This window comes from Halichoeres trimaculatus, unplaced genomic scaffold (genome assembly GCF_033239565.1).
Source record: "Halichoeres trimaculatus isolate MK-OKI-2021-1 unplaced genomic scaffold, fHalTri1.1 fHalTri1_scaffold_20, whole genome shotgun sequence".
NCBI lineage: Eukaryota > Metazoa > Chordata > Actinopteri > Labriformes > Labridae > Halichoeres > Halichoeres trimaculatus.
Window position 1 is genome coordinate 25,432,974 of NW_027437198.1, and position 68,123 is coordinate 25,501,096.

Sequence of the window (68,123 nt, forward strand, 5' to 3'; positions counted from 1 at the left end):
CAAAGTCCTTGCCCGTTCATTACAATATTTGGAGTGACTTTGGATAATCGCTTATCGAAAGCACAAGGTAGTTTAATTTCTTTTGGTGCACTTTTGGATCGTAGGAGAATTTTGTTGAATTGGAAGGATGTATGCCCACCTGTGTATGGGCTTTGGGTCAGAGATGTTATGTATTACATTCAATTAGAGAAGATAAGACACAGACTAAAAGGTTCTGTCCAAAATTTTAGGATATTTGGAAACCTTTTCTTACCTATTTTGAAGGTGTAGAGGCAAAACACATTGCGGTATAAATGTTTATATTATTATTATTATTTTGTCTGGCTGATTGAGGTTGAGGGTGGGTTTGAGTTTGAACAAAAAAATATATATGTTCAATGATTGTTTTTTCACATTGTGATGATCCTTTTTTTCTTAATAAACAGACCTTGATCAAAGAAAAATGTAAGTGGTTAGCCTTTGTTTTTGTTTTGTTTTTCCGCCAAATTCAAAAGGAAAAAACAACCCTACCAAAATTCAGACCCCACAAGCTATTAAACCCCTTGGCTGTCTTTATAAGAGCCCTACGAATGTTCCCATTGTGTTTTTTTTTAGCACTGTTTTGGATGCAATCCCTGAAAAAAAAACTAAAGGGTAAGTGCTTTTATTATTATTATTATTATTATTATTATTATTATTATTTATAACAGTATAATAGGACAGTTTTGTTTTTTAATCAAAATTTTCATTATTCAAAATGTAGTCCATGAGGATTTATGTACACAAAAGCTATATTTATAGGATCCCTTAGAATTTTCCCTGTCTCTTCTGTCAGGATGTTGGTTTGAAAAAAAGAAAAGAAAAAAAACCGTAAAGGTTAGCCTATGTGTTTTTTTCTTCCAGCATTCTAACTTTTATCAAAATCCTGAAAACATAAGGGCCTTTCAGTTTTCTAACTTAACAGAATACTTCAAAGTTTGAAAAACACCATAGGACAAAATGGGGGGCCTATTTACCCCTGGGTTTTCTTTATAAAAGCCCCCTTTACTTTTAGTCAAAAATATTGGGAAAAAATAGAAAAAAAGAGAGGGTCAGACTTTGATTTTTCACCAAAAGTTTTTTTTTTTGGGTGGGGGTGGGGTGGGGTGTTCTTTTTTATCCATTAATAACTTTTTGAAACAGAAAATCGCTCAGAGTATGTTTGGTTTTGATCTGTCACATACTTACTTCCATCCGTTCAAACATGCGGCCATTATTTTGTAAGACTAACCGGAAGTGAGTTCTCTTGTTTCCGCAGCCTTAGCTGAGCTGCCCTGTCCGTGACTTGATGCCGTTTTCACTCATCATCTCAGCGGCATCTCCCCGCTGGCAGACGGGCCTTCTGCTCAGCAAACTTCCCCAACTGTTGGCGTTTTTTCCAGATGGATACGATACTTTCTTCGGTCATATTTCTCCTCCACGCAGTCGCCGTGTACAGCAACCCCGGGCCGCTGGTGGACGTGGAAGTGGACCGCTACGACATCCCGAGAGTTTGTCCCCGAGAAGTTCGGACAGAAGATTTTATCAGATATCACTTTAACGGCACTTTCTACTCTGACGGGAAAAAGTTTGACTCCAGGTGAAGTTACAGTGAAACTCATGCTGAGATGTCAGGGTTTACTTCATCTTTGATGGTCTGTGGAGAGGAGTAGCTCTGATTAGTCACCGATGTGCTGACAGGACAAAACGTGTAAACTGCGTTAACCAAGCAACACTGATGTTTCTGCAGGAATGAAGAGTCCTAGTGCTGTTTGACACCGTGCAGATGAGTGACACGTCTGTAAACTGCATTTTGCATAGAATATGGGACTCACTCCTACAAATACTTCAGATTCAGGCTCTAAGTTAATGTACTTCAGCTGGATAACTGCAGACGTGTCCATCTTTTCCCCCCTGTCTTATAGCAAAAGTAATAAAAAACTAAGTGATTAATTACTCTGGAAAAATACACTTATATAAATACTTGTAAATATACGTCTAATTATAGGTTATGTTAACTTTTTATGATGAAAAAGTGGTATCTTATTTTTTCTAATACGTCAATATAAAAAAAAATAATATTCAATACTGAAGTTTGAATGCTGTGTCGCTGTTTTTGATGTGAAATGTGATTTTTATGCCTTCATTGATAAAGATCTTTTTCTCTGAGTTACTTTTTACAATCTGACTGCATCATCATCTCCCTAACTCACTTCCTCCATCCCTCACTTCCTGTCTGTAGTCATGATCGAGGAAAAGCCTTCATCAGCCAGGTGGGCCTGGGCCGGCTCATCACAGGGATGGACCGTGGTCTTCAGGGGATGTGTGTGAATGAGCGCAGGCGGATCACAATCCCTCCACACCTGGCTTATGGAAGCATCGGAACAGGTAAAAACAAAACGGTGATAACAGCACGGTGACAGTGATGGAGCCTACATGAGCCATGGTTTGTTTACAGTGTGTGGTTTCTCCCTGACAGGTGGTATAATCCCTCCTGATGCCGTGTTGGTTTATGATGTTCTGCTGCTGGATATCTGGAATGAGGAGGACAAGGTTCAAATACGCATACTCAGCAAACCTGCAAGCTGCAACCGCACCTCTGCGGCTTCAGATTTCATCCGTTACCACTATAACGGCACACTGCTGTCGGGGGAAGTCTTTGACTCCAGGTGAGGCTGCGAGCAGGTTTCTGCAGAGAAGTCCGGCTTCATTATTCCTCATTTGTAAGACTCTGTTGTGTTTGTTTCAGTTATTCCAGAAATGCGACCTATGACACCTACTTGGGCCAGGGCGACCTCATTAAAGGCATGGACGAGGGTCTGTTGGGCATGTGTGTGGGGGAGAGGAGGGTGGTCATCGTTCCTCCCTTTCTCGCATACGGAGAGACCGGATATGGTAATCATCAAACATCTGATTCAGAGTTACAGTAGCATCATTAAAGAGGACATATCCTGCTTGTTTCTCCTTTTCACTATGCCAGACTAGGATGCCTGTAAAGCATTTCTGCCCTCAGTACAAGTCATTTAGTTCCTTCATTGCCCCACAATAGCGTTCTCAATGTCCTCATTTTAGGCCATTCTGAAGATCTCGTTGAAACGCTCCGTTTGGAGAATGACCTCCAGTAACCTCACAACGTCACAGCCCTTTGTGCTCTGATTGGTCAGTTCTATCAGAGGGGCGGAGGGGGTAGAGCCAGGGGGTGGTTTTTGCAGCATGGCAGTATTTACAAAATCGGCATATTGGATGGAGCAGACCGAGCGAGTTTGCTGTTTGCCAAAACTTCACCGTAAGGCATTGATAGCACTAATAAAATGGCAGAGTGTAGGATACGTCCTTTTGTATTGGACCCCGAGTCAGACCCGGACGGTTCTGCAGCTCAGGAGGAAGAAAATCCACCTGGACACAGATCATCTCAGGGCGCTTCAGTGTGGTGAGTCAAAGCGGTACTGTAACATGTATAGTTTATACGTGGAAATATAGGCAGACTTCACCAATAAACTATTTCTATAACAGGGCTCCATCCTGCTCCTTCACTTTTCTCTGTCTGTTTTATCCATCATGCTGAAAGTGTCGTCAAAAGATCGCCTCTACCCTCAGTTCCTCACTATGTTATTACCGCAGCATTATTGTGGTCCAGGTTCACAGTGCATGTCAGACCAAGCATGCAAATATCACAGTCTCACAAGTATTACGACGTCTGCTAAAACTACAGTGTTTTAACTGCTAATTCACCATGTAAAGCCGAGCTGCTCAGCAGAGCAGAGTTCCTGCATCCAGCACTCAGTCAGTCGGCTCTTGGTGGGTGTATCCCTCGGTGGCGGTTGTGTGACTAACTGACATCACAGAGGAGGAGCTGCTTTATCAGATTACTCCAATAAAAAGAAAGGATCCTCGTTTCGTCACAACGGTCGAAGTCTCGCTGCCAGATGGCAATGACCTATTTTCAGAGGCATCAAATCTCGTTCTAGGATATCAGAAAAAATACAATATCTAATTTTTTGAAAATTCAGGGGGTGTAAGGTCTTGTTTTAAAATTTATTATATTATATGTAAGTATTAAATCAGGGATCAGCATGATATGTCCCCTTTAAAGAAAACCCAATCATAAAGTTGGAGTAAGCGTCCATAGTGTCCCACTGTGAACCAAAGTGCTGGTTTTAAAATGGAGGTATAAAAATACACCCTTCTCTTTCAGGATCCACAGTCCCTCCTCAGGCCACGCTGGTGTTTGAGGTGCTGCTGGTCGACTTGTTCAACCCTAAGGATGATCTGATTGTGGAGGTGAAGGAGGTGCCCAAAGGCTGCACCCGGAGGACAGTGACTGGAGATTTCATCCGCTATCACTACAACGGGACCTTTCAGGACGGCACGGCCTTTGACTCCAGGTGAACTCACGCTCCTCAGCAAATGATAAGATCTGACCTTCTAAACACCAAGATCGTAATCTGCATGTCTCTTCTTGCAGCTACCAGAGGAACAGCACCTACAACACGTACATCGGGGTGGGGTATGTGATCAAAGGGATGGACAGAGCTCTGCAGGGGCTGTGTGCAGGAGAGAAGAGGAGGATCGTCATCCCTCCTCACTTGGCGTACGGTGAAGATGGGGTTGGTAAGTTTTCTGAGAGCGTGAACCAACACTCCATGAAATTTCTGCTTCGTCACTTCGTCTCTTTTCTCTCTCCGGCTGTAGGAGACCTCATTCCTGGCTCGGCTGTGCTGGTTTTTGACATCCACGTCATTGACTTCCACAACCCTGAAGACCCGGTCCAGATTACGGTTACCCACAAGCCTCAGGAATGCAGCCTGACCAGTGAAGCTGACGATTTGATCCAGTATCACTATAATTGCTCCTTGATGGACGGCACCCTGCTGTACTCCTCGTGAGCGCCCTCTGCTGTTCACTCCGCTGCACTGCATCCTCCTCCTCCTGGTTCATGCATGTAATCACTGCTTGCACATTTCAACGGGCTTTCAGCTGCAGATAGCTTCATATCTGTACGTGTGGCATGTTTGGCAGCATGGCTCTGGGTTTTAGACACAGATCAGTGTCTTTAGTGATGAGTCACAGGTCGTCTCTTGTTTTCTAGGGACCCGAACTCACCTTCAGTCACAACTCTGGGAGCATACAAGGTGATCTCAGGCCTGGAGGAAGGTTTGAGTGGCATGTGTGTGGGCGAGAGGAGGGAGGTGATCGTTCCACCGCACTGGGGACACGGTGAAAGTGGAGGTCAGTGTGTGAATTTGCTTAATACACACTCTATCTTCAACCCTTGACATGAATCTCACCGTTTGTGCTTCGATTAGCGGGAGGAGTTCCTGGTAGTGCCGTGCTCTTCTTCGAGCTGGAGTTGGTGGAGCTGCAGAAGGGGGTACCTGACGGCTTCATGTTTGTGTGGCTGGATGACGGACCTGATCCTCTCTTTCCTGCTATGGACATCAACGGTGACAAAGAGGTCCCACTAGAGGAGGTGAGTCTGGGGTCAAGGGTTTCTGCTGAAAAGCTCAGGTGTAAGATGGTGAAAGTCTAAACGAGTCACTTTTTCCAAACCTTTTTCCTCCAGTTTTCAGCTTTCATCATGCTCCAAGTTAAGGAAGGAAGAGGACGACTGCGGCCGGGGTTCAACGCTGACACTATAATCGAGGACATGTTCAATAACCAGGACAGAAATAAAGATGGGAAGATTGTAGAGGATGAACTGAAACCTCAGGACAGCCAGGCTGAACAAGTGACGCGAGATGAGTTATGAATAAAAAGGACTTCTTCACTTTTGAAGAGACGGTCGTTTGAGTCAGTTTGTTTGACTCTAATATGTTAAAATATGTTTCTGTCTAAAAGTGAAACTTGGAATGATTTTCAAGAAGCTTGATGAAATGGACAACAAGTAAGCATCTGTTTGGGCGGTCAGTGTGCTGTGAACAGGAAGCCAGTGTTAAAAGGGGGTGTGAGGAGTTTCTAAGGCTGTTTTCCAAACCGCCTGCTACACTATTAGTGCACGAAAACTTGCAAAATCTGCAGGATACTAAAAATCCCTGGATGTCCTACTGATCCAGGAAAATTTCTCAGTATGCAACAGACCAGTCTACCAGGCATACTGTTTCCCACAATGCACGGCACTAACACCGTTTGTCTATGCGGTGGCAGGTTTTGGTGAATTACTGCCATCTACTGGAATTAATCAGCATTATAACTACAATACAACAACACTAACGTTAGACTGTCCAATGTGAAGAAACAAACATAAATCTTGTCACTTCCAGTTGTAAAAGAGGTGTTCACTTATAAAAATTAATTCGCCCATATAAATCACTAATTCACTTTTTAAACCATACGTGGGTTATATAGAAGTGTTTTTTTTACATCAGCTGTAAAAAATAAAAATCCCATTCAGATTTATTTTCAGTACACGATATGACTTTTGGTGTAAGATTAGAAATCAAGAATGATGATTCTGTTTGATATGATTAACAAAATAACCAAATGCCAAGATCTGCAAATTGCTTGTTTTGTATATTTATATCAAAGGCAAAAAAACCCCAACATCATCAGTAGCGCCACCTTCCAAGACTGGAAACCAGAGTAGTAAACTACAAAACAGACCCAACAGAACAGTTATACTACATACTACGAGCAAAAGCAGTAGTAGTGCCTACAACATACTACATTCACATGTAGAACATGCATACTACATTCAAATGTAGTATGTAGTAGGCGGGTTGGGGAAACAGCCTAAGTGATCTTGAAAAAGTCTCCCTTATAGATATACCTGATCATAATCCACACGTTAAAATGAGATTATCAGCTCCAATATTACAGGTTACGGGTTATTTCAAAATGCTAATTCTTAGCTTCCTGATTGGGTTGAACACGACCAGATTGGTTTACGACACATTGAAGTCTCTATGGCAACACCACCAGCTGACGAAGGTTAGTAGAAAAAAAGAGAAATTTGTGTTTTTGTCTGCTGAAAACGATTTCTGTGATAAATTTTGTAGTGATGGTGGACACTGGGGCCTAACTGTCAGACATAACAAGGACAGAAGAGCGACAGACGAAAGCTAAACGGGAAAGAAAAAGAGCGCGAGCCAACGGCTAAACACACAAGCTAAAGGCTAATAGGCGGGCTAAACAGCAGTTATTCTGCAGTGGTCTGTTCAAACTTGAGAGTCTATCGATAAATGAAGAGTGAGGTTACGTTAGCTCTGGACACAACCAGGATTTACTGACGTTACACATTACAGACACGTCTTAGAGCACCGGACTGCCAGCAGCGCTTAATATAGACAGCTACTAAACTACTTACAAACCGACAGTGTTAGCTTGTTGTCGCGTTAGCTACATTTAGCCGGCTACATTTGCTTGACGTCATTCTGCAAATCATATTGCTACGTAAGTGTACTAATAAATACCTCACCTCGACGTGTTGTATCCAGTAAAAAGTTGTCTTGAACAAAGAAAATTTGTTTCAATCCGATCTCCTTTTAATTCCAAAACAAACACACCTCACTCTAAGTTATTACAATGGTGTAGATGAGACTCCAGGCCAGAAGGGGGCGAGGTAGTCCAATTAAAACATATATCATAGCATCTTTAAAATGTGACACTGAAGAAAATGCTAAATGTGAAATTGTTCAGCTGACGAAAAACGTATGGATTAAAAAACAAATTTAGAAAAATTAAAACACTGTATGTACTGTATATATGAGACCATAAAGTTATTTTAAGAAATGTGCCGTGGAAGATTTCATTATAAAAAAAAACAACAACTGTAAACAACTGTTTTAAAACACCACGATTTATTCCAGGAAAGTTTGACAAATAAAGAGAAAATGTTTTGGGGCGAGATGACAAAAATGGAGTGAAATAAAAATGAAGTTTTACAGTGTGTGTATGTCACTGTGTTGTTTTAAAACAACTTCTTGAAACCAAAAGGTGAAAATGAATCAGGAGCTTGTGTATAACAGGTGACTCTAAAACCTTTTCCATCAGTGACACTTCTGAGGTAGCTTCTAGTTCTAACGTACTTCAAAAGAGCTTTGCAGTTGTTTTTTAATCATTTTAGTAAAAGTATCATCAAAATCTTAGCGTGACACACAGAAAACAATGTTCTACAACACATCCACCCATTATTGTGCGTTTTAAAATGTGACCAGAGGGTGGAAGACTAGACGCAGTTAATACAACATGTTTTTTAAATGTTGGGTAAAAATGAGCTGTAGAGATGTTTTATTGTTAGAGGCTGGAATCAGTGTCAAATTTCAAGACGAGTGCGATCGTTTGTGTAGTGCTTTTTCTTTCCCTTTTTCGTTACTTTCTATGAAGACAAAAACTTTAACAAAACTTCCCCAAACGGTTAAAACTACACCCAAAGTCACACAAACGTTACATGCTGCTCTGTAAATCTAGCCTTCATCACGGCGTGGTCAAACAGCAGAAGAACCAAAAAGTAGAGGGGAAGGTGGAGGGACAAAATCTTAAAATGGGAGAAATGGTGAATGTGACTGGTCCGTTGTGGAGGTCTTTAATAGAGTCATGAACCGTTTGGAGTTGGCTGACAGTGAGCCATCATCTGGCACTTTCTGAGCAGGGCCCTGGAGTCTCAAAAACCAACCGGCCGGTGCTTTTCTCTGTTCACTTATTCCCAGTAAGGTAGAGAAGTACAGCATTGGGGACTTCCAAGGTCTCATCTTTTATCAGGACAATATCATATGAGTCCAAGTAAGACTGCTTCCTCTCCTCCACCTGAGAGCGGAAAAACAGAAGTGAGAAAAGGTGTTTCACATCGCCCAGAAACCCAACGACAAACAGAGTGTTTACTTTTTATTTACCTTGTCGTTAAGAAAGCCAATCTTGAGGATGTTTTCCATGTCCTGGACCCCGTCAGCCATGTTCAGATCTCCCAGAGAGTCTCCCAGCAACAGCACGTTGGGCCGCGTCCGCAGCTCCTGAAAGTGTCCCGTGTTGAGCAGCGCTCCTTCTCGTTTGTTGTAGATGTGGATCAGCTCTCCTTTGAAAGCCCTTAACACTCCCTGTAACAGCAGATCACATTCATCACTTTACTTCAGCTCCTGCTGGACAAATCAAATCACATCACACTCTTTGATACTGCTACTCACAGATTCATCAAAATCCATGTAGTTGGAGAAAACTTTGACGTTGGAGTGGAAGACCCCAGCCTGGCGAATAACCTCTTCTAAGATGTCTCCTATTCCAGCAGAGAAGATGAGCAGAGGGATGCTGTGGTCACGCAGGTGGTTGAAGAAGAGCGGATAGCCCTCCCTGTTAAAAGACGTCAAACTGTTTAACGCTTGAACTATAAAACAGATTCCCAGTCTGTCGATGGAGCAGGTTTCCTGACCTCAGCATGGCTTCAGACTCCCGCACCACCACCGCCAGGAGGTCTTTCTTAATCGCCTGCTGAACCAGTAGCTCATGAGCTTTAGTCCACCTGTAGGATATAATAAAGAACAGTTTTATGAACACAGCAGAGTGGAATATACAATTTTGGTATAAACTTTGTTAGATCAACTCACCACTCCACCATTAGAGGCAGCTTTTCTTCTATTGACCTTGAAGAGTCGATCTCTATGGGGTAATATGTGTTGAGCAGCTGCTTCAGCTGACATGAACAGAACAGTATTCAGTTTGAATATCATGTGACATATCAGTGATGAAAGATTTCTTGTGTCCAAATGTCAAAGATTTGTGAGACTAAAAAGTCCAGAAATCCCTCATAAAATGAAATTCAACTCCCAAATAATGCTCATGCAAGAGGATTTACGATTTGGAAGCTTTGTACATCTTAATGACACCGTTTATAGGGCTGTTACGTTCCCATGGTCCAATCTACACAATATTAAGACCAAAAAGAACGTAAAAAATCCATTCAGTATATCCGCTGCAAAGCTGCATACTAGTTGACCAATCCGAACCGGGCATGGCACGCGCGGTTCGGATTGGTCCGTGTGTGAAAGTGTGTGAAAGTAACGCGCTGAAAATTCTCTAAATAAAGCGTGAATGCAGACCCATATCAGATTTTTTTGGTGGGAGTCCGTTTATTTGTGTTTTTGCTCAAGTAAAAATTGGCCCCATCTGAGTGCAGAGGAAACCAGCAGAGGAGCAGGGAGGGGGTGTTTGGTGCATGCGCTCTGGGCTTCTGCTGCACAAAAACACTGCTGTAGGGGTAATTTCTGCCCTAAACCTTGTGATAGGACCCAACTTGTTCCATCCCAGAGTATCACTTTAAACTGTTGAATACTTTTCATTTTGGTATATTCAGCTGACTGAAATCTGAACTCATCATTGAGCAAAGCAAACAACATATTTGGCTTCTCAGAACAGTAGCGCATCAACAAAACAATGTGTTAGCTCTGGTTTTCATGCAGATATTATAAAAGATGCAATACGGTATCGTAGAAGAAACAAAAAACTGCTTTGACATCCTCACCTGTTCCTTGCACTCCTCAGAGATAAGTTTACTGTTGTCTAAAATATCTGAAAAAAAAAAACACACATGGAGAAAATAATTTATTTGCTTATCAAAATCAACCTTCTGTAGCACTTAGGTGGTGCATTGAACTTACTGTGACAAGTAGGACATCTTTTCCCGTTGTATGCAAACCTAGTTAGAGTCATGTCGAAATCTGAGATCACCTGGAATAAAGACAGACAATAAGAAAACAGCCAAGGCGCACGTGTAAGGTAAAAGCTTGTCTAAATACACTCCCATACCTGCACGGTGTTGGAGCCGGCCTTCACCATAGACTCAAGGATCTCCTGGACCCTCTGTGGGTCCTTCATACACACCGACGGGTTGGACAGCTCAGGAATCTTAGCCTGGACAGGAATTGTAGTGTTACAATGAGACCAGGCGACGAAGCAGCAGTATTACACACATTATTCTATGCTAAATAAGTGTCGTGTTTTTATTGTACATGTTTATAGAAGCTGCATAGAGGTTGTTTAACGTTAGCTTAAGGTGTTAGCACTTCGTTGAATGACACTCAGCTCTACTAAGCATCCTGTGCTTCATGCAGGAATAAATATAAAGGGCTAAAACCACTCTAAATCTTATATTTTAACTATACAGCAAAGGATATGCATAGATAATCTATATAAAACCGCGAAATACTGCATTAGCAACTGCGATAGCTCTCCTCCAGTGGTAACCAATGCAGCGAAGCTACCTATGCTAACTGTGTTTAGCCCGCTAGAGTGCAGGTTATTTGGTGTTATCGCCCCTCCTAAAATATTCAATGAAAGATTACCATTTTCTTGAATTAAATAGCTGGTCTTTTGAGGTTATCCGAGCAGAAAACGTCTAATTAGTCGTCAGCCTCCTTGCACATGTACTGTTGCTACGTTCAGAATCATCTGTTAGCTGAAGCGGTTCCACTGCCTTCCGGTTCCTGTCGGAGTGTCGTTTTTTCGACAACTTGCACAAAACAACGAGAAACACGGAAGTAGAACATATTTAGTCTGTGACGTGGCATTGACATTAAACAACACTAAACATCATCTATCCAAGTGTTCGCTTAGTGAATATATTAAGAGCGTTTATTTACACGAAACACTTATTTTGGCTGGGGTGTATCAGAAGTACGAGCTCATCAAGAGTAATTGAAGGCACCAGTACTTGTATAACTTGAAGTGGGACGGTATGTCCTGTGCCCCTGACATGGTCCTGATGAAAGGTTCCCATCCTCATCTGCAGGGGTCCGACCCTGTAAATCACAAGATAATAAATACATAAATAAATGAATTAATAAAATAATTGATTAACACACAAACAAACTTTTTATCAAACTGAAAACTTTAAAATGTAGGGACTTGGTTGTCTTTAAAACAGCCCAGATTATGTATAACATAGAGAACAAAAAGTTACCTGTTCATATCCAGGGATTGTTTCAAAAGAGAGATATGGTTTTTAATTACAGAGGAGGTGAAATATTAAAAAAAAAAAAAGATTGTAAGAACAAACATAAAACAGCACTGTATTTCTGTTGTTGGGGTTAATATTTGGAACAAGTTGGACCCAGAGCAAAAAAACTGTTTATCATTATTTCAATTCAAAAAGAAAACCAAGCAAAACATTTAACTGTGATGTATGGAATGGTAACCATCTATATGTTTTAAAAACTGTGTAACTTGTGTTGGGGGCGAGCACAATAAGCTTCAGTCTCAGCCTGCTCCTTTTCTGACTACAATGTTGTTTAGTTGCTATTTCTCGCTCAGCTAACACGTTTGTGTGAATAAACTTAAATAAACTTGAAATTAATTAATTAATAAAACTGAAAAGAGAAGCAGAAAAATAAAAAATACATACAATGTGCACAAACTGCTGTTTTACAAAACAACTTTAATTGCAAGTGATGATATTAGCATTTCATTAGCTTACATCCAATATTAGGACACAAGGTCAGACTTTAACATGCAAAGCAATTTACATAGCTTATCCACTTGATATTCGTAGTGCTTTGTTAAACAATGGTCACACAGTGGAAATGAATATCATTTCTTTGCTCTGTAACCTTTTTCCTGTGATAGATGCTGCAGGTACAGTGGGAATTTCTGAATGTCAGTCACAGCACATTCATAAAACAATCCTTTGCCTTAAAGTCTGGTTCCTCTCGTCTCATCTCGCTTTTGGATGATGTTACATGGAGAAAGGAGACTATGGAGCAATGAAGCAGATCTGCAACTAAGGATAAAATCTTTCATCTTGCTGTTAGCTGGCCAGAACAAAACATTTCCAAAATACAATCACCTTGTCTGATATGAAACAAGCAAAGTGCAGAGGCAAATTAAATATGTCTTTTTTTAAAACAACAAATAGTTTGGTGTTAAAAAGTGCAGATAGCGATGCTCTGCTCAACCCGGTCCACACACTCACACATTTCTTAGTGTTTTCTCCAACTTGCACAGGAATACACCGAGCATTAGCCTGCCAAAGTGCAAAAGAAAGGAATGATTGAGCCACTGCTTCTGATTGGTGCTTAATGCAGTGGCTTAAAGAATGTTTACATGTTAGAATAACTCAGGAATGAATTCAATACATATCACATCTTGTCAACATCACAGTTCTCGTCGTTTCTGGAAAAACAAATCCTCATTTCAAGCCTGGCATGAGCAACAAAAACTGTCGACATCTACAAATATTCAGAGCAACTGTTGAGAAGAAACTGCATTGTTGAAGCAAACTAGTCTACGGTATTTTTTGAGATTAACAGCTTTCCTGAAGGAATTCTTATTTTGTTGAGGTCTCACACCAACAAACAGAGCCACGGTAATATAGCAGGTATAATATCAAGTACTTTGAGTGCGTAAGACTTTTGTACAGATGTTGTAGTTGCATGAGGAGATTGTCACAGTGTTACGATGAAATAAGAGTTCATTAAGCGAGCTGGTTGAACGTAGGAATGCAGCTAGTAATGTCACACTGCCTCTGCAGGACAGGCATACATAAAGGAATGTAAAATATCCATAGAAATGTTTACATATACAGCTTCATATTACTTATGTACAAACAGATAAACAGAATCTACACCAACATATTTGACAAGAATATTTAGCTGTTGGCTGCTATATAACACTCTTATTCACATGTTTACATTCGCCGTATCCCTCCGAGCAGACCAGGCCTCCCGTCACGTTTCATGGCTTTAACACAACACAGCATGGGAGCCGATGGCACAGAGTTCAGTTTGATGAAATCCTGCATGGGAGCAACTCAAGACCTGCTGCAGCGTGTTGTGTATGAACAGAGGAGCTGATGGAGATGGCTGCGATGGACTGAGAAGAATTGTTCTGGAAGCAGCTCCGTCCTGCTCAGCACTCTATCTGCGACTGGAGCTGCCGGCGCAGGGTCAGCGTGCGCCGGTGGAGCTGCTGCATCTGCTGCATGCGGTCTCGCTGTCGCGCCAGGTTCTGGGGCATGGGGTAGCGCTGACAGCCGTACAGGAAGCGGTAGGGGATGCGGACGTGGCAGGCGGTGGCTCGACAGCGAGGCTGAGGCATAGGGGGCAGCAGCATCCAGCGTTTCCGCTCAGCGCAGTAACGGTAGGCCTCTTTGCGGTACTGCTTGTCCACGTCGTCGCTGTTCTTCCAGCCGCCGATGATGAAGACGTCCTCGTCAAAGTGGCAGATGGCGGCGCCCTCGATGCTGGTGACCTCAGGAGGCAGGCTCTCCAGGATCTCATCAGAGATGCGCACGCTGATCTTTTGCTTGGCCACCTCATCCCTCACTGTGTAGCTCTTGGGGCAACAGGAGGCGGTGTGGTAGAAGTTAGTGGAGGCCACAGCCATCTGGAAGATGCAGTAGTTGTCGATGAGCGGCAGGGAGTCCACATCCTGCCACTGGCGGCTCTCTGTGTCGTAGCGTGTCGTCACTGTCTTCAGTCCATCCTCGTTATCTGTGTCCACGGGTGTACGAGCTGTGACGTACACGTACCGGTCCTCCACGCTCACCGCCTTCACATCCCGCAGGATTTTGGGAGCAGACTCCAGGTTGTGCCACTTGTCCTGCTCAGGCTCGTACACACTGACATCTTTGAAGCCCGGGCTGAAGTTCCCGTGGCCACCGATGCTGTACAGTATATCCTTAATGCAGGTGAGGCCGAAGGAGTGCTTGCGTGTGGTTAGGTTGCTCACCTGCTCCCAGGTGTTGCGGTTGGGATTATACCGTTCAACTGTCTTTGCAAAGCCCGGCTCCATTGATCCGGCTACGTACACGTGGGACTCAGTGGCAGCAATGGCGTGGCCATCCAGGTGGTTGTGGATGTGAGGCAGGTTGACCCACCGGTCCTCGTATATGAAGTAACCCACACACTCACTCAGGTAGTCACCTCCCTCTGACACACCTCCGACGACCATGATAACGTCCATGTTCTGGCCAAAGCGGGGCTGGAAGGAGGCCATGTGTGAAGACCAGAACTCCATATCAGCTGACTTGAGGTTCTCAAAGCGTATCGCGTGACCCTCCACAGCCTCTGACACCAACCTGAGGCAGGCTTCGTTCGCAGCCACCAGCCGCTCATTCTTCACCACCCTGGTCAGGTAGGTGGGCTTGATCTGGGGCAGCCTCAGGAGGCGAAAGAGCTCCTCAAAGTAGCGGCCTCGCTCCTCTGGGTTCTTCTGGACCCATTTCACCACAGCCTCAAACAGCACCTCCTCAGAATCCACGGTGATCTCTGCGTCGGACAGCCAGTCACGCACCAGGTGGAAGGGCAGGGTGTAGAACTCCTCGTCCTGGATCACTTTGTGGAAGTTGCGGCGGATCATGTCGGCAGCACGTAGAGCCAGCTGGTCCAGGGTGTACATGTGGGCTAGACTGTGGACCGCCACACAGTTGGTCAGGCTCAGCTTCTTCTTGAGGAACTCTCCACAGAAATCCTTCAGCTGCAACAAGAGAAACCTGGGAATGCATCATGTCAGAGAGGATGAGAAGTTTATATTGAGTAAACCACTGTTTGCACAGAACAAAACAACAATTTCAGAGCAGCCTCTGAAGGCCTCATGCTTTGACTGTCTCATACATACATGCACAAACACGAGTGTGACAGGAACTAGATCCTACCTGTCAGCTAGCTCCAGGACTTCATGTACATTGCAGGTACTAACGCGTATTTCCCCTGTGTACATGTACTGGATGACACTCTCCACCGTGTCCGGATCAGGCCCCAGCTCTGAGCTCCATTCCTTCATCTCTACCCGTCCAGACAGGGACTCAGAGAACTGTCCTCCGAGCAGGGGGGTGAAATAATCAGTGGCTGCAGCCAGGACAGACCTGTGGGCTGAAAACTCACAGCTCTGGATGCTCCCGGTAGCCACCCCGCTGCTAAAGGCCAGCGTCACGTCGCAGAACAAGCCCTGTTTCCTCTGCTCGTTCTGCCGCCGAGAGAGCTCCGAGCAGTGCGAGGAGGAGGTGAAGTCCTCGGTCTCTTCAGCGTCCCCGTCTCCCGCGAGGGCGCTGGGTGTGCCGGTGCCGCCGCTGCCGCCGCTCCTGGCGGAGTCCTCCGGGTTGGGAGCTGCCGCTGCCATTCTGCTGCCAGCGCTGGAGGTGCGCAGAGATGGAAAATGAAGTAAACTAGTGAAGGAAAGGAGGCGACATACGCAGCCACACATACATGGAGTCAAAACAGAGAGCCGCAGTGAAGTGCGTTTCGCATTCGTGGCTTAATACCAGCGTCTTAAAGGGGCGACACGTCTGGATTTAACAGTCAATATTTACTACTGACTATGTTTCAAATTCAGTATTAAGACAATGATTATCAAAAAAACTATTTCCTACACTTTTTGACTTGCAAAAAAAAAAAAAAAAATTTTACAAAAACATCTTAACAAACATAATGATGATATGGGGAAAAAAACAGAAAAAAATATATTATTTTACAGAAAATACCATCTGAAGTGAGCTTGAGTCATACCCATTCTTGGGCTTTTTACTCCTTTCCAACCGCTCAGTGTGCTAAAAGGATTAAAGCCCAAACCGCCCAAACTACGAATGAGAAACCGACTTCAGTTTGCCAAACAGATAGAATCTCTGACCTGCGCAGTGGGTGAAAGGCGTCACCGCGTTGATGACGTCGGTTGCAGTTCCCTTTGCTGATCTCTGCACATGAGAAAACACTACAGACAAGCTGAGGAGAATATCCAATAAATCCAAACGGCCGCTAATGCTCCGTGAACATTTAGAAATAATTATTCAAATAATTTTCATCTGTGTGTTAAGTTTGGTGATAAAATGTACAAGTATAATGGTAGGATTCAGCAAAATCTGCATGTTTATGTTTGCATTTACTCCAAAACAGCTGGCGTCAGCATGAAGAGATAAGGGCTGTGCAGGATTGTAAATCTTTGGGAGAGCTCAGATAAAAAACGTCACACTCCGTGGATGTGGGAAGAAGCCAAACCCCCACGTATTGCACACTGAGAAGACAGACTTCACTTGATATTAGATTTATTTTACTCAATAACACAGTTGTCAACATACAGTGAATCCACAAAGAGGCACCTTAAGTTCACACTTTAACAGTTAAAAACAAAAACAATGTGTAAACACTGGTGAAGGTACTGCTGGCCACTAAGTGTTATAGTTGTGTAACATTCACATTAATGATGCTAACAGTTATTGCTGCTACTGATTTCTTTTGGACTGCATGAATCATGGGAAATGACAGATTTTCTGTGATTAAAAAATACCCTAATCTATCTAAAGCCTGGACACATACAACGCAATATGAAACATAATGTAAGTACCATTGTCAGACATGTATAATACAGATAATTGATTTCTTGAATAAATAAATGGGTAGTAATTGATTAACACTGTAAAATAAGAAAATGTAAACATAGTTTCATTATTAGTTCAACTATTTTAAAGAGATCAATGGAGAAGTGTTCAAAAATGTGATTACAGCTAGGCTAACATGGCTATGGCTAAGAGGTCCAGTTTGTTCAACCAACAGGGTTAGAAAGCATTTAAACAATCCATTTATTTTTATTCTAATGACTTATTACTCTCCCCGTTCTTTAAATCCCTTTGAGAAAATACTTTTTTTTTTCCTCTCTGCCAAGCGAGAAAATATTAAGTTACATGTGGCGGTTTGCCTGCTGGAAATGGCTCATGAACATGGTTACCACAGAAGAAGAGAGGAGAAATATTTCAAAACATTCTGACACCAACTGATTTTCCATGAATCAACCTAGAATTCAAGCTTTAAATCAACTGTTATTATCATTATTGGCGTTATTGCACAGCATGTTCGTCCTCTGTGGTGAGGTCGTGGTTTGTGATAGGCACGATGTTGCACATAGACACGCCGGTCTGTGATACAGACACTCATGCTAGATTAATAGAACAATGAAGTACTGTAATGAGATAAGCAAAACGACTTCAGTTAGACATGAGCATGGTAAATTGGAGATCAAAAACACGTTTTAGTACCTCCACTACACGTCTGATCCCTTCTGGCTGGAGATTCACAGTTTCACAGGTTTGGCTAACACACAGATCTGCAGCACTGACAGGTTTCCCAAACAAAAATAATCTCTTCAGTCTTTTTTTTCTCTGTATTTGCAGCTATATATTATAAGTAACATCTTCTCTATATTATGCAACAGCTCTGAGGTGACAATCACAGTATGGGCGTGGAGATGACAGCTGGGGGGTTCCAGTTTATTACATGGACATGTGCTCTGGGAGCACGTAGGAGATGTCGTCCCAGGGGTGGCGGTACAGACCCTGTCTCAGCCTCTTTTGGTCCAGATAGTGTCCTGAGGATAAACCACAGGGTCAAGCTGATTTTCAGACACACACAGACACAGAAACTTAGTGTTAACACACCATGGCAGCGTGTCTCCAAATCACAATGACTCACCGATGAATCCCATGCTCCGTCCCAGGACAAAGATACCATTCAGAGCTCCAATTTCCACAAACTCATCCGCTTCATCCCTGATGAGGTGATGACAACATGATTATTTAAAAGATGGCTGCATGTTTGTATCCTCTGGGCAAGCAGGCAGATTCCTTTAGTGAGCCCTTATTAATAATAATAATAATAATAACAATAAGATTGTTAACTTGATTTATACAACACCTTTAAAAACAGATCTTTAAAAGCGCTTTGACACATAAAAACATGGCAGGGGATCTGAAAATAGAATATCAGGCTGAGGGAAGTTAGAGGTGAGTGAAATATTAAACAGACAACTAAAAAAGATTAAATTATTTTTTAATTTATTTTTATATTTTTATGTTATGTACTCTTTCTTTGAAAGTTTATCATATTTCCTATATGAAAATTCACAAGTGTATCTATTGTTGTTATAATGCATCTTGAAAATCTATTAAAAAAAACAAAAAAATAAAAGATAAATAAAAGATTAAAATTAAAAAAATATTATTTAATAGACAACAAAAAAAGGTTAAATTATTTTTAATTTTATTTCACATTTTCATTTTTATTTTATTTATTTTTTCTTTCAAAGTATATCATGTTTCTCACATGAAAATTTACAAGTGCAGTTATTGTTGTCATTATGCATCTCTAAAATCTAAAAAAAAATAAATAAATAAATAAACAAAAAATTAAAATAATACAAAATAAATAGTAAATATCAAACTGAAATATCAAACAACAAAAAAGATAAAATTATTTTTCAATTTATTTTCATATTTCCATTTTATCTTATCTTTTTTTTCTTTCTTGAAAATCTAAAAAAAAAAATTAACAAAAATAAATAAAGATTTAAATAATAAAACAATAAATAATAAATATCTAAGCAACAACAAAAAAAGATTAAATTATTTTTTAAATTTATTTTTATATTTTTATTTTATTTAGTTTTATTTATTTTTTGTCAAAGTATGTTTCCTTTATGTAAATACACAAGGGCAATTATTGTTTTCATTATGCATCGGAAAAATCTCAAGAAAACAAAAAAACCCCAAAAACAAATAAATAAATAAAAGATTTAAAATAAAAATAAATTACATTAAAAACACTAAAGCCTACCTAAGCAATAAATATATATATCAAACAAATAAATGAAAAAAGTTAAAAAATTTAAAGGATAAGATAACAAGTGAAAATTAAAGTTAAATTCAGTGAGTAGAAATTTAAATTACATTAAAACGGTAAGACAGCATAAAAGTAAGTCTGTAAAATTGAGTTTTGTTAAGAGATTCACTCCAGAGTCGTCAGCTCACCTCGTGAAACCACCACAAGTCCTGAGCAAGTCCACAAACGCTACACCAATGAAGCCGTCTACATTCAGGATCAAGTTGGGTTTCTGATACACAAATAAAAAAACAGAGAAAAGAAACTCATGTTGTATATTTAACACAGTTTGTAAAGTCTGTTTCTGACAGGTAAAGAAATAAATCTCACCTTGGATGTGGTGATTTTTTCGACATCCAGAGCGTAATCCAGCAGCTGAGTGGAGGGGAAGTGCTGCTTCACGAAATCCTTTAAGATCTGTACTCTCATGTCTGGATTGTTAATCTGAGAGAGTACAGGTGGTTTAATATTACAGTTTAAAAAAGCAGTAATACAAAAGTTCATCCTGCTGCTGTCTACACTGTCTGCTGTACTCACAGATTTCACTCTGTGTCCGATCCCCATGATCAGCTTTCCATCCTTCTTCATCTTGTTGACGAACTCCATGGGCAGCATGCCGCTGTCGAACGCTTTGCTGAACTGCTTTGCTGCAGCATCGAGAGCTCCTCCAAAGCGATCTCCCTGAAATAAAAAGAAACAGATGAGAAATGCATGCAGAGAAATTTGCAGGTCAGTTTTTTAGAATTTGAAGATCCTCACGATGGTGAGAAGGCCGGAGGTGAGGCTGGAGATGAGATCCTTGCCAGCCCGAGCGCAGACGATGGTGTTGTGGGCTCCAGAGACAGCAGGGCCGTGATCAGCCGTCACCATCAGGCACATCTCGATGAACTGACAGGCGTACCTCGGCAGCCTGCGCAGAGAGGAGCAAAGGAGACGGTGAAGCAGCTGAAAAACTGCTCCAGAGTTTGTTTCTCACAGCTGCAGGGCTCAGACGCTGACCTCCTCTGGAACCAGAGCAGCCCCAGAGTTCCTCCCAGGCCGATCTCCGACTTGAAGACCTCTGTGATCGGCATGCCTGCGTAGATGAGCTCCTGGCCTCTCTCGTCACAGATGCTGGTCATGAAGGAGGCAGGTTTACGGATCAGACCCAGTTCCTGAAGGATGAACGGAGAAACAGAAATGAAATCCAGGTACACGTCTGTCTCATTCTTGATCTCATTCATGCGACCAACGACAAACTCACCCGTGCCCAGGAGTAATCCATCGGCACAGTCGGAGGAGGCATCTCTGCAGCTGGCTCGATAACTCCTTTGGCAACAAGATCGTCATAAACAGATCTGCATGGATGGAAAAATCCACAGATTGTCGTACGATGAGCTCACAAATCTCCTTACAATAATGCTTAAAAACAGAACATTTCAAAGGTACAGACTTGATGACTTCTCCCAGCTCGTCAAAGCTCCTGGGGACGAAGGCTCCAGCTTCCTTCAGAGCGCTGTTCTTAGCCACAGCGGTCTCAGAGGCTTGGTTGGCACAGGCGCCTGCGTGGCCGAACTGGACCTGAAGGTGAAACAAAAAGGAAATTATGTCAATGACTGATTTTTATATTTACTCATCATGTAATATGTTTTTTGCTTTGAATGGACTTAATGCCACGGGGGATCTCAAATCTTAAGGTCCACCTTCCACATGACTCATGCATGTGCTCATCATTATGTAGCTCCACATGCAGAAATCTGTGTATTAGGTAAATATCCAAAAGACTTAAGTGAGAGTTCATGTCAAAAAGCTTTGATTGATTTTGGACTCTTACAGGCTAGAGGGATGACGGCCTTTACTTGGAGGAAAACTGATATACCTTCAATAAATGTGTGGATGAGAGAGATGGCAACTTGTGTCACATTAAGGAAACTCACTTATATTACCAGAGAAAGGATGAAGGACTCTGAAGATTTGTGGAAATCTTTTCTGGAATTCTTGAAACAATAAACCATTCATTCCTCTTAGACTGCTGTGTTGAGTGTTTTGTTTATTTTATTTTATTTTGTTTTTTTTGTTTTTATTTTATTTTATTTTGTTATTATTTATTTTATCTGATTTTATTTTGTCATTAATTTATTATTATTATTTTTTAAATATTTATTTATTTATAATTTTATAATTTTATTTTATTTTTTTATATATGTCAATATGTATGCATAATGTATGTAAATATCAAATAAATAAAAACATTGTTAAGAAAATGTAGCTCCACATCCCCATGTACTATGGACTGCTTACAGGAGGCGGTCTCAGACATCACAACTGGATCTTGGTTTGTTTACAGATTGTCCATGTGTAGTCTTGTTTGTCACACTGTAAATATACTTGATTATTCTGTATAAAAGCTCAGAGAGAGATGGAGGATTGAACCAAGCACTTGTTGCAGTTTCCTTTCCCAACTGAGAAGCTTCTGTTTGACTTGAGCTAGGTCCAACCTAAAAATTTCTTTTATTCTTACGTTCTATTACAACGGTACCAATTTCCTGTACTTTTGTGTGTGTTAGTGTGGTAGAAAACAATAATTTGTTTAAAAATAAATTGTTCAAAGTTCTGAATTTGACATATTTCCTTCTCAATATATAAACTTGCAATGAATAGTTCAAGTCTGGCATGGAAAATTGCCCACTCTTCCAGTCCCTCACAGTCACAAAGATGTGCTTAGGTACCTAAACATGGTACCGTTTGATTTCATATGAATCAGTACTACAGATGGAATTCAGTCGGTACCATTGACTATAAAGAATGGACAATGTAGTTTCGCCATTGATACGGTTTCGAAGCTAAAATACCCCCGCCACAGGCGCCGCCATTGGTAGCCAGAGTCTGAGTGGAGCCGGGTGACAAAAATAATGATTACTTTTTTCTTCTGAGAGTCTAATCTCTTCTTGGCTCTTCCTCGTGACATGTTTTACAATCCCCGAAAAAAATACATAAGAACATCATCTAAGCCTTGTTTTTAACCTCTAATAACTAAAGAAAATGAAACTTTTCAGGAAAAAGAGGACTTGAATACAACAATCAGACGTGACAAACATTTCTACCAGGTGTATCAATTTTTTAAAGTTTGACCACAGCCCATCAGGAATGACCGGGGAGATGGATGTTTGACCCATACTGCAGCCAGCCACCAGGGGGAGCAGTTTTTGTGGAGACTTCACTTCAAGCCAAGCAAGAGGACGTCCATTTTCTACTCAGAAACGTCATTTAAATATGAAACCCGATGGTACAAAGTGCTCTGACCTCTGAGGAGAACATGGTGGCACAGGTGCCGATGCACCAGCACACCACTGGCTTGGTGATCCTGCCCTGTTTGATGCCCTGGCAGATCTTGTACTCCTCTGTGCCTCCAATCTGTAAAATACAGACACAGGATGTTGAGTGTAGAAAAAGATAATTATCGTCTGTCTGTCTGTCTGTCTGGGTTTGCTCCTCACCTCTCCCAGCACGACAATCATCTTCACTCCAGGAGTGTCCTGGTAGCGCAGCACGTGGTCAGTAAACACCGAGCCGGGGTATCTGAGGAGGACTCCAAAGTTAGACACCACTCCAACCTCACATGCTCATGTACTGTAAGGAAATGTTTCACACCTGTCTCCACCGATGGCAACACCTTCAAAAACACCGTCAGTGGTGCGGGAGATGATGTTGTTGAGCTCGTTGGACATGCCTCCTGAGCGGGAAACGTAGGCCACGCTGCCTGGACGGTACAGCTTTGAGGCCAGGATGTTATCCAGCATGCCTCCTGTGTTCCCGATCTTAAAACAGCCAGGCTTGATTCCTCCAACCTGTGCACAAACACACACACACACACACATGGAGATTTTCTGCAGAAGATAAAGTTCTGATGACTCTAAGAGGAAGTGAAGCTTCACTAACGGTCGCCGGTCCGATGATCGTGACGCCCTTCTCATCTGCAGCTTTGATGATCTTCCTGGTGTGAGCCTCGGGGATTCCCTCAGCGATGATGGCGATGGTGCGGATCTGGAAGCATAAAGAGGCTGAGTTTCATGATTCTTTAAACCGTCAGGAGTGTCACAGATGGTTCAGGCTCTCACCTGTGGGTACTGCATGGTCTCCATGGTGCTGTCAAAGGCCGAGCGTAAGGAGGCGAAGCTGATCAGCACGTCCACGTCTGGGTGCTTCTTCATGGCGTCGCCCATGTTCTTATAGACGGGGAGGAGGATCTCTTTGTGGCCCCAGTAAAACTTCTGTTTGTGGTCTCCACTGAAAGGAAACACATCCATCACTCAGCGAGGGGTCAGGGAGGTTTTTACTGAATCTGATCCATCACACCGACAGCTGCTGGAGGAAACACAGGTCCACTCACGTGAATGGATAAACCATGGCTGCGACGGACGGCTCCTCTCTGGAGCACACGTAGTCGAAGTCCAGCATGCCCTGCACGGCTCGGGTCTGCATGCCCCACACGATGGACTTGGTGTGTTTGCTGAAGAGGGTCGCTGCTTTAGCTACGAGGAAATTAACGCTGTTAGAGACGAACACCAGGTCATCTCCACTGTGTTTCTTCAGAGGTGTAAGAGTTTAAATATTTTCACGATTGTGTCGTAATAATTTTCTTTACAGGAGACAAAAAACGTGCTGATCTTTAGGAAGTTCTGGATCTAGTTTGTTTAGTTCCAGGTGATTTTAACAGTGGCGTAAAGGAACCAAGTAAAAGTACTTTGTTACAAGAGGTGTGAAAAATATATACGGCAATATATTCCAACTCTTAATATTGATATTTTTGTTAGAATAAAAATTCACATTTCAGGTGCGTTGGAAGTACAATACATCTTCTGCACCTCCACTGCAGTAGATGGCGCCAAAGAGCTACTCCACTGCATTTTGCCCAAAAACTATATAATAAATATAATCTTAAAGTAAATTCAAAATATTTTAAACTTGATGATGTGGGTTTTGATATCATAAACATCAATATTTTCTTTCTGTTCTTGGGTCAGTTAGTTTAAAACCATTTGAAGTTTAATTTTTACAGCGTCGTAGACTGATGAAATAATAATCGGAGTCATGTTTTGTGCAATATTAGATTTTAAATGAGTAACATTGGTTTCACCAACTGACCACGTTTTTCACCAAATAACTTTTTTGTAACATTAGTTTAGTGTCACAGTAGTTTAAGAGACAAACTTTAAGCACTTTGTGTTTTTAACTTAAGTGTATTCATGAAACTCTGCATCTGACTTTCATTATTTCAAACACAACAAAATATAAGAGCTGTTTTCAGAATATCGCGATATATTACAATATTGTGATATATCCCGATATTATTGTATCATGAAGTTCTTGCAAATACTTACCCCTATTTTAGTACCTAAGTAGGTTTTGGGAGGATTGATACTTAGCTTGAGTTTCTAGATTTATTGCAACTTTTACTTTTACTTTACTACTTTTACGTTTTCACTGTCGTAACTCCCTACTAAATAAAATGTGAATACATTGTCTCATTATCAATGATCAGGATTGTGTGTTCTTGCAAATAACTGGTGTTCAGATTCATCTCAGTGAGACCGCACCACTGCACACAGCCTGGGAATATTCCTCAGTGTCTAGCATTAAGGTGGATGATACCACTACACCACCACCACCACCACCTGCTAGTTTAGCTTCAGAAGAAGAAGAAGATGGCCACCTGTCGCCATATCTAGAAAATATTTTCACTTGTGTCGGGATTAAAGGTTCATCCAATGAAGTGTTGCCTGTGTTTACTGAAAAAAAGTGAAATATTGGCGTTTTAAAGCTTACGGTAAAACCTACAAAAAGGGAACAAGAGGAGAAGGAAGGAAAAATTAATCTAATAAAGCTCTCAAGCTTTATTTCTGCTGTTTTCTTTCATTGTACTCGTATTTTCACTATTTTTGCTTAAAGTACATTTAATGGAACAGATTTACCTGTGAGTTGCAGGGTGCTCCTGCAGTCTGAAGGGGGAGCTATAACACCTGTACTCAGCCAATGACAATCACAAGGCTTCTAACATCTTTCTCTTCAGCAGTGGATTCAGAAAGTGTGTGTGTTTGTGTATTTTGTGTGTGTTTTTACCCAGAGGCCCTCCTGTTTTGGCCTTCTTGGCTGGAGAGCTCTCAACACTCGTCCTGTTTTCAGAGAACGAAGCCGTCCTGCTGGAGGCTGGCGTCTGGAAACAGAAAGAAGTCATCAAGTGCAAAGCTTAAAAAAAACAATTCCTATTTTGGGGCTTTTATTTTGAAATCCTTTGCTACATTCACGCCATATTCCAGTATAACTACTAAATGTGCTTTGTATAATGTGATTCTCCTGTTATCTTTCTATCTTTCCCACATCAATCACTCCATTTGAAGTCAAAATGCAAATACAGAACATGGATGTTCATATGCACACACATGTCCCGGCATGCACACACACTTTGTTCAGAGCACGCTCTTAATGGACGCCCCCGGGCGACTTCTTGAGTCAGACCACTCCACCAGGCCTCTCAGTGCTCTTTGATAACTCAGCCTTTGGGCCTTTAATAAAAGGCTCCACAGAGAGAGAAGGAGAGCGTTACAGCAGAGACGGAGGCCGTGGCGTGCGAGTCGTCTGCACTCTGGGAAAGGTGGAGCTGGTGATGTAACCTCACCGCGCTGAAACATGACGGCTCATTTGTCTCTGTAACGTCAGACGTGTCATACCGATGAACTCCCGCTGGAGTTCAGGAGGAAGTTGGCGGTGTGGGCGGCGACGGGAGGCTGGTTGGGGATTGGCCGGTGGCCCAGCGCCATGCCGACGATTGCAGTCATGTGAGTTTCTGTGCCAAAGACGTGGATGGGGATCCCGGTGGTCTTTCCTGAGGAGAGCAGAGTGGTGTATGCAAATCAGCAGGTGGGTACAGAAAAGTGGATTCATTACTTATGATTCAGACTTCATACCTAACAGAACAGATCAGGGCTTTGAATCATGAGAAAGAGGAACAAAAAATACATTGTGAACTCTTGAAACAAAATAAAGTTAAGAGCTTTAAACAACTGGAAGATCAAAATAAACAAAATAACCAGGATTTTTACAGATAAAGCAATTTAGACATTTTTAAAGAAAATGATAATAACAGACATGCCTAAGAGGTGGAATCTGGAATCTTTAAAATGTTTATTTTGGCATTTGAATCACAGATAAACAGAAAGCTGATACCAAAACTATGTTTTTATTTGTTTGGAAAATCTAAAATGAAATGACAGTGTATGTAAAAGAGAAAATTTGCAAAGATTTTTTTATAAAAGAAAAATTTGTAATGTGATCAACTTTATACATTTGCTCAATTTATACATTATTAATAAGTTGAAAAATTCAGAATATTTTCAAACCTTTTAAAATTTCAAAAATCTGCATTTTTTTTCAAAAGCTGTGCAAAAATTCAAAAAATTAAAAAATGTGCCCAAATTTTTAAAAAAATAATGGGCAGAATAAAAAAAACAGAATTTCAAAAATTAAAAAAACTTCGCAGAAATTAAAAAATAAATAAATTTTCAAAAATTTCTAAAAAATAAAAAAATAGCCAAAATTTCAGAAAAAATTATGGGCAGCGGGATAAAAAGATCAGAATTTAAAGAATTAAAAAAACTTTGTGGAAACTCCAAAATTTTTTACATTTTCAAAATTAACAAAATCTTCAAAAAAATTGAATTTTTTTCTCTGAATTTGAAAAAAAAAAGTCAAATACTAGAACTAAAAAAAATCCAAAAAGTTCTAAAAAAATGCAGTAATCTCAAAATAATTTAACAGCTTTATTGCAAGTTGTGATGACAGTTTAAATAATATTTTAATTGATTTTTTTTAAATGTATATGCGTGATTTTGTTTAGTGTCAGTGTCTTAAATCATCAATACCCTTTGTTAGAAAAATAAATTTCTTTATTTTTATATTTTTTTAAAGCAACAAGGAGCCACTGCAAAAGAGTCAAAGGGCCGCATAAGGGTCCAAAGCCACAGGTTGAAGACCCTTGATATAAAGGAATTAAAGGACAGATTCCTAGATTGACAAGAAAAAAAGTGTTTTCATATTTTCTTTTTGTTTTATTTTTTTATTTGGAAAAGTAACGACAGACATTTTGTTAAAATTTGATTTACTATGTTTATTATCCTGATGTTTTATTATCTAATCCATGTTATGTTTTGTTGAAATAATAGTTAAAATTAAGTCTAAGATGCACTGAAAAGTGACATCATGACTCAGAATTTCAATAAAAAGAGAATAAAAAAACAGAAAAGTAGCATCAAAGCCAGAACGTACCAACTTCTCCCATCACTCTGAGACCTTCCTGGTAGTTTGGTCCTCCACGGCGGACGAAGATGGTGACCTCATGCTCCTTCAGCGGTCCCTGAAAATCTCTGATAGCTCGCACAATCCCCTAACAAAGACAAGAGTCACTACTTAACATGAAGTTTGGGATATCATCTATATGACATGAATAAAAAGCGTTTAATTAAACCTTAAATGTTGCTGCAACATTTGTGAAGTTTGCAATGCTTCCACCGATGATCAAAACTTTTCCTGCAAAACAAAACAACAGAAACTTCCTGTGAGACAACAAAAAACAAGTCTCAGTACACGTTTAGAGTCAGGACGCTCTCCTACCATCAGGGTGCTTCTCCCGAGTCATCAGAGACAGGATGGTCTTAGCGTAGTCATACGTCTGCTGCTCGCTCGGCGCTCCTGAATACTCGCCGTAGTTGGCCAACTCGTCGACGCCGCCCAGGTCACAGATCGTGTCACTGGGAAAGTTTAAGAGAAGTTTAGACTTTGAGAATGAGGTAATGTGCTTTTCCATCTGCTCTGATTCTTCTGCACAGTAAACAGGCGACTTCAGAGAGCGCAGAGGGGATCATTAGTCAGGGATGAGGAGTCTGCACGTCACACCTCGGCAGACGGAGGCTTGAGGGAGACGAGCTCGCTCCTCCAGACTCTCAGTGAGCCACAAAACAGCAGCATGAAGCTGAACAGACGAGTCTGAGCTGCTGCAGCATCAGCCTCCTGCTGCGTCACTCTCTTAATGCCAAACCTGATTACAGGTAACGTGGTTAAAGCGCCATCTTTCTGGGTACCTGTAAACCACTGAGGCTCCTCCTCCGGCCACCATGGTCCAGATCCGGCCGCTGGGGTTGAGGAGCGTCAGTTTAAGGCTGGCACCACTTTTGGCATCGAGGTCGGCGATGTAGGCCTCCTGAAAACCACAAAGAAGAGATGAGATGAAGATGTTTGATTGGTGCATCCAACTGGAAATATTTCACAAATATTGACAGAGATCTTGTCCGTGATGTGCTTCAGTGGTTGTTTTTGACAGTCAGGGCCACAGCTGGTGCCTGAGAGTTAAAAAAAGGAAGCCAATCAAAGACACCCGCTGTCCCTCATCCACACGCCAGACTCACAGCAGCCCAATTAGAGCAGCCCTTCTGCTGCACAGGCAGTCTGTCTGTGAGCAGCCCCTGCACGTACCTGTCAACACTGCAATCAACCGCTGCAGACACAAACTAACACACAGGAAAAAACAGCTAAAGATATTTTTAGCTGCAGGTAAACAATGAGTCCAACAAGGGAGTTGCACAAAGAATTTATAGAGAGATTATCAGTCTAAAGATGTGCACGCGTCTTGACTGCAGAAGCAGCATTTAGCTCCAGCAATTCACACAATACACTAAAGTCAACCTGTCAGCAGCATAAAAATGAACGGTTGCTCTGTGGTCAGTTTTTAGAAACGTTACTGTGCAGCAGAGACAACTTCTGTCAAGATTTGAGTCATAGAGCAACCAGTGTTTTGGAGTTAACAGCGACCATGCTAACTGGTGACTCTCAGCCCGGCTAAAGTCATGAAGCAGTGTATGGGGCACTGATTGTAAAGTTGCACACGCTACAAATAACAACATTTCTCCACATTTAGCTCTGAAACATCACTTTTTATGCAGATTAAGAGAAATATTTGTGAAATATATTTGTCAAATATTATATTTAAATGTTGAATGTTATTTATAAATGTTATAAATAAATGTCCTGATTCTAAATATTAAACTTAGACTAAATATTTATCAAAGATTTATAAGTCATTTGCTAAGATTTCTAAATATCGTCTGAGGTCTCCAAATATTTAGTCAAGATTTCTAAATCTTTAGGTACAATTTCTAAATATTTAGCTCACATGCTAATTCACACTCCCGCCCGCTGGAAGTACAAAAATAGAAGTTGGAGGAAGCGATCCAGCCGAGCAGATTTTGAGAAAGTCAAACACAGTCGGTTTAATCTAGAAAATTAACGCACCAAGTTCTGTGATGACGCTGTTGAAGATCCTGTGGCCGACATCTTGACATTCTCAAAATCGCTTCCTTGAACTTCTGCTTGGTACCACCCAGAGGGCAGTAGTGTAAATTTGCATGTTAGCTAAATATTTAGAAATCCTGACTCAAGATTTAGAAATGTTTGCAAAAGATTTAGAAATCTCTCAGACTAAATATGAAGTCAAGATTTCTAAATCTTGAGCAAAGATTTTAGATATTTAGCTCACATGCTAATTCACACTCCCACCCTCCGGAAGCACCAAAATAAAAGTAGGAGGAAGCGATCGAGCCGAGCAGATTTTGAGGAAGTCAAACACAGTCGGCTAAATCAGCCGTTAGAAAATAAACGTACCAAGTGCTGTGATGGCGAAGTTGAAGATCCTGTGGCTGACATCAAAGAAGTAGAGCTTGACATTTTCAAAATCGCTTCTTCCTACTTGTATTTTGGTACTACCCAGCAGGTGGGAGTGTGAATTTACATATTAGCTAAACATTTATAAATCATGCCTCAAGATTTAGAAATTTTGATTTTTTATTTAGAAATCTTAGCAAATATCTTAAAATCTTTGCTCAAGATTTATAAATATTTGCATAAGACATAGAAATCTGGGCTTAATATTTAGAAACCTTTTCTTAAGATTTATAAATTTTTGATGAATATTTAGTCTTAGCTTAATATTTACAATGAAACTAAATGTTTAGAAACAAAGCTCAATATTTAGATTTAGGACATTTATTTATAACTAGGGATGGATACCAAATCAGGTACTTTTATAGGTACTGACTGAATTCTGTCTTTAGTATCGGGTACCAATTCACAAAAAATCAAAAGGTACCATGTTTAGGTTCCCAAATGCATTTTTGTGACTGTGAGGGAGTGGAAGAGTAGGAGATTTTCCATGCTGGACATGAACACAGCATTACAAGGTTATATACTGAAGAATATGTTAAATTGAAAAAAAATATATAATTAAACAAACAGATATTTTTTACCACAAAAACACAAAAATACCTAAAATTGGTACCCTTGAGTACTGGTACGATTGCCAGGTACCGGGCATCGCTATCGTATTGTTTCAAATGTGAAAGATACCCATCCCCACTTATAACATTTATAAATAACATTTAGATAAAATATTCAACATTTACACATAAAATTTGACAAATATATTTCACAAACTTTTCTCTAAATCTGCAGAAAAAAGTGACGTTTTAGAGCTAAATGTGGAGAAATGTTGTTGTTATTTGTAGTGTGTGGAACTTTACAATCGGCGCCACAAAGCAGCGCCGTCCGTGGATAAATAATTAACTGATAAATAATCAAACTGATGATATTTAGTTTAAAAATGTGTTTTTTGGTGGTTAACTCCTCCACATCAGTAAACAAACCGCTGTACTCTGCAGTGCTTCTGCACCGGCGTTGTTGATAAACAAATAATCCTTCTATGCATCATGTTTGTTAATAGTTGAATGTTAAACATGAGGGAAATTCTCCCAAAGTGTCTAAAAAATTAAGGTTAAAAGCAGTTATATGATGCATCTGCTCCTCCTTCACCTCAGGGTACGCCTCTCTGCCGAAGGGTGGAGGGAACTCGACGTCGCCCCACTTGGATTTGCAGATGTAGTCAGCTGTGGCATCGATCTTGGCGGCCATGTCCAGCACGTAAACTCCATCTGCTGTCACCACTGAGAAAGAAAACAAGAACAGTGAGGTCCAAACTCACACAAAGAAGCAACGACACCCTCAGACTGAGTTTTAAAGAAGGAGAAATGAACCCAGGAAGAAGTGACCACGGCGTTCCTGCAGGAAAGCGACGATGGGACATCAAAGCACAGAGAGCTGGTCTCAGCAAGCCGTGTTTTTTTTTCCACAGGAACAGCTGCCACAGGGCATGTTCTGGTGCCAAATTACTTTATTATTAACACGCGATGCCTTCATCAAACAGCCAGAGCATGAATTATTGAGTGGTTTCCTCCCAGGGTGGAAACATAAAAATGATAAATCAACAAGATTTCTGTTTGCTCTGTTTTTATTTCCTGCTTCCTTTTGATGTCCGCTTTCCAGTTACATAATCTGTTAATATGTTTATGAAATAATGACGAGATTATGCAAACATGAAACCATGACTCTTGTTTGGACACAGAAGATCAGTTTCAGGGGTTCAAGAAATAAAAAAACAGAGGATAACCAACCTAAGGGGTTGATCTCGAGGTACGTGAAAAACAGATCCTCGTACAGGTTGAAGAGGCCGACAATGAAGCTGGCGAGGACTCTGCAGAGAAAGGGTTTAAAGGGTTAGTCCGTAGTTTTGTGCATCATATTATTTCAAGATGAACATTTGTGTCTGAATGTGCCGCCTCAGGCTTTTGGAAAATTTTAAATGCACACGTTAGAAAAAATCAATGTATGGGTCAAGAAACCAGCTGGTACACGGGTCTGCAACCTTTACTTTTAAAAGAGCCATTTTTCCTCAGCTCACCTGGATTAAAGTCATTCAGGAACCACAAAATCTACTTTATCTTCACTACAAAGACAATAAAGTGCATAAAATTATATACATAGTCAAAATCTTGTGATGATTAACTACAAAAAAGTTTTTTTGAATTTATGCAATTGTACATGTGATGTCTAAGTTTATTTAAAAAAAGAAAAAGAAATTTCAAGAATTTACAAAAAAATGTGAAAAATTGAAATATCAAAATATGCAAACCTTTTCAAAGAAATTGGAAGCTTAAAATTGGGAAAAATTCAAAATTATGCAAAAAAAAAGGAAATATAAATTTTTTTAAAGACTAAAAAAATATATAAACATTTAAGAAACTGGATTAAAAGTTCCAAAAGATTAAACTACAAAAATCTGAAAAGAAAAAAATACTTTTTGAAATGTAAAAAAAAAAAAAAATTGCAAAAATTAAAACAAAAATAAAATTTCAAAATATGCAAAACTTTAATAGAAATTCGAACCTTAAAATTTTGATTAAAAAATGATTCAAAGTAAAAAAAAAATAAAAAAAAAACTTTTTTTGAAATTTTAAAAAGTGAAAAAAAATTTCAAAAAAATTTAAGTACAAAAATCTGAAAAAATCAAAAACTTTTTGAAATGTTAAAAAAATTGAAAATAAAAAGTTTGCAAAAATTGTTTAAGTTAGAAAAAAATAGAAATAAATTGAATTCAAAAAACTTAAGGTTTTAAAAAATATTGAAATTTCAAGCATTTGCAAAATTTGTGAAAGTACATTTGAATTTGATAACATACATTTATAACATTCCTTTTCAATTTTTGTTGTTTGCTTTAGTCTTGCCACATACCAAGCATGTATTTTACGCCGGCATGTTGTCAGTTTAATAAATCCATCCACACAGAATTAAAATCTGTATTTTCTTCCAGATTAGTCTTTTTGTAGATGTAGTTATCTTCCCAGGGCTGTAAAACTTGAGGTTAGCCACAGGTGCATGGAAAGTTGGTGGGCTGTTATATATAAATATATTTTCTAAAGCTACAAGGAGCCGCTGCAAAGGAGTCAAAGAGCAGCATGCTGAAGACCCTTGAGCTGATATATTTAAACTAATATGATTTATATCCAGTCTTAAAGGTCAAAAATCAGTCAGGTTTTAATCATAACTGTTGTAATTTTCTTCATAAGTTGAGCATCAACGAGCTCCAGATTTCTCATGAAGGACTGAGGACAAACAGGACAGGAAACAGTCCACCTGTAAGTAGCTGTCCAGAATAAAATCTGATGATGAAAATCTCCTCCTCCTGTCAGAACGGAGCAGAGAGCCTCAAGGCTTTCCTGGGGGGAGGAGGAGGAGAAGGAGGAGAAGGAGGAGGAGGGGGAGGCTGTGTTTTGTTTTCCTCCCCTGCCTGTCACTTTCACAGGCAGCTCAGAGCCTCAGCCGTCGTCAGGGCTCCACTGAGGATAAACTCTGACCAAAACCCTCCACTGACTCACTCCTCCTGCGTCTCCGTCTGACGGGAGGGCAGGGGAACGGGCCGGGCGGACGCTTGTTTTGAATCTCGAGTGCGAGGAAGAGTGAAAGGGGTGAGGAGTGAGGCAATGTCAGCCAAGACAGGGAGGAGGGTGGAGGAGATGGATGGGGGGAGGTGGAGCGGGGTGAGCTGCTGTATCATACCCATCAGATAAATGGACGTGCTGTGGATGTGGGTGGACTGTAAAAAGGCAGAGGGGGGAGGATGGTGGAAAAAAGGAGCAGCCGTGGAGCGAGTTTGTCATTTGTCTAATGGAAACCTCCACCCAGCGTCTCCTTCTCCACCTCCTCTCCTCATTTACTGCCTCTATTAAAGAGCGTGTCTCCTCCTTTAGCCGAGACTTTCACACGTTTCTGTGTTTCTGTGACTTTAACTGATCGATTTGTTGGATTGTCTCCATTAAACTTACGATTTCTTGTCGTTGGGGACGTGAGTCAGCAGTTCTTTCTTCACAGAGTCTTCACTGATTTTCTCATCCACCCCGATTAGCAGCTTCTTCGCCTTGGCGTCCACATCGCCCACGTCCACGCCGCCTTCGTGGTGGAAGAGCACGTAGTCGCCTTCTCGCGTGGCGTAGATGCAGACGTAGAACTCCTCCTCCTGAACGATGCAACAAAACTTATTTATCAGACAAATGTCAACTTTTCTGATCATATATTTAATATTTTGCGAGTGTTACCTGCTTGTGGGGGACGAATGGCTCAATGAGGAAGTTTTTCAGGATACCTTTGGCTTTTCCCACCTGAGGAGCATCAAAAAACACCTCATGACACATTTAGGAGTTAATTTCATTTACATACTTCTGAAATTGGTGAATGGCAAAGAAGGCATTCATTAAACTGTTAGAAAAACACAAGAGGGCCTCATGGTGACGTGACGTGCCCTTTCGAAACAGAAAAAGGAGAAGGCTTTAAAGGGAACAAAGGAAAATGTCGCCATGTATTACTCCAGGCAAAGCCCCCGCACAGCTCATTTAGAGAGGCTGTCATTGTTCCTCTGTTAAAGGCCGACGGGCTCAGAGGAACCAGGGACCGGCTGAGAGCAGCCAGAGAAACACAGGCAGGGAAAAAGAAGGAGAGGAGGAGGTGCAGGGAGCAAAAAGAGGAGAAATAAACGTCTATCACAGTGAAACCAGAGGCTCAGGCAAAATGAGATAAATGAAGAAACACTCCTCAAACAGGAAACACCATAATGCCCTGAGTGACTCAATTTAACCACTTAACGTCACACAATAACACAGAATGTGAATTAGAGCTTTAATGAAGTGGAGCTCAGAGGGCGACAGCAGCAACGAGAGAAACAGAGCGCGGTGTAAACAACCTGTGAAAGGGAAGGAAGTTACAGGACGAGCTGGTGTGAAAGTTATTCATGGTAACTGGTTCATGCAACTCCTTCCCCTGAATTTTGTCAATCTGATGTGTGAACATACTGTATCTTTAAAGAGGGGGTGTAAAGTAACAGTGCGGGCTGTTCAGACTAAATGTGCGCAGATTTTATTTTAACCTCTTCTTTTATTCATTTATTAGGCCCTTGGAAACCCTTGCGATTAAAATACTTTATTATTTTCCCCCCCTTTAACCCCAAATTGCGTGTCTTTGGCTTGGAAAAAACGTAAGCCACAAAATTCAAACTTGGCGAAGAATAAATGATTCCACTGCTTGCCAAATAATGAATGCTCCATAGTGCCCCCTAGGGGCTAAAAATTGCAGCCCCTCTGGCTACTTTGAGCCACAGCCCTGAAATTTGGGGTGTGTAACTATCATGCCCAGCCCTACAAAAAAGTCTCTTACGACTATCGTGATTTCTGAACACGGACTTCATTATTTCGACCTAAACATCGCATTTTAGCGATTTATAGGCTACGTATTTTAACAAACTAGTCCTAGGTTTTTTCACTTATCAACTTCAAACTTGGCTTGTGTATACTAGACACAGTGAAGATCAATAATCATGATTCAATTTTTATAATTTTTTTGGGTGTGGCTATGACCACAAGAGCTACATAAAAGAGCTTCTGACTGAATACCTTAATTGGGATCTTTGCCCAAAGGAAGAGGGCGCTATTGTATTTCTTATCATTCTGCTCGCGCTTTGAGCTCTAATTAGACCCCCTAAACATGCTCAAAAACTCACAACAAATTTTGATATGATACCAAACATAACCCCAAACATCCCATAATATGCCCTCTAGCGCCACCTAGGTACTCAAAAACACACTAAAACGGCCCTAGTGGGCGGTAGGAATTGCGCGAATTGATGAAACCAACACCACAATGTTTGTCTCATTAAGACGCACAAAAAAGGCAGAGGTACTGTTCACATATCTCGAATAGGAAGTCAGCAATTTGCCTTTCAAAATAAGATTTTGCCACATTTTTACCCTTTCTGCAAAAATTATCTCGTCCAAAACCATGAGTGGTATCGGCCTGAAATTCGCTCACATGACAGACTAGACCCTGCTCTACAAAAGTGCTAATGGAAGTTGTTATTTCAGACCCAGTTTTTGAATGACGAGCCCTCAAAGTCGATGAACCCCACAGAAGCCCCCTCCATTAAAATACATAGGTTTGGAGCCTCCACCCTGCACAGGCTTCCGCATTTGGGCCTGTAGACAAAAAAGTAAAACTTGTACAGCCTTAAAAATGACACGAATGGATTCCTGACTAAATTTCCTACAAAAAATTCATATTTTTACACAGATTAGGTCAACATTCTAGCCTATATGATGAGTTGTTTGTAAACTTTTGTGAATTTGAACCCTCTCTCTGCTGCAGCAGTTCCGTGATGATGTCACACACTGATGAGGAGTTCCGTGCAGCTGGTCATGTGACTCAGCAGAGGAATATTTCCTTCTTGTTGAGCTGTGGCTACATTTCTTCTCATCTACGGCCCCTGACAGCTGCAGACGGTTTCATCTCATCTTTAAAGAGAAACATCGACACAATCTAAGAGCTGCAACAATCCCCCGCCGCGCTTTATGAGCCATCCCTCTCCCTCCATAACTTGATGTTTGCTTTATGAGGCAAAGCAGCGTCTCCGTGGCACGGTGATGGATCTCACGTTGGTGCTGACTCGATTGATAGACTGGCTGTTTATTCCCGAGCAGCGAGCAGCTACAGCTGACCGGGCTGATTTACAACCAGCGGCCTGACACTGAACGCCTCAGCAGTCCGCTCAGGCAAACACACGTCAGAGCAGAAACACACAAACCAAATGCATGAGAGGGCAGCAGGAGGAGTGTGTGAATTAAGCTCCGGGTTAAATATTGATTGAAGGAGTGTTCAGCAAAATGCACACTCCAAAAAAAGGAGGAGAGGGTGGATGACGTACTGTCGTCTCCTTCATGAGGCGGGGCTTCAGCCACTCTTTGACGCCATTCAGGTCCAGGTTGACGCCCACAAGGCCCAGCTTCCCTCGCCTCTTGATGAGTTGGTCTGGCTTCACCACCAGCCTCTGGGAAAGGAAAACAAAGAGTGTGTGAGAATAAAGACAAGTTGAATACAAAACATGAAGATGGGTTTTTTGAAACATTCTGATACTGATGCAAAAATCCCGCCCCTCTAACAGAGCGTGCTCCTTCGCCTCATCTCTCACGGTAGATAAAGAGAACGACTTGTGACAGTGGAGCCATTAGACTCTGGGTCCTCGCCAGTGAGCACAGACAGAAAGAGAGGGTGGAGGGTGAAAGTTAATGCAATTTCCTAATCAATCCTACCGCAGCACATCTCCATGATTCTGCCCTCCACATCCTCCATTTACCTTCCAGATTAAAAGCTTCAGATGTGAGGGAGAGACAGCAGAAATGACATTTCATCCTGCAAGATGAGTCACAGCCTAATTCAGTTAACTTCTTTTCCAACTCATCCGTCTGCTGCGGCTGCATTTCAGAGCCCTGATATAAAGGCATGAGCAAAGGTCTGCTATCTTTCATTCATTTCATTTTTTAATTTTTTTTTGAAAATTATTATTATTATTATTATTTTTGCAATTTTGATTTTTTTTTAGTTTTTATTTATTAAAAAAAAGGTTGGCAAATTTTTAAATTTTTAAATTGAAAATAAAATTGCAATTTCTTTTTAGTTTTTTTTTTTTTAATTTAATCTTGTTATTTTTGCAAATTTTTGAAAGTACAATTTTCCAAGAGGAATAATTTGCAATTTTTTAATATCAAGTTTATTGAATTTTTTGGAAACTTGTTAAATTTCCATATATATATATATTTTTTAAATATACAAACTTAAAAAAATACTGATAAATTTTTCAAATTTTGACGATTTTTTTTAAAAGGTCAACATTTCTTGACAATTAAAAAAAAAAAAAGTTTAAAATAAGACATCATGTAAAATTTAATTTGTTGCAATTTTTTGAGAATTCAAAATAAAATATTTTTTTCTACATTTCCAAAGTTTTGTCGTTGTTTCAGATTTTTGTAGTTTCAATTTTATGAATTTTTTTTTAACTTTTCAAAAGTAATTTTTTTTAAATATTTTTTTGTACATTTTTTAAAATTCCTTTTTTAAAAAAAAATATCAACATTTTTAAATTTCTACAGATTTATTAATTTTTTTAATTTTTTTTTTTAATTATTACATTAAATTTCATTTTTTTATTCACTTTTGGCAAATTTTCACATTTTCACTATTTTGAATTAAAAAATAAATAAACCAAGACATCACATGCACAATTTATTAATTCAAAAAATCTTGTTTAGCTAAATATTGACCAGTTTTTTAACCTTTTTGTGAAGATAAAGTAGATTTCTGTGGCTCAGGAATGACTTTAATCCAGGTGAGCTGAGGTAAAATAGCTCCAGTAAATGCAAAGGTTGCAGAAGGGAAGAACTGGAAGGCTGCTGTTTACCAATTTGACCAAAAATGTTTCTAAATCTGAGATGTTAATCAAGAACCATGGTGTAAAAAGCATCTCTCCTCTGCATCTTGTGCCTCTCCTCCACCATCTTTCTGCAGGATCATTTTATCCTCAGTGACATCAGCTAACAGGCGCCAGGAGACCACTCTGCATCCAGCCAAAGTAATCGTCTCATTACAGCGGAGACGACTTTCCAGAAGCTTTAGGGACGATCTGTTGCAGCTTTTATGGGCCATAAATTTGTGTTGCAATAACTAACCGCTCATTCAGCGTGGTGATATCATACTCCTCCCTCCATCCACGTTTAATCCCCGTCACACTGAATCTGCCCCCTCACCTCTGTGAGCAGCCATGGGTGCTCCACTGCCAGGCGACTGAGGTCGGTCTCAGGGGTCACGTTGGCGTAGCGGAATCTGTTCTGCACGGCGGCAGAGGTGCAGATGAACTTGTACAGGAAGTCCTTTCCTGTCTGCTCGGAGATGGCTTTGGCCGACATGACTGATCTGAGACAGAGAGGAAGATGGATGAAAAGAGAAAAAACACTGGGTTTAAATTATGGCGTGTTTTCATGGCTTTCTAAATCTGTGCGAGGAAAATAAATCAGCATGTTTCTGTCAGAACAATCAGGAAATGGTCCAGCGAACAGGTGATGGGAAGACAGCTTTGTGGTCCATGTTTTTCATAAATTACTAAAGAAAAAAAACTGCTCAATCATATGCAATTCACTTCAGAGATGACAACAAAACACCTGCAAGAAACATGATCTTCTTCTCTGAGTTTTATCACGACCAAATCACACAGTTAATGACGAACAGCAGTAAGCCAAAAATGTTAGTAGGGGTAGGAGAAAAAAATTGATGTATCGTAGTATCAGGATTTTTTTTTTTTCTAATATCGCTTTTTTTTCCCCAAAATTTAAATCCTTTATTTTGGTCTTTGCTTAAAAGATGAATTGGAAAAAGTTGAAATGTCAGATCCCCTGAATAAATCTTAAAAACTAACTCATATGTGATGTGCATTTTTTGGGAAAACAGAGCTCCTGATGTAGTCTGTAGATATCATCATCATCATCATTCAACTTTTCCACATGGTCTGGTTTAAAAAAAAACAAACCAAAAATCAGAAATATCAAAGAATTTATTTTAGTTTGAAAAACTGGAAAAAAGACCATTTTCCTGGGAATTGAAGCTGAGTAAATAAGAATCATGGATGCATGTTGTTTTCCTCAATAAAACCTTTGTATTATCTTTTTTCCTAGTGGTGCAGCTCTTGTAAAATATTCACCTTACCGTCAGACTTTTATCTCCCGTCTCGTGCTGAACCAAAGTCTGTAAATCTCAATCCAACCTGATTAACCTTTGTTTGTCCGACCTGCACACTAACGAGGTAAGTGGCACTTATTGCCCCTCAGATAATCAGATCCAGACTGAAGCGACAGCGAAGTGTACGGAGGGCAGTGATGGGACTGTGGCTGCAAAAACCTGCAAGATTACTCAAGCTGATTTGATGTGATCAGATTATTTGTAAAATTTAAAAGTAGCAGAAACAGGAAGTAAAGAAAATTTTCCAGCAGCAATAAAATTTACAGCTGAATGAAGGTGTTTCTTTTGTGATTAGACCATAAGATTTATTAAATATGTCAACAAAATGAGTACCAACAAGCTCACACTTCAACATAAAGCTATTTATGAAAAGGAATTCATCATCTGCATAATTTTGAGTAAACTTGAAGCAATGCAAAGGTAGATTCAGCACAAACTGTGGTGTAAACAAACAGCCACATAAAGCAATAAAAACATATCGTGATAAGAATTCCTCAGGCTGATTTCTGCGTTTACTGCACCGAGGTTTATTATCTGAGATAACACACGTGAGATGTAAATTAAAACTCAACAATAAGGAAAAAATGCAACAAAGACAGCCTTGTTTACTCTTCTATCTCTGCCCCACACTGACTGAAAATACCAGCTTTGGTCTCCAACAGATGACGGATAACTACATCTGTGTGCCGTGTAACCTTGCCGGGACGTGTAACCTGCCCTGTGTGTTTCTTCTCTGTGCTTCATTAAGCTAAAAGCCCTGAATGTCTCACACAGGAGTCCCCTCTGCACGCTGCAGCCCGGCCAACCATCCCCTCTATGGATTAATGGCTCTGTTATGGATCCTTCTGATTATTGATCACCAGCGTCCCTGAGTCACTACAGAGCTGGTTACAATCCAGGTGAACATCCAGAGTTCATCCAGGCTCCATAAATCATCCTCTGTGCTGTCAGAGATATTAAACATCATTGATTCAGAAAGGGAATAATAACATTTCTAACCAGGGGGTGATGGATGAGTGTGGAGGGGAAAGAAACAGACTCCATCACATTAGGATATAGTCTTAAAAGAAGACAAAAAGTTAAAAGAAATCTTTTCTTTTCATTTCTGACCTACTAATAAGAAAAAAAACTCTTCTTCCTGAAGGAGTCACAGATCCAGCAGACTGATTCATTCATTCATAAACCGGTCAGACAGCATTGTCACTCCTGGCAAAAAAAAATAAATCAAAAAACTTCAGAGGAAGACGAACTAATGAGTCACACTTCACCGCAGACATGATGCAGTTACACATTGGCTTAAAATGAGTTTTTGACGGATTAAGTTGTTTTGATGATTTATTCTGGAAGAATCCCACAGAAAGCGACAGTAAAGAAAAACTAGCTTGTGTTAAACCTCAGATATTTTCTTTTTACCTTGTTTAATGTTTGTTTTCCGTCTTCAGAAGCCTCTGTTAGGACCTAGAGGATGGGTTTGTGGGTTTCTCGCCGTCCTGCTGGCCAGAGGAGCCGAAGTGAAGAGAGGAGCTTCCTGTGAGTTTTGTCTCCATCGCTGATCTGCCGATAGGCTTGGCTGATGTTTCCTGGCTCCTGATTGGTCCATTCCACACCATGCTGTAGTGAAGCCTTCAGGGACATACGGGATTTCCGGAAACCAGATATTTGAATGTACAGAACTCCGATAACATGCAAATATCAGTCAGTGACAACAGAGATATGATTTATTACTGTCTTCTTACTGCTCTGTGATCTACTTCTGCTTTTTAAAATGTATTTAACTGCTCGGTAACCTGATTTTTTTTATTTTCAACATTGTTTGGCTCTGTTTTATCTTATTGCTGTAATAATATGCATCATCATCATCATCATCATCATCATCATCATCATCATCATCATCATCATCATCGTCAAAAAAAGAAAAAAAAAAACATTTTCTCGTTTATTTTAATTATCTTTAACTAAACTAATCATTATCATTGCTTTTTAATGTCTGGCTTTTATTTCTATTACCATCACCTGTATGAAACTTCTAGAAACGATTTTTCTACATTTTTATTTTTCGTTGTTTTTATCTCCGAATATAGGATTTTTATGTATTCGATGTACATTTTGTAGTTGTACCACTTGATTAGGTTTTTCCATTGCTCTTTCTGGCTAATTATTGATTTTATTCATTTTGTTGCAGGATTTCAGTTGCCGAGCCAGACTGTTTTTTTTTAAACAATGCAACAATTTATTTTATGTTAACAATAAAAAAAAAATAATAATAAACAATTATTATTACTATTATTATCATTACTATTATTATTATTATAATTATTGTTATTATCTTTAATCGTTATTTTTATTATTATTATTATTATTACTACTACTATTTTTATTATTATTATTATTATTATTATTATTATTATTATTATTATTATTATTGTTATTATTATTTTTATTATTATTATCATTTTTATATTTATTAGTATTATCATTCAAATGTTTTTATTATCATTTATTGTTTTTTATGATAATGCTTTATATAAATATGTGACTAAGTGACTGTTTGTGATATGTGCTCAAGTAAATATGTAAATATGTGTCTAAGCATTCACTACAAGCAGTGGTACAGTTAGATTATCAATAATAAGTAACCAGGAAATGCTCTGTATTAATTGTATAAATAGCTTAACTTCTATTATCTTGGAAAATTGACATCATCCACAGCTAACCCAACCCAATACTGAGCATTTGTCTGGATTAATTAACTAATTTAAGGAAAACTCGTAAATAAGTATCCCAAAAAGTGGTTTTGCCACTTTTAAAAAAGTTTCTTACATTACCATCCTGCACAATCAGCCCGCACATGTTTTTGTAAAAACTGAATCCATTTTCACATTGCATTCAGTTTGAACACGGTAGTATGAGCCGTTACAGTAATGACTTCAAGAAAAGTTAGTTTTTCACACGGTCCACACACGCACCACTCATGAGGAAAGCAGGTCAATTATCTCCTCTTGGTGTTGATTGGTCGTTATGACTCACTATGTACACAGCAGCCAATGAGAGGAAGCTTGAGCTGCTCTCAGCTAACGCAGCGGACCTCCTGCTCAGACAGGTGAGCATTAAGGAGGTCCGGGTTCAGCCTGGAGGTCTCTGATGGTCTTTGACCTGTGTTTGACCCTCAGAGGAGTGCTTTCTATTTATAGCTTGAAGGATGCTGAGGAAACCTTGTAGCCTTTGTATTTGGTACTTTTCCCAAATATTTGTGAAATCATACAAGCAATTTGCTTTGAAAGTTTACACTAAATTTACACTATTTGGAAAATAATGCATTTAGAAAGTAGCTTTTTCTTTAACCCTAAGGCTTTAAAAATAAGACTGGATCAAATTCTGACTCAAGGAACAGGAAGCCACATGTCCTGATGACAGATGTCGCCCCCTTCTGGTCTAAGCCACACATTACGAGTTAAATGTCCCATGCAAAACACCTTTAACTGTAATAACGACACCAAACAGGCGGTGAGTTGCGTTCCTTGGAGCAAAGCATCATCTTTTTTATTAAGTGTACAAAACAAGTGCAAAAATAGTGATTCAGAAGAGCTACACAAAGTCGGACTTATCCTTCAAAAAATTACAGAGGGTACAAAGAGAAATGCGATACAGGAAGTGCTGTTGAAAAAGGATAAAAGGGACACACGGTGCGGTTCTGCGCAGTAGAAAAGATCAGAAAAAAACATTTACTCAGAATTCACAGCATTTGATAATAAGTGCAAGCTGCTGGAAATAATACTTAACTCATCCCAAGTCTCCCTTTAACCGATGCACAGTGCAAAGATTTGAGCTGGAAGGATCTCTATTTATGACAATCATTCTAATACACTTAAACTGACAACTTTGGCCCAAATGCTACGTATTTCTAGGCTGCATGACGTGAAACAGAAATGACACCAGACAGAGTCGAAGCAGCGGAGGAACTTACGGCAGGATGAAAATGTGAATATGTTGACACCATGTCCCTGTAATGCATGCAATGAAAGGAGCTAGAAGTGTAACCTGTTTACTGAGAGACAGAGAGGAAAAGAAGAGGACACTCAGGTTGATGATAACCGTGGAGCTGTGGGAGGAAGTTGCACTACCTTCGTCTAAAACTGCAGCTAACACACTGAAGCTGAAAGCCAGGTGGAGAGACTCTGGCGCCAACACGTGGAACAAGATACTGAACATCAACAGCGAGCCTAACCGGATCAAAGGCATCTTGGGTCGTGGTGCAAATCAAGAGTAAAAGGCACACAGCTCGTGGATTTAGGGTGGCGACAGCTGAAACCCTCAACGCTGCACAGACTCGTTCACAGAGGACCCCCCAGTTTGAACCCACCAGTCGTCCCAACCTCACACCCTCCGTCTGCCCTCTACAGGATGGTGCACCTCTGCTTCTTCCTCCTCTCTGGCTCCTTTTTGGGAGGCTCCTGCTCCTTGCGCCTGTAGTAGCTGGAGAAGCACGCCGGGGCGCACATGGGCTCCCTCAGACTGAGCAGCCACCTCCCGCTGCCGTAGTAAGTCAGCGTACCCAGCTCCATCTCCTCCACCAGCTCCCCCTGCTGGCTCTCCTGCTGCAGGGCCAGGATTTCCAGCAGATCCAGGCCTGTTTGAACTGGCTCCACGCCCTCTGCGCAGCCCAGGGTGACATGGGCGCGGCTGCCCCGGGGGAGGGAGGCAGCTGCTGGGACACCTGCCTCCTTCTCGGCGTCGGATGGCCACAGCAGGAGCTGCTGCTCGGTGAGGGAGACTCTGGCCCCGACGGTGCGTGGAGTGACGAAGAGAGCAGTCAGGGAGAGCTCGGAGACGGAGCCGTAGGATTCTTTAACAGCCTGCAGAGAGAAAGATGAGTAAATAACCATCCTGTGTTGGGGTGGGCTTTCTTTAACCGTTCACTGAGGGAGGAGTTTCTTACCGGATTCTCTGCGTACTCTTTGGCGCCATCTGCTTTCCCGTAATCGCAGAATTTTGTAGTGCAGTGGAGGGTTCCTTTGGCGTGGAAGTATTGCTCCAAGTCCACCTCTGTCTCAGCTTTCCCTGTGACTGCAAATAAAAGAGAAGAGTCATTTAACACTCTAAGAGAAAGATCTTAAAGCTAACGCAAGAATAAAAACACTCACAGTCGACCAGGCGCTTCTTGAAAGCCTCCATGGTGTCCAGAGTCTTCAGGAAGTCCATCGAGGAGCATCGCACCTTGTCCTGGATGGAGGAGAGGAGGAACCAGCCGAAGTAAAGAGGAAGGGTAACCTCCGCGAGAGGACCCCTCATGGCCTCCAGCTGCGCCTCCTCCAGACCCCGCCTCGTCTTCTTCTTCAGCTGTGCCGGGTCCCTGCTCCACTCAGTACGCGGCTCCAAGAACACCGCCACAAAGTTGTGCTGCTCTGCGATCTCCCCCAGGCTGGCCAGGCGGTCCTGGGTGTGGTTGGTGTCGTCCACCACCACCAGCACGGAGGATGCTGTTCCTGCGCTGCAGCACGCCACCACGGCCTCATCCAGAGCTTTGTATCCATCAGCGGAGGTTTCCGGACTCTCTGGCTTCACACCGTGGTCGTCGGCACAGAAGAGCGTGCACTGGTCTTTGTAGGCGTCGGCGATTGCACGCGCCAAGAAGCTTTTCCCGCTTCCTGGAAGGCCTCTTAGGACGACCAGGGTGCGAGATGTCCGCAGGGCGTTTTTGGTCTGCTCTTGCTCCAGGAGGGCGAAGGAGAGGGTGCCGGCGGCAGGGACCGTCTCTTCTTCTTTTTGAGGCTCGGCGTCATTCACCGCAGACGTCACGCCTTCCTCTGCAGCAGCAGCTTCAGCTCCTTTCAGAGTCTCCACCGCTAACGGTTTCTCTTCGCTCTTCTCCTCTGCGGGCTTCACCGCTTCAGCTGCGGCCTCCTGTGGCGGCTTTTCTGGGGCCACAGCTTCCACCTCCTTCTCAGTCTCTGAGACGACATCTGCTGCCGAAACCGTCTCCACGATCTTCTCTGGTTCGGCTGCTTTTTCTGGAGAAGCTTCCGTCACGATCACGGTCTCTACTGGTTTTTCAGCTTCAGCCGGGACTTCCATCGCTGAAACTGTCTCCACGACTTTCTCTGGTTCTGGTTCGGCTGTTTTTTCTGGAGAAGCTTCTGTCACGATCACAGTCTCCTCTGGTTTTTCAGCTTCGTCTGGTTTCTCTGAGAGGACTTCCATCGCTGACACAGGCTCCACTAACGTCTCGACGACAGGTTTCTCTTCTTCCACCTCCTTTGTCGGCTCGACTGCTACTTCATTTTCTTTTAAGCTCTCTTTGATGACTTCCTCTACTTCGGCATCCATCGAAGCCTCCTCTTCCTCCTCCTCCGGTGCCTTCTCTTCCTGGCTGGGCGGCTCTACGTCCACGAGCTGCTGCAGCGCTGCTGGTTCAGAGGACGTTTGCTCTTCTATTTCAGCTTCAGAAACTGATTCTGACACTTTCTCTGGCTCCAGTTCAGCGGAAATGTCTGCCAGAGGTGTTTGCATGAGCAAAGGTTCTGGGTCATTCTCCGGCACTGGCTGCTCTTCAGTGTTTTCTGTGTCAGAGATCTTTTCAGATGACTCATCTGGTTCTGGTGGAGCCACCGCAGCAGGCTCTGTCTCCTCTTCAGATTCGTCTCCGGGCTGACTCTCCTCGATTTCCTCTTCCATTTTCTCCATGTACACCGTGACCCTGTCTGTCACAATCAGCTCTTCTGTTTCCGTCGAGTTCACGGCGTCTGCGTCGTGGCCGTTCACAGGCAGCTGCTCGGTCTCTTCGGCAGCAGCAGCTGGTGGCTTCTCAGGCTCTGTGGATTCCTCCGGCGCCTCCATTTTTGACACAATCTCTTTTTCCATGACACTCTCCTCTTGCTGTGGAGGATCTGACACATCTAAAACGTCACCGCTTTGTTCTGAATCCATATCTGGCTTAAAGTCGGACTTTAGACACCACCGTGTACCTTCATGAGAGAAAGAGAGACAGTTTACTTAAACAAACAGGGAGTTTATTGGAAACACAAACACGCCTCGGCACCTCACCCACAGGAGGAGTCCTGTTAGTGTTCAAGAGTCAGAGAGAGAAGTTAGAAAAGTTTGGATGCATAGAAAAACTGGAGACGAGCGTTTTTCATGCAAAGCTACTTTAAATTGATCTTAAACGCATTAAAAAAAGACAGTATATGTTTCTGATTTAGGTTGAAGTAGCTGGAACGAACGTCGAGCCATCGTAAGGCAAATATCTGTCGCCACCAATCCTCTCCTGTGAAAACAAGTTACGCACTTTAAAAACTGTCACTTGTGAAACATTTTCCCAAACCACACATCCTGCTGCAGGCGATGTCAGAGACTTTAATGAGGACTGCTGCGGCGATGATGATGATGTCGCTAACAGGAAGTTACTGTAATCCAGGAAAGAGAAGTGATAATGACAACAGAGGGATCTTTTTTATTAATACGCACTCACTGAGATGTTCAGGAAGTGGATGGAGTGCATCTCTCACTTAAAGCTCCTTCACTTTATTATTCATCCTGGCTGCGTTTAAAGCGCCTGTGGCCACATTTTGGCTCTCCAGTTTTTCCAAATTTCAGTTTCCATGTGTGCCAACAACAAAAGGCACAGCAGCATGACTGGAGAGCAGAGTCTGCCCTCTGTTAAAGTAACTGCGTCAAAGCCTGAGCAGTACATGTAGACAAAGGGATGATGGGAAAACAGAGGCTCCACGAAGAATGGAGAACTGAGGCAGCTTTTTTAAAATGTCAAAGTGAAATTTGAAACGAAATATGAGATAAAAAAACAAGAGATGAGTGAAACTACACCGTGTCATGAGACAGAAAGGGAAGCTCTCAATAACAACTCAACCCACGGAAGCAACAAAGAAAACAGGCGTACCTTAGGAGCACTGTATTTATACAGCAATGCCTCACAGAAACAAGAAAAGACAGACTTTTTCACCTTTATTTTTTAATTTTTAACTTTAAGGAGCTAGTTTTCCACATTACGCACACTTTCAGCTCATGACGCATTGATTTAAAGGCGTTTTTTTTTATTTGTGATGTAGTTTACACTTCATGCATTATCCATAAATTTAACTCAGATGAGATTCATTAAAAGAAACCCAAAAGTCGCGCCCAAATGAGCTGAAATATAGTTTGAAGTCCACGCTGCGTGAATATGAGTTTTATTAACATCACAATGTGGCACCGCGGGGAGTGGCGTGCGCCTCACGCTCAGCACGCCACACAAAAACATTTAAGAAGCTCCATGTCTGCGTCTTCAATACGACACTGTACTAGTTTACTTTTTTTTCCCACAAAGAATTCAGAAGAAGTCGTGATTTAAGAAGAAAAGGAAAGAGTTGAAGTTAGTTAGCAGACATGGAATAGAGCCTGAGATGCAGCACGCTGCCGGAGCGCTTTTGTTACAGAAATGAGAGCTTACCCGTGAGGCTGCAGAGGAGCTGTCGGTGGTGCCGCTGACCACGCGTTTCTTTCTCAATACAATGACAAGGCAGTCCTTGGCACAGATACACACCCGCTTCAAAAGGAAAACCTCTTCCTCTGCTTTCCTACGGTGAGGGCGTGGAGCGTGGCGGCGCGTTACTGACACCTGCTGGTGGGAGTGCGACTCACACGCTAAACTTATGATTATGGTGGCATTGAAAGTTGACACATGAACGATTTTGAGGATAGTCAAATGAATGATGATTAAATGATCTTGAACTATAGTGACTTCTATAGACATCAATGATATTTTGCACTTTTTTCCCGAAAATTTTCTTTACGTTATAAAAAAAAAAATAAAAATAAAAAAAAACTTCCTCATCTTTTTCTTTCACATTTATGGAGGAACATAAGGGCATGTAGGAAAAAAAATATTTTCTAATATAAGTCAGAAATCTGACTTTAATATCAGAAATATGCTGAAAAAATCTGGCTTTAGCTACAGAAATCTGACTTTAATCTCTATAAAAGAGGATTAAAAAAAAAAAAAAAAAAAAAAAAATTATCAATATTTTTTTCTGAGAAAAAAAAGCTGAATTCTGACTTTTTTCCAAATGTTGGGAGTGAAGTAATAATTCTGACTTTAATCTCAGTTTTTTTTTTTTTTTGCTTTTTTTCCCAGAATTCTACCATTTTTTTTTTTTTTTTTTTGGTAAAAAACAATAGTGATAAAAATTTGGACATTTCTTTTTTTCCCATTTTTTCAGTGGTCATAATTCTCTTCCATGAATCTCAGAAACATTACACTGATAAAATATATTAGAATTTTATTTTTGGAAAGTCTTTTGATTTATTTGTTTTGTGTTTTATTGATGTTTATATGGTTTGACTGTATTTTATTTTTCTTTTTTTTTTATGCCTGGTTAATTGCAGTTTCTACATTTTCAAATAAAGACTACTATTTTCCTGTACAGTACTTTGAGCAGCTTGAGTGGTTGTAAATGTGCTTGACGAATAAATTTGACTTTTGACCTTTCAATCCCAGAATTCTGAGAATTCTGAGCTTAATCTTAGAATATCATAATAAAAATGTTGGAACTTAATTTATTTTTCTCCCGGTGGCCCTTTTTCTTATTTTGCACACATCCTATGAGAGTTCTGCATTGGAAAAGGAAAAAAATATGAGTCCATGAAATTTCTCCTTCCCCTCCACGATCATAACTTCCTCAATACTTTGGCACAATTCTCTCTACTCTTTTATTTAAAGCAATTTTAGAAAAGGAAACTATATTTTAAGTATAAACAAGAATATAGCCCTGAAAAAATCTTAAGTACGTAATACAACACCGATACAGACACATACAGGCTGTCAGTGAAGCTGGGGCAAAGAAATCCAAACACAAGATTTGTTTTATTTTTATTCCTCTGCTTTTTAACATAAAAACTACTCTGATAATAATGGGACAAGAAACGGTCTAATCTGAAACATGTACGAAGCATTTGGAAGCATATCATCACACGTTCCCATGTCACTGACATGAATCCATCCAAAAAGGCTCATTTCCAGCTTTTGTTGTGATCAACATGTAAACTGTAGACTTGCAGGGTCATGTCTTGTTGTTTTTAACTATTTAATCACACAATCAATTCATAAAATCTGGTAAAGTGTAGAAAAGTGCACCCTAATGACGTCAATGTTGAATCGGTTAATTCACACCTGGTGAAACGTGTGGAGGTGGAAAGTCCCTGCAGCATGTGGAGCTGTTAATGGGAATTTTTAGATTATTCAAAAGCAAAACAGATGCATTAAAAGCGCATGAATGAAATCCTCTCTTTCGTACGCCAAAAAAAGTGACTCATCCTCTGTTTAATGGACGTTTTTATCATTTCGTAGAATTCTTCGAAGAGCTCAAAGAGTGTAACTAACGTTATTACAGGAGTGAAAATAGTACTGCTTGTTGTCAAAGGTTACCCTGGGATGATGTAAGTCAGATAAGTGGATAAGTACACTTCCCTTCTGTTGGAACAATTCACCACTGTCCATAAAACTCTGAGACGAATGCCTCTGATGTGAAATTCATGGAATGATCTCATCATGAATCACTTGCAGATCTTGTGCCTGCGTCCTTGAAATGCGCTTCATAGTGGACAGTTTATTTTCCTACCTTCAGGCAATTACAGCTGATAATATGCATCTGTGCTGAAGCCTGTATGCATAAACTAAAACTCATATATCAAAAAATGAAGTGAAAAACAAGTCAGATTGATGCCTTCTTCTGTCAACTTTCATTTCACGATCGTACGTTTGTAAAGGTCGCTCTTACTGCTGGAGATGCTGATTTGCTTCATCCAGAGCCTGAAAGTAAAATGTAAGACATCAATGTTGAGAATCATCTTCTTAGGATACAAATCATGTGAAGAAACAAAAAAAAAAACCTTCTGAATGGCGTTCGTGGCAGCGAGGTCATCTTGCAGTTTGGCTTGAATCAAAGCTCTCTTGAAGTGTAAGATACAGGATTCAAAGTTTCCAAGTTGCACTGAAATGAAACAGAAAATCAACTTGAGTTTCAAGTTTCAAACTGACAGATTCAGTGAATGTCAATGAAAGTAAACAATTTGTACGATTACATTCTGATTGTGCCACCAAAACGTTGGCATTCATCTGCCATTTCCAATCAGCGATTTCCTCCGCTGCATCCAGGGAGCGGAGGCCGTAGTCTCTGGATTCTTCGAAGTGATCGAGCTCCAGGTGACACCAACCGATCTCATGAAACAACCAGGTTTTCTCCAAACCCTCACAGACCAGAGGGATCTTCTTCTCCCAGCTGAGGAGGAAAAACAGAAAAAAGAAAAGACATTAACCAAAGCAAAGAGAGAATGTAGAGTAATCTTCAACATCTACTTACAACTCGATAGCCTGTGTGTACTCTCCAACCTGGGCATAAAGCCCTCCGATGTTGTCCAGAGCTCTCGACATCGCGTCTGGGAGGTTGCTGTTGAAAAGAAAGATGATCAAACACTCCATTTGTCACTCTTTATTCATCTTCTCTTTTGAATCCTCACCACTCTGTAGCCAGCTCCAGGTCTTTCTGATGATGCTCTAATGCTTTTTCTATATCTCCCATCTCCGTCAAGGCATTCCCAACACAGCTGTGCAAATTTCCCAGAACCTCCTTCTTTCTGGGCTCATCTCTCTCTGACCACGTCTGTACGATCTTCATCGCTTCGAACGCCTTCCTGAGGCTCCCCTCTGCATTTCCAGAAGTCAGCTCTGTAACAGATAAAACACAGTGAGCGTCTTTAAGGCGACAAGAGAAACACGAGGCGAAGAGGGCAGCAGCCTCACCTGCATCGATCTCATCCAGAGTTTTAATCATCAACTGAGTCGGATCAGACGGTGGGCTGTGATAGGATCTTCTGGATTTCGTCGAAGGTTTCCTTCCTGATGCACTGATGGGTTTCTCCTTGCTTAAGAACTTGGAGCACGTGTCGAGGGATGAGAGGGAGCTTTGAATGACGTCCTGCAATCGTTCTCCAGCTTTGGTTTTACCTTTCGACAAGTCTGTAAAAGAATTGAAGAATGATTCATGAATTGGAAACTAACACAGTTCAGATTTTGAGACAGAGAGAAATACTACCTTTATTGTCAAGCAGGTTTTCCAGAAACTTTCTATCGCTGTAAAACTCTCCCAGCAGTTGTTTGGTTGTCTTCTCACTCTTCGGGATCTTCTTGATTTTCTGTTTTTTCTCCTTCGTCAGATGCTGAATGGCCGTGATTGGCTTCTCTCTCTTTGCAGGTTAATCAATCAGATACAACATGAGACATCACACAGATTGAACATGAAATTATAACAACTTCTAACTAAATTTTAAGGCCTGAAACAAACAGATTCACCTCTTCCTCCTTCTGGAAAAATGTTAGGTCTCCCTTTATTTCCAGTTTTACAGATGAGGGACCTGGAGGACACAACAGAGCAACAAATGCACAGTGTAAGGAGGACTTTAATTTGAAGTTAAGTGTAAGAATAGCCGTTAGATGGTTTACTCACTGCCTACAGAGTTTTCTATGGCTGCTTCTGCTTTCTGGATCCCCTGTTTGAACTCCTGCATTAAAGGACGGAGCTTCTGTCCTCTGTGGTAAAACACCAGAGAGAACTCAAACTCTCCCATGTAGTATAAAGCCTCAGCCTTCTGGTATAATCCCTGAAAGACCACAATGGTATCACATTTTCATCACTTCACTGAGGGTGTATGCATTTGTAGTTTTAAACAGCATCAGTAAAATTCATTTATGGGTGATTTTCCAACTATTAAAGATTCTGTAACCTGGGTAGAAATAAGAAAAAAATAAAACACATTTGTAATTTTTTATTTATGCTACACTTCCTAGAAACAAGGAAGAACTCTGAAAAAAATAACGAGTGATAACTTACTATTTTTATGATATGAAATATGGTTTTATATGAGTTGTTTTTGCTATGTCCTTTGTCCCTTGGCGAGATTTTTTATTTATTTTTCATTAAAAAGATCACCTGTCCCTTGGGGTCACTGTCATTTCGATCACACACACCACAAAATGTGACTAAAGAGTTTTTTTAAACGTTTGCAGTCACTAATTGTAGTGTTTTAGCAGTGTACGCTAGCTCCTGCTAACGTTAGCTCTACTGTAGGTGGAGAGACTAGAAAAAAAATAGGTTTAAGTTTTATATCACCAAGAATAGATTTATTAGCCATCATTAACTCATATTTCTTTTAAACGTTTAAATAATGAAAAATAATACTATTTTACTATCTGTATTTCGAGTATGCTAACGCCATGCTCTGTGTTTTTATGCTAATTTTATGCTAACCTAGCTCGGGGTTAGTATGCTAATGTGCGCTAAACATCGTCATTCCCATCGCTGTAATTACTGTGATGGAAAAGACGTGATGAAAATGGAAATGTTAGTATTATAATTACATTATACATTACTTTTCATGTTTTAAACAGCATTGAAGTTAAAAAAGCGATGTCACTTGATGTCAACGGCAGTAAAAGTGACGTGATTGACATTACATGGTGGAAACGACAGCGCAACATGTATTTTTCTATTAAAGTCATAATCATAATAGATACACTAATAATATTCATGAGTTTTGAAAATTATGCCGTTATGGTAACAATTAATGTCTGGGATTTAAAACGGAGAGATTCTGCCTCAGAAAAACTTAAATGAAAAGACTTCAGTAAGAGAAACACAGTGTGTCAAGAGAACGTTAGCCTAGCAAAGCCTAACGTTACGTCATCTAGATTATGAGTAAAATATAGTCTTTTAAATGCTTAAAATATCTTTATGTAAAGTATATGAAATGTTTTCAAAACATGGCTTATTCTGGTGTTAAAAAATAACAAAACATATAAAATTGAGGTGTGATGGAAATTGCGCTTTCCTCTGAATGCTGGATTAAATATATATTACCAATATCAGTTAATGTTTATACACATTTTGGTGAAGTAGAACAACTTTAAGTTGTTTCAAAAAAATATGAGTTGGAATTTCTGAAAATTTTCATGACTAAATCTGACTTTAGTTGGAGAGTCATCCAGAACATGCTACCTTGAAAAATGTGTTATCATCTTGGAGAGAAGCTTCTGCGTCTGCCAACGCGTTTTCAAACTGCCCCATCTTCAGGTAACATTTGGACCGACCCACAAAGCAGGTTTTATCATCAGGCTTCATAGACAGCGCCTACAACACAGCCAAGGGCGCTCATTTCAACAGATCAGAGCATTGTGAACATTTATTTACCTTTTGAAACCAAAGCGCAGCTTACCTCGGTGTAGCTGTCTATAGCTTTACCATACAATCCTTTGTGATACAACGATTCCCCAACAGCCACTAATGTGCAGAAAACACCCTGTGGCCTCAGGCTGTCGAACTCTGCGCCAAAATCAGACATTTTTACGCACGATTTTCTACTTTAAACTCAAAAGTACATGTGGAAAAAGTATCATCTCTTGTCTGATGGTATCACAGCAACCACAATAACAAACCCTGAGAGAGAAACAGCGCCATCTTCTGCTCTGATTGGTTAAAGCAAGGGTCTGCAACCTGCAGCTCTGAAGCCTCATGCAGCTCCTTTGCAGTGGCTCGTTCCGGCTTAAAAAATATATAAATGAAATAAAGAATTTTCCTACATGAATAAAATCATGCGTTAATATTTTGTTTAACTAAATCCCATCTGTCAATAAAGCCTGCCACTGCTCTACTTCACCTCCTACAACATCAACAGCCCACCAACTTTCCATGCACCTGTGGCTAACCTCAAGTTTTACAGCCCTGGGAAGATAACTACATCTACAAAAAGACTCATCTGGAAGAAAATACAGATTTTAATTCTGTGTGGATAAATTCATTTAACTGCCAACATGGTGGTTAAAATAAACATGCTTAATATGTGGCAAGACATTCTTTTAGGTTTTTGTAAATTTTATTTTTTGACAAATTTTGGGAAATCAGAAATTTTAATTTTTTATTTCTTATTTTCTTTCTTTCCTTTTTTTTTTCTTTTTTTTTAGCAAATTTTTAGAATTTCAAATAAATGCAAATTTATTTAGTTTTTTTTCTACATTTTTTTATTTCAATTTTTCTTGGGATTTTAGAAATTTCCAATTTTTTTTTATTTTAAATTTCAAAGAAAAAAATGAATTAAAAACATTGCTTATTTATTTCATTTCCCATTTTTGTCATTTTCTTAATTTTTGAAATTTCCAATTTTCTTAATATTTTTGGAAATTTTTTAAAATCTAATCTTTAAAAAATCGTTTAAATTTACTTTAGAAATAAAAAGGAAGTCACCACATTTACAATTTTTGGGATTTTTTTTTAAACATTTGGAGTTTTACTATTTCAACACTTTTTGATTTTTTTGCAACATTTTAAAATTTAATATGTTTAGAATTAATTGCAAATTATATTTATTATTTTTTTATTGCAAATTTAGTAATTTTTTTTTTTTTAAATTTTTGCAATATATATTTTTTTTAATATATGCAAATGTATTTTAAAAAACAACTAAGACATTGCACGTACAATTTAATAAATTAAAATAATTTACTTGATTTTAACTTTGTATCGAATTTCTTACACTATTTTGTCCTCATTGTGAAGATTAGAGAGATAGTAGATATAGAGACAGTAGATTTTGTGGCTCCTGAAAGACTTTAATCCAGGTGAGCTGAGGAAAAATGGCTCCTATGAAAGCAAAGGTTGCAGACCCCTGGGTTAAAGCATCCTTAGATTTCTTGTCCTCGTACAAACACCTGTGCCACAGAAACAGTGAAAGAGCATTTCAGGGGAAACCCAGAGGAGGCCAACTTTATTGACAGGGCTGGTACTTTCAGGGGTAAAGAGAGGATGTTTCACCAGGAGGATAAAAACAATGTGCAAAGATGAGGACACCTTTCTTTTCTTCATTAAGTTCTCAGAGAAAACAACACCTGTAACTCAGAAACAAAACATTTACTTTCCCAACATCTCAAAGTGCTTCACCTTCTCTGACTCCTGTCTCACGTGTCATATGTCCGGTTTGTTCTATTCTTACGCCCATCTGCCACATCGAATAAAATTAGACTGCTTGAATCATAGTCACACACGCATAGCAGGTCAGCTACTGTGCAAGAAAGACAATTACCCTCGGTAATCTGTGCCGGCGCTGTTTCCACAACAGAAAAGTGTCCTCACCTCAGACTGACAGTTCCATCAGACAGCAAATGTACAATAAAAATACATATCAAAATAAAAAAATGGACAAAAAATATTCAACTATTATCACAAATCAACACTTTACATTCCAGTAAAATGTACAATGCAGCAATCCGTGAATGGCAACATCAAACAGAAAACTTGTGACGAGAAGAGAAGAAGAAAGTGGATTCTGCTGATTATAAATCCAGCACAGCGGTCTCCACTGACGTCTTTCTCCGGTGCTTCAGCCGGACTGATCGTGTCGGTTTAGGTTATAGCTGTAAATTCAAAGAAAGACCTTATTTATTAACCATAAAGGTGCAGCTTTCAGTGCTAACTCAGCAGCCAGCTCTGTCTGATTCTTCAAAATGAGGGGGAAGCTGCTCGCTGAGTGACTAACTGTCATGCAGAGAAAACCTCCTCAGCATCGCGCTGAGACAAACTGGGGAATAGAGGAGTTTCCCAGGATGTCTCCTCCTGCATGGATCCCTACAAGCTCTGATACAATAGCTGCACAAGCTCTCCCGTCTCAAACAGAAGAGGAAATTTGGACCAGTTGCTAGCCATTACTGACTTTCAAGTTTGTTTAATCCCGCAAAGAAGAAAACCAAATCCAAAACCAGTAACACTATCAACTCAGAGCCGCCTCGGTGCCGTAGCTATACAGGATTGGCTGCGTGTGGTCGTTGGGTTGCATTCATTCAGTCAATGGCATAGACAAGAATCTGACTTGGAGTCAGTCATTAAATATGGATGGTGGGTCAGGGGGTTGACGTTGTTGAAAAGTCCTGATGTAGTAACTTTTAGGTAGATAAATCCTCAGCTTAACCGAACTGGAAGAAGAAATTTCCTGGTCCAGATGCTGAAATGAAAAACAAAAACAAATCAATAACCAATTTATTCTCAGAGTGGACGATATTTCAACTGGTGGACAGCAGTAAAGAAACGTGTACCTTCAAAGCTGAAACCTCCAGGGCCTCCGAAGAAAGCCTTGAATATGTTGTTGGCATCGAAATCTGCTAAAGACAGAAAATAAGAATCAACGTTAAGAAACTTTTAACCCAGGTTGTTTATTAAAAACAGCTGGTTCATGCATGTACTGACCTCCCATGTTCATGCCGTCATCTTCCAGATCCTGCCCGCTGTCGTAGCGAGACTTCTTCTTTGGGTCTGACAGTACGCTGAACGCCTCGCCCACCTCCTTAAACTTCTTCTCCTCCTCCTTTTGAAGCTCAGGGCTGGCTCCGCTGTGACGATCTGAGAGGAAGGAGAGAAGAAGAAGAAGACACAAAACACCACAGGAGTTATTTGTCACTGAGAGACGTCTGAACGTGTAATTATTCAAAGCGATACGGTTATTTTCTCGTCACCTGGATGATGGAGGAGTGCGCGTTTGCGGTACGCTTTCTTGATCTCATCTTCTGTGGCGTTCTTGTCCACCCCGAGCACTTTGTAGTAATCTTTCCGCTTGCTTTTCTTCAGCTCCAGCTGAGCGTTTTTCAGAAGGTGCTTGTGTTCTACAGAATAAAAGAAACGACAGATGAAACAGATGAGACGATGAAACATTTTCTGAAAGCTCCGTCTGCTTCACAAGAGTCCACGTCTCACCTTTTGTCTTCTCTGTCTGGTAAACCTTCTCATAGTCCCGCACTGCCTCTTCATACTGCTCTGTGTCCATGTAGCTGCAGCACATGTTTGTGTTAGTCTCCCATGACGGTAACGTAAAAGAGAAGGAGTCATGTCGTGGTGTTAACAACCTGGACTTACCACTGCGCTCTCCGTAAATAGGCCTTGATGTAAGTCTCATCCAGCTTGATGGCCTTTGTGCAGTCTTCAATGGCCTGTTCTAGTTTCTTCAGCTTTCAAAGAAGAAGAAAAAAGGTCAGCTGTGCAAAGTGGAGTAAGAGAGACGAGGAGCGGCCTAATTCTCCTGACATGTGAAGAACGACGTATGAGAGACACCAAGAACTGAGAATTACAACAGTGAGTGTGTATGTGTGTGTGTAATGTGTCTTTAAGTTAATTACTGTTATTAGACAACAAGCTAAGGTATCATCTAAAGCCTGGAACCCACAGTTAGTAACCTCTCTCTTTCTTCTTCTCTGGATTTTGGCAGATTTTTTGCTTTTAATGAAACGAAACATTTTAAACATCATGTCAACACTCTTACCATCCAGCTGGGAAAGCGAGTCGGCTTCCTCCACAGAAACAAAACCTGTTTTAGAGATTGTGAAAGCCATGTTCCTGTCTGTTTTGGATTACAGTGACATGATATACAGACATGCTGCAGTTTTGACTCTTAGCCCCTGGACTCAGTAAACCACTCTGCTTTCTGTTTCATGACATGGGCATGGGCATCTCTCGATCAGAGACAGAACAAATATTGATTTTTGTGTATTTTCAAAGCCCAGACTGGCAAACTACCACTACTACCAAACTCTAAAACCTGTTGAAATTTTATAATGGGTCCAACATGACTTGTTCATCTAACTTACCAACTCTTTAAGTCCCTTGTGTCTACAGTGAATTTGGCAAATCTGCATTTTTATTTGATACCCCAAACTCTTGGAATACACTCCAACAAACTCTAAAGATAACAGCCTTTAGCCCTCTATTACAGAGTGTAAGAACTTGATTACAGATCGCTGTTCCTCTTAGTATAACTCTTTTAAATGATTATTTTTTTGCATTTTTATTTTCATGTTTTGTGTTTTCCATTATTTTTTCATTGGAAAATGAAAAAAAATAAAAATAAAAATAAAAATAAAATATATATATATATATATATATATATATATATATATATATATATATATATATATATATATATATATATATATATATATAAACCTAATTACATTATTTTATAATATATCATAAAATTATTAAAATATAATAATATATGTTAATATAAATAATCACGTTATTTAAATTTTCCTGAATTTCCCCTCACGGATAAATAAAGTATACAGACAGTCCTTGAGTTACGAAAGAGTTTCGATCCTACGATGCGTCATTACCCTGAAATTCCGTGCAAGTTGGATTTTTACCTTAAATACCCCCTAAATCTCAAAATAACCTTTTTAAAACATTTATTATACTTAATATTCATGGGATCACAGATTCTGCTTTCCTTTTTGTGTACATAATGCGAAAAGATGAGGATACCAAGAAAATTGACAGGGTCCTATGACAGGACCAACTCGAGACAAAGTGTACGATGCTGATGACCGCGTAGCACTGCACTGCTGTGTATTCATAAGCGTCAAAAAGTAGTACGTGTCATAGGAGCTAATAAGAGGGTGGCATCACTTCAAAACCTTCTCTACTTTATAACAAACATATTTATTGCGTGGTAAAGTCAAAACACCGTAAGTCAAGAACCTCCTGTATTCTACTCTATTGTATTCAATATAATGTATGTGATTTTGATGACATTGAAAATGAGGGTAACTTCTTTGTCTTTTTTCGAGGATGAATGAATGAATGGATGAATTTTAATCGCAAATAATCTCCAAAACGACAAACTCTAGGATGCAGGACAGTTACTTCACTATTTGCAGAGATTTCTCTTCAGCATGTGACTCACCTTGGATCCAACCGTGGCCCTGTTACAGTACAGCTTGGCGTTGGTCTTGATGTTGTTGGGGTCTATTGTTAACGCCTCAGAGTAGAGCTCATAGGCTGCATCAAAGTTTCCTTCCTTGAAGGCCTTGTTCCCTTCCTCCTTCTTCGCTTTCAGAGCTTTGGCGTTCTGGGAGGACAATGCACAGAAAAATCATGAGTCACTTTGACCTGCCTCAAAATGCTGAAAGAACACAACCCTTGATTTTCTATCCTCTTTGTTTTCATTTCATAACAACGTTTAGAGGACAAAAGATCCATTCAGACACAAAGTGAGATACTCACTCTGCACGCAAGCCGAGCCTTTTCATGGTCAGGAGCCATACGCAGGGCCTGGATGAAGAACTGGACCGCCTTGTCGATGCAGTCCTCGTAGTAGAGGCAGAGACCACGCACGTAGAGCGCGTCTGCGTTAGTGGAGTCCATTCGCAGAATATCACTAAACAGGAGCAAATTAATCACGTTAAGCAGAGAAAACAAAACTGAAGAGGATTATGTTGGGCTGGATTTGATTTTCTGATGCACTGATAAAACTTTATGCTCTTTTTAACTTGATTAAAAAAATCTACAGCATCATGCAAAAGAGCAAAGACACATTAAAATGACATGAGTGATAAGAAGAGTTTAACAAAGAGAGGTGGCATTAAATCATAATCTTAAGGGGTTTCAGTTTATATCGACCATAAACTGTGAAATCTCAGCTTTCCTGCAGTAAAAACAGACACAAACAAAGTGATTCATCGAAGTGTTTCTCAGATCTTACCTGGCAACAGACTGGGCCTCGGGGTAGCGTCCGAGCAGGGCTAAGCACTCTGCTTTTAATATCTTAAACCTGTGACAGGCTGCGGCTGACTCCAAGGCACGATCCATACAGAAAACAACCTGAGGACAACCACAGCGCAGGAAATCAGCTGATTCACATGCAAGAAAACTAAACTGTGGGGGAAAAACTGGGTAACTTACCATCCGAAAGTCTCTCTTCTCAAATCCAATCTCTGCCATTCTCTCGTACTCCAGGATTGACTCTGCATTCTTCAGCTGATAAAGGAAACGGAAGTGGAAGACAATGAAGTGATGATAATAACCAATCTGACAGTGGATAATCAACGATCACTATGTCTCAGTGAGGATGTCTCACCTCCTGCTGGGCTTGGCTGTTGTCAGACTCCAGCTCTAAAACCCTCTGAAAGCAGCGACTGGCAGCCATAGCGTTACCCAGAGAAAGGTGACACTTTCCCTCCCGCAGGTGGCCCTGAGGGGGACAGAGGCAGAGTTCATTTACCTCAGAACTTCAAGTTTCCAGAAACAGTGTTGTGTCCTCTTCACTTACCTTCATAAAGGTGTTATCTAGTCTGACAGCTTGCTGGGAGTCTTCTAAAGCCTCTCTGTAGCGACATAACATCATGAGCGTGGCTGCACGGTTTCCATAGTAACTTGCATTCTTCGGACACATGTCTGGAGAAACAAAAAAGGGTTAAGAGTGAACATATCTGAAATTTTTCATTCTTAGAATAACCAGAATATCTAAGAGATAACTACCTATGGCCTTAGTGTAGTAGTTGTAAGCTTCAGCGTAGTCCTTCTTGACGTAAAAGGCATTGCCTTGTTCTTTGAAGCCCTCAGCTTCCCTGAGAGACAGAGGGTAGAAAGAGTTCAACTAGGCCAGTCATGATAATCAATAAATCAATTAACTGAACGATAAATAAAAACATCCTCTGTAAGTTTGCCAGCCTCGATAAACTGACACGTGCATGTTTGTTTTCCTCCTCTCTTTGGACCAAAGAGGCTGAATGAGAAGATGGCTCACTATGTCTATCTTTCCTAACATCAGGGTGCATAGGTTCTATAGCAGATTTAGTGGATTTATAGCGGAGTGAGCATCTGTCAAAAATGCGATCTTTGGGGTGAAGACGGGGCTGCTCGCGCGTACACTCGGAGGGAGCTGAAGCGAGCGTCCTGAGGGGTAAGGAGGAAACACACGCTAATATGAGTGATGGCACCAAAGATACGGTTCTTAAGCCGCCTGCCACAGTCCCAGTGTGGGAATATTTTGTTTTTTTATCAGAATGAACAAAGTGTGAGCTCATGAACACCAACGAGCTGATATGTCGCATTTGTTTGAAAATAGTGGCGACGAAGAAGAAGAAGGGGAGGTGCAGCGGAGCCTTGTTCTTTGACAATCCGCTCTTACTGAGGCTTTTGGTCTGCAAAGTAAATAGAAATAAAAGCGCCAAATGGTGGGCGCTCAAAGACAGCTACATTGCCAAAGAAATGCAGCCCTTCAATACGGTTGAAAGCCAGAAATGTTCAAAATATTTGACAGACAGTACGGATTGACTGGGGAAAAGGACATGTTACAAACAATTCAGGAGCTGTTTAAACTCTGTTTTATTTAGGCTATAGTTTTTATTGTTGGTTTTTTTTGGAGTTTCGTTTTTTCTTTAGAGACAGGGTCTATGTTTTATTGTTTTTGATTAGTATTAATTATTTTCATTTTCATTGTATTTTTTTCTCTTTCTTGTTTGTTAAATTTATTATATTTTTTGTTTATTTTATTTTATTTTATTTAAAAGATCCTGACCTTTTAATTACAGTTAAATACTCTTAAGAAATCAAAGTTTCTTGTTTTTGATATAGTGTACTCACTTTATTATCCCATTTATCAGAATTACATCAATGAAAAAATGGAAAAAAAAATCAAAATAATATTGACAATATTATTGTTTATTGGCAATAATATTTTGGAAAATTATAGTCTAGCAAAATTTGTTATTGTGACAGGCCTAAGTTCAACACAGCTCAGTAAAACAGGAACAGATCAGACAGCTCAATAACACAATGTGACACTTGGGAAGTCCTGCAAAGTGTGTGAATCCCAGGATGTCAAAGGGGGCAGTTCATGTAGGTGCACTTCAATAAGAAACCAGACTCTGTGGTAGCTTCTGTGCTTTTCTACGCAGTGGTCTGCTGGGAAGAGGGGGCACAGAGGAGGACAGGTCAGGAGGGCCAGTTCTGTCCTGGACTGCTCTCTGGACCCCCTTGAGGAAGTGGGTTAGAGGGGGATGCTTGTAAAGCTTGCATCCATTAGGGACAACCCTTCTCACAGACTGTAGAGAGTTTAAGCTTTCAGAGAAGACAACAACTCTGCAAATCAGAGCTCTACCCACTGCAGGTCAATACAACTTAACAGCATCAGCACCAATGCCTGGTACCAACAGAACTGGACTCAAACCATTATGTCATCAACTGCGCTGTTGCACATCTTTTTTCACACTGTCTGTTGTTATTATGCTTATACTTGTGTTTCAAGGGGACATATCATGCTTGTTTCTCCTTTTCACTATGCCAGAGTAGGATGTCTGTAAAGCATTTCTGCCCTCAGTACAAGTCATTTAGTTCCTTCATTGCCCCACAATAGTGTTCTCAATATCCTCAGTTTAGGCCATTCTGAAGATCTCATTGAAACGCTCCGTTTAGAGAATGACCTCCAGTAACCTCACAACGTCACAGCCCTTTGTGCTCTGATTGGTCAGTTCTATCAGAGGGGCGGAGGGGGTAGAGCCAGGGGGCGGTTTTTGCAGCATGGCAGTATTTACAAAATCGCCATATTGGATGGAGCAGACCGAGCGAGTTTGCTGTTTGCCAAAACTTCACTGTAAGGCATTGATAGCACTAATAAAATGGCAGAGTGTAGGATACGTCCTTTTGTATTGGACCCCGAGTCAGACCCGGACGGTTCTGCAGCTCAGGAGGAAGAAAATCCACCTGGACACAGATCATCTCAGGACGCTTCAGTGTGGTGAGTCAAAGCGGTACTGTAACATGTATAGTTTATACGTGGAAATATAGGCAGACTTCACCAATAAACTATTTCTATAACAGGGCTCCATCCTGCTCCTTCACTTTTCTCTGTCTGTTTTATCCATCATGCTGAAAGTGTAGTCTAAAGATCGCCTCTACCGTCAGTTCCTCACTATGTTATTACCGCAGCATTATTGTGGTCCAGGTTCACAGTGCATGTCAGAACAAGCATGCAAATATCACAGTCTCACAAGTATTACGACGTCTGCTAAAACTACAGTGCTTTAACTGCTAATTCACCATGTAAAGCCGAGCTGCTCAGCAGAGCAGAGTCCCTGCATCCAGCACTCAGTCAGTCAGCTCTTGGTGGGTGTATCCCCCGGTGGCGGTTGTGTGACTAACTGACATCACAGAGGAGGAGCTGCTTTATCAGATTACTCCAGTAAAAAGAAAGGATCCTCGTGTCGTCACGACGGTCGAAATCTCGCGGCCAAATAGCGATGACCTATTTTCAGAGGCATCAAATCTCGTTCTAGGATATCAGAGAAAATACAATATCTAATTTTCTGAAAAATCAGGGGGTGAAAGGTCTTGTTTTCAAATTTATTATATCATATGTAAGTATTAAATCAGGGATCAGCATGATATGTCCCCTTTAATTTGTTGAAATTTTTACATTTTGTAAAATCTTTAATTAGCTAGTTTTTTGTTTTTGTTACACTTTGGTTAGCACAAAATAATTCCCCCCAATGGGGATCAATTTTCTATTCTAGTTTATTCTGTGAAGTTAGCTCATGTGCAACAGTTTATCTATTGCTTTTCTTTGCTTTTAATGCGTCATTTACTCACGAACAGTTCGTAGTTTCCACTTTCACTCGTGGATCTTATCTTATCAGGACTGTGAGTGACAGGAGGTAACAGGGAGCTTCCTGTCCGGAGTTAGCTAAACATAGAAAGAGTCAAACCAGCAGGGCAGAAGTGTCTACTCCAATCAAACACGGGGCTATTTTGTGAAGCAGTTAGGGGGCCGAGCCAGGAATATATGACACCATGCTGTGGGCTACTGCCATGACTTTTTTTGGAAACCGTTCATGTTTTACATCACGACCACACAGGGGGTGAGTGACTGATGCCAGCCAGTGTGTTACCATACTTGGAATATCATTGTAATGTGAAAGCATTACTGACCCAAATGCAATATTACAGCACAGAATGATACAGATCAATAAAACACAGAAATCTCAGAGCTGGCAGAGTGAAGGACAACCAAGCTAAAAGCGAAGCAGAGGGAGAATTTAGCCAAACATTGAGCGCTTAGCTTCAGTCAGCGATGATAAAATCAATAAATGAAGAGCCTCAGCGTGAACATGTCAACATAAGACTTCGATATACGAGTATCAGAGCCGCTGTCAGCACAGCCTTCAGCTGTCGTACCTTTCTAGTTCTTCGTCACTGAGCAGCTCCAGATCAGGGTCCATGTTCACAGCATCACACTGCTCCGTCGCCATTTTGGTGTGGACGGTGGTGGGCGGGGCATCACACTGCAGCAGTGTAGTGATGGGAATTAGGGCTCGTTTTAGAGAGTCGGTTCTTTTGGCTCGGCATATTTTTAAAAAAAGCAACTCTTTGGATTCGGAAAAGGCTCAACAGATTTTTTTATTGCCTAAAGAAATAAAATCACGTGTACAATGAGTAACTAATCTTAAAAAAAAAAAAAAAAAAAAAAAAAAACATTTTAAAGGGTATGGGAATTCAGGCTCCTTTTAGAGAGTCGGCTCTTTTGGCTCGGCTTTTGTTTTGTTTTTAAAGCCAACTCTATCAACTCAGAAAAGGCTAAACAGATTTTTTTATTGTCTGAAGAAACAAAATCATGTGTACAATAAATGGCTAGTCTAAAATACATACATTTTAAATCATATGGGAATGGTAATCAGGCAGCTGGGAGCTACAGGGAGGGACACATTAGTTTGTATGTTTGTTTTGTCCCTTAATTTTATGAATATGGAGAATAAATATTTCAAAAATAAATATTTTATTAATTTATTACTCATTCATCTCTTGTAGAGAAGGAGGACTTTCTCTCTTTGTTATAGTTCAGACAAACTGTATATTGTATGTCACTCAATTCCAAAACTATTTGTATGGCTCTATAAAAAAAAAAGTTAAATCATAAAACAAACAAACAACAACAACAACAAAAAAAAAATCACAAATCAAATTAAACATTTGATCCGAATACATATCTGCAATTTTGGGCACAAATTCCCACTATAAAGATACATGTAATAAAATAAAAAATATTTAATCATTTAATTTTAATAATTCATTATTTGTATGGGTTGAAAATTATTTATGCAACAAATAATTGATTATAAAGTATAAAAAGAAATATCCAGCTTAAAAAAAAATCCCAAGTTTTAACTGCAGCCCAAACTTTTATGTTTGGTACAGAAAATAAAATTTTGCATTGAAGTCCCCTGAGACATTCAAACACGCAGATTTTAAAAAATTGCAATGGGATCAAAACAATTCCTGATATTGTTCGACTATTGGCATTAATAAAGTTTTTAGAAGTTAAAAACATGGTAATCAAAAGTTCTTAAATTTCATTTGTATTAATTTTTGCATTCTGATGTGCTTATTGGAGACAGCGGCTCTCTGCCTGCTCGAAGCACCGGATCGTTCGCGACTGACACATCACTACAGCAGTGACGTAGACTGTAAACAGGAAGTAGTCCGCCTGGTAAGAAAAGTGTTTTGCTAATATGTCAAAAATATTGTCCTTGTAAATTAACCTTTATTTACAAGTCGTCGATATCGGGATATTTAATATGTGGGGAAGTTTTCAAAACATAATCCTGTTTTATATCGATATTTTTGTCCTCTGTATCAGCTAAAAGCTAAGGGTAAGCTAAACGCGTTAGCATCGCGCTAACCATGGTTTCTCTCACCGTATTTTATTTTTAACATAAACTATATATTTATTGGTCAATGTATTGAACAAACAGCAGTTTAAGGCACAATAGGTTTTATTATATGCTACAACCCGCATCTGTTGTGTTGTGCTGTACGTTGCTTTGTAATTACACTGTGTAATTAACTAAGAATTTAAATCAACAGTTTGTCGTCTTTGCTTTTATAATCAGATTTGTGAACCACAGAGAGGGTCATGGGCAAAAGCTGTAAAGTGGTTGTGTGCGGCCAGGCTGCAGTGGGTAAAACGGCCGTGCTGGAGCAGCTACTGTACGCCAATCATGTTGCAGGTATAAATCATCCGTTCACCCACTGTTTTGAATAGTCATTGTTACATTTACATGTTTATAGCACATTACAACTCAGTTATTAACAGTCAGTGAACAGGAGTCTCAACATACTTTCTCATCTAGTATGCTTATATATTTGTCTACAACCTTTTACACCCCAGTTTACATTTGTTGAGGAACCAGTATTAAGTTTTTATTTATAATGTAATATTCATCTAATGTCATGCACACATTCTCTTTATTATCTGGACCTTTTTGAACAATTGTTACTTTATATTTCAAGTTAATTGTTAGTTCATTGTGTACAAACCACTGTGACATGTGTATCCACTGTCAGGTTCAGAGCCCATGGAGACCCTCGAGGATATTTATATTGGCTCCATAGAAACTGACCGTGGCACACGGGAGCAGGTGCGCTTCTACGACACCCGAGGGCTGCGGGACGGGATGGAGTTTCCTCGACATTACTTCACCTTTGCCGATGGCTTTGTCCTTGTGTACAGCATCGACAGTAAGGAGTCTTTCAAGCGGATGGAGGCCCTGAAGAAAGAAATTGACCGCCACAGAGACAAGAAAGAGGTGAGGACTAATTCTTTAAACATTTAAGAGATTTGAAAAAAAAAATCTTTCGCTGATTTTTCACCAACCTGTTTTTTCTGATCCATAGGTGACCATCGTTGTTTTGGGTAATAAGCTGGACAGGCAGGATGAGAGGAGAGTCGACGCGAACGTAGCCCAGAACTGGGCGAAAAACGAGAAGGTGCGCCTTTGGGAGGTTTCGGTGGTGGATCGGCGCACGCTGATTGAACCTTTTGTTTATCTGGCCAGCAAAATGACCCAACCACAGAGCAAGTCCACCTTTCCTCTTAGTCGCAATAAGAACAAGGGCAGTGGCTCCATAGACAGCTAAATGAGCAGCTCCTGGTGCTGGTGAAGAAAGAGGAAGGGATAGAAGAGGGAACTTTTGTTAAAAACCGTATTTTGATATCTTGAAGGAATGAAGCAGGAGGAGTTGGTTTAGGAGAGAGCAGGATGATTGTATGATTCAGCATCTGAATTTGATGTTATTGGAAAGACACTTCATCATAGCTGGAGTTGAACAATTCTCTTAATTATTCCCTTTTTTGTTTTAATACTGTCAAACATTTCCTCCACATTCTCTGCAGTTGTGTGTTGTTGATGTTATT

The 68,123-nt window shown here is 40.3% G+C and overlaps 8 protein-coding genes across 11 annotated transcripts in view; 2 read left to right on the forward strand and 6 right to left on the reverse strand.

The window, feature by feature from the left end:
• Positions 1-1,239: 1,239 nt before the first annotated feature.
• On the forward strand, positions 1,240-7,815 carry LOC141809610 (peptidyl-prolyl cis-trans isomerase FKBP10-like). The gene is made up of 10 exons (XM_074696708.1): positions 1,240-1,597; positions 2,240-2,385; positions 2,477-2,666; positions 2,747-2,892; positions 4,193-4,382; positions 4,463-4,608; positions 4,690-4,879; positions 5,087-5,226; positions 5,304-5,467; positions 5,561-7,815. Exons 1-10 carry the CDS (start codon positions 1,401-1,403, stop codon positions 5,744-5,746), a joined length of 1,695 nt encoding a protein of 564 aa, XP_074552809.1. The 5' UTR covers positions 1,240-1,400; the 3' UTR covers positions 5,747-7,815.
• A 533-nt stretch (positions 7,816-8,348) lies between these two features.
• On the reverse strand, positions 8,349-11,425 carry LOC141809611 (cytosolic 5'-nucleotidase 3A-like). Of its 2 annotated transcripts, none has more exons than XM_074696711.1 (9): positions 11,265-11,425; positions 10,729-10,827; positions 10,581-10,650; positions 10,445-10,491; positions 9,531-9,616; positions 9,356-9,445; positions 9,114-9,276; positions 8,826-9,026; positions 8,349-8,739 (listed from the first exon to the last, which is right to left on the reverse strand). In XM_074696711.1, exons 1-9 carry the CDS (start codon positions 11,265-11,267, stop codon positions 8,629-8,631), a joined length of 870 nt encoding a protein of 289 aa, XP_074552812.1. In that variant the 5' UTR covers positions 11,268-11,425; the 3' UTR covers positions 8,349-8,628. The 2 variants fall into 2 exon arrangements, with proteins under 2 accessions (XP_074552812.1, XP_074552810.1); XM_074696709.1 differs by having other exon boundaries at positions 10,729-10,833; positions 11,265-11,424.
• Positions 11,426-12,362: 937 nt separating this feature from the next.
• On the reverse strand, positions 12,363-16,158 carry LOC141809980 (kelch-like protein 11). The gene is made up of 2 exons (XM_074697266.1): positions 15,572-16,158; positions 12,363-15,409 (listed from the first exon to the last, which is right to left on the reverse strand). The coding sequence occupies exons 1-2, from the start codon at positions 16,117-16,119 to the stop codon at positions 13,825-13,827; spliced, it is 2,133 nt and encodes a 710-aa protein (XP_074553367.1). The 5' UTR covers positions 16,120-16,158; the 3' UTR covers positions 12,363-13,824.
• A 787-nt stretch (positions 16,159-16,945) lies between these two features.
• On the reverse strand, positions 16,946-41,625 carry aclya (ATP citrate lyase a). Its single transcript, XM_074696578.1, has 28 exons — positions 41,493-41,625; positions 39,095-39,260; positions 37,219-37,341; positions 34,568-34,630; positions 34,298-34,488; positions 32,090-32,169; positions 31,452-31,582; positions 28,673-28,791; positions 28,206-28,342; positions 28,060-28,121; positions 27,861-27,978; positions 26,267-26,421; positions 25,659-25,752; positions 23,929-24,070; positions 23,657-23,825; positions 23,478-23,582; positions 23,190-23,386; positions 23,036-23,117; positions 22,842-22,952; positions 20,992-21,119; positions 20,803-20,896; positions 20,559-20,713; positions 20,319-20,469; positions 20,097-20,240; positions 19,890-20,003; positions 19,709-19,791; positions 18,375-18,451; positions 16,946-18,270 (listed from the first exon to the last, which is right to left on the reverse strand). Exons 2-28 carry the CDS (start codon positions 39,251-39,253, stop codon positions 18,176-18,178), a joined length of 3,279 nt encoding a protein of 1,092 aa, XP_074552679.1. The 5' UTR covers positions 39,254-39,260; positions 41,493-41,625; the 3' UTR covers positions 16,946-18,175.
• A 1,969-nt stretch (positions 41,626-43,594) lies between these two features.
• Positions 43,595-48,668, reverse strand: cnp (2'',3''-cyclic nucleotide 3'' phosphodiesterase). The gene is made up of 4 exons (XM_074697203.1): positions 48,520-48,668; positions 45,221-47,041; positions 45,016-45,143; positions 43,595-44,932 (listed from the first exon to the last, which is right to left on the reverse strand). Exons 2-4 carry the CDS (start codon positions 47,001-47,003, stop codon positions 44,474-44,476), a joined length of 2,370 nt encoding a protein of 789 aa, XP_074553304.1. The 5' UTR covers positions 47,004-47,041; positions 48,520-48,668; the 3' UTR covers positions 43,595-44,473.
• Positions 48,669-49,950: 1,282 nt separating this feature from the next.
• Positions 49,951-54,530, reverse strand: odad4 (outer dynein arm docking complex subunit 4). Its single transcript, XM_074696909.1, has 11 exons — positions 54,336-54,530; positions 54,119-54,250; positions 52,571-52,724; positions 52,417-52,478; positions 52,160-52,310; positions 51,868-52,083; positions 51,585-51,792; positions 51,428-51,514; positions 51,150-51,346; positions 50,958-51,058; positions 49,951-50,877 (listed from the first exon to the last, which is right to left on the reverse strand). Exons 1-11 carry the CDS (start codon positions 54,459-54,461, stop codon positions 50,842-50,844), a joined length of 1,470 nt encoding a protein of 489 aa, XP_074553010.1. The 5' UTR covers positions 54,462-54,530; the 3' UTR covers positions 49,951-50,841.
• A 1,270-nt stretch (positions 54,531-55,800) lies between these two features.
• dnajc7 (DnaJ (Hsp40) homolog, subfamily C, member 7) lies at positions 55,801-65,203 on the reverse strand. Of its 2 annotated transcripts, none has more exons than XM_074697303.1 (14): positions 65,108-65,203; positions 61,412-61,500; positions 61,203-61,327; positions 61,011-61,124; positions 60,836-60,910; positions 60,636-60,754; positions 60,158-60,311; positions 59,838-60,002; positions 58,016-58,107; positions 57,857-57,930; positions 57,619-57,765; positions 57,353-57,505; positions 57,202-57,267; positions 55,801-57,110 (listed from the first exon to the last, which is right to left on the reverse strand). In XM_074697303.1, exons 1-14 carry the CDS (start codon positions 65,179-65,181, stop codon positions 57,073-57,075), a joined length of 1,485 nt encoding a protein of 494 aa, XP_074553404.1. In that variant the 5' UTR covers positions 65,182-65,203; the 3' UTR covers positions 55,801-57,072. The 2 variants fall into 2 exon arrangements, with proteins under 2 accessions (XP_074553404.1, XP_074553405.1); XM_074697304.1 differs by having other exon boundaries at positions 55,802-57,110; positions 57,202-57,264.
• A 1,149-nt stretch (positions 65,204-66,352) lies between these two features.
• The window catches only part of nkiras2 (NFKB inhibitor interacting Ras-like 2), a 2,607-nt gene continuing 836 nt past the window's right edge, over positions 66,353-68,123 (forward strand). The window contains exons 1-4 of one of the 2 annotated variants that reach the window (XM_074696671.1): positions 66,353-66,416; positions 66,820-66,936; positions 67,274-67,515; positions 67,604-68,123. The exon at positions 67,604-68,123 is cut by the window's right edge and continues 836 nt beyond it. In XM_074696671.1, the coding sequence (XP_074552772.1) occupies positions 66,843-66,936; positions 67,274-67,515; positions 67,604-67,846 (579 nt within the window). In that variant the 5' untranslated portion in view covers positions 66,353-66,416; positions 66,820-66,842 and the 3' untranslated portion in view covers positions 67,847-68,123. Of the gene's footprint in view, positions 66,417-66,445; positions 66,580-66,819; positions 66,937-67,273; positions 67,516-67,603 lie in introns of those variants that run through there. The other variant, XM_074696672.1, reaches the window with a different exon arrangement.

Coding starts and splice junctions, on each gene's coding strand:
- LOC141809610 (XM_074696708.1), top strand. CDS start 1,401: ATGGATACGATACTTTCTTCGGTCATATTTCTCCTCCACGCAGTCGCC. Junction 4,880..5,086: donor GGCACCCTGCTGTACTCCTC/GTGAGCGCCCTC, acceptor CTTGTTTTCTAG/GGACCCGAACTCACCTTCAG. Junction 5,227..5,303: donor GGGACACGGTGAAAGTGGAG/GTCAGTGTGTGA, acceptor TGCTTCGATTAG/CGGGAGGAGTTCCTGGTAGT.
- LOC141809611 (XM_074696709.1), bottom strand. Junction 10,651..10,728: donor CCGGCTCCAACACCGTGCAG/GTATGGGAGTGT, acceptor TCTTTATTCCAG/GTGATCTCAGATTTCGACAT. Junction 9,446..9,530: donor CTGCCTCTAATGGTGGAGTG/GTGAGTTGATCT, acceptor TATATCCTACAG/GTGGACTAAAGCTCATGAGC.
- LOC141809980 (XM_074697266.1), bottom strand. CDS start 16,119: ATGTGTGGCTGCGTATGTCGCCTCCTTTCCTTCACTAGTTTACTTCAT. Junction 15,410..15,571: donor GTCCTGGAGCTAGCTGACAG/GTAGGATCTAGT, acceptor ATGCATTCCCAG/GTTTCTCTTGTTGCAGCTGA.
- aclya (XM_074696578.1), bottom strand. CDS start 39,253: ATGTCGGCCAAAGCCATCTCCGAGCAGACAGGAAAGGACTTCCTGTAC. Junction 32,170..34,297: donor GTCCCCAACGACAAGAAATC/GTAAGTTTAATG, acceptor CTTTCTCTGCAG/AGTCCTCGCCAGCTTCATTG. Junction 22,953..23,035: donor TGATTGTCGTGCTGGGAGAG/GTGAGGAGCAAA, acceptor TGTATTTTACAG/ATTGGAGGCACAGAGGAGTA.
- cnp (XM_074697203.1), bottom strand. CDS start 47,003: ATGGATTCAGAACAAAGCGGTGACGTTTTAGATGTGTCAGATCCTCCA. Junction 45,144..45,220: donor CAAGAAGCGCCTGGTCGACT/GTGAGTGTTTTT, acceptor TTTTATTTGCAG/TCACAGGGAAAGCTGAGACA. Junction 44,933..45,015: donor AAGAGTACGCAGAGAATCCG/GTAAGAAACTCC, acceptor TTCTCTCTGCAG/GCTGTTAAAGAATCCTACGG.
- odad4 (XM_074696909.1), bottom strand. CDS start 54,461: ATGTCTGATTTTGGCGCAGAGTTCGACAGCCTGAGGCCACAGGGTGTT. Junction 52,479..52,570: donor CATAGAAAACTCTGTAGGCA/GTGAGTAAACCA, acceptor TGTGTCCTCCAG/GTCCCTCATCTGTAAAACTG. Junction 52,311..52,416: donor TTTTCCAGAAGGAGGAAGAG/GTGAATCTGTTT, acceptor TAACCTGCAAAG/AGAGAGAAGCCAATCACGGC.
- dnajc7 (XM_074697303.1), bottom strand. CDS start 65,181: ATGGCGACGGAGCAGTGTGATGCTGTGAACATGGACCCTGATCTGGAG. Junction 58,108..59,837: donor GGGCCACGGTTGGATCCAAG/GTGAGTCACATG, acceptor CTTCTTTGAAAG/CTGAAGAAACTAGAACAGGC. Junction 57,506..57,618: donor CGCACTCCTCCATCATCCAG/GTGACGAGAAAA, acceptor CCTTCCTCTCAG/ATCGTCACAGCGGAGCCAGC.